This window comes from Cryptomeria japonica, chromosome 4 (genome assembly GCF_030272615.1).
Source record: "Cryptomeria japonica chromosome 4, Sugi_1.0, whole genome shotgun sequence".
In the NCBI taxonomy this organism is placed as follows: Eukaryota; Viridiplantae; Streptophyta; class Pinopsida; order Cupressales; family Cupressaceae; genus Cryptomeria; species Cryptomeria japonica.
The window spans coordinates 639,918,108-639,990,196 of NC_081408.1; positions in this window are offsets into that span (position 1 = coordinate 639,918,108).

The window sequence follows — 72,089 nt, forward strand, 5'->3', positions numbered from 1 at the left end:
AAATGTTGAATTTTGGAGTTCTCAATTGATCCTCTAGATAACTTTCAATTGAAAAAATCCACAATTTTATGAGCATATCTAAATCTTACTACATCCTTTAATTCTAGTTGTTCATTGGAAAGAGCTCTTTTTACATATACACTAGCTCAATTGTGATCTCCATTACCATGTCCTGCTTCAAAAAACTACACATATGTTGGACATTGGTTTGCTTGCAAGCTCTACTTAGACAATAAAACATTCTTGCATTTTTGAACCACCTTGTGCAATTATTTGATCATATAATACGTTGTGTCATCTGAATTTTTATTTCCTTTAAATTGTCATAAAATAACTTGAAGTAATACTAAAAAAAATCTGATGAGTGTAATCGATTATCATTATCATAGAAATGAAGCTCCCTCAAAAAAATTCTGTTATCTTTTGTACTACCATGTGCATGTCTATATATAATATAAATAAAGGTGCCACTTTCACTATAGTATAATATCGAGACTAGGTTTCTTCTTGTGCTTTGAGAGTGTATTTTTGTACGAAATCAACAACTAATGGTACTTTTTCAATTAGAAATGTGTTCTTGCATATGTGAAACTATCCATCAAGCCATCAAGAATGTAAGGTGTGTTTCACATATTTAAGAACAATCTAACTCTTAAACTCATTGATAAATGCATTTACACATTTTTTCTATGATCAAATCTAATTTTTTCCCAACTTTTCCATCCTTTAGAGAGTACTCAACATTTTAAATATTTTGACATCAACCAATTTTTGTCCAAAATCATTTGAAATATCTTCATGCAAACATACACCTAACAATGAATAGTTCTCACATGCATTGCAATGACCAAAAATACATGCATTTGAAATAAATAATTGCTCATTAGGATGTTTACAAAAAAAACCTACCTTAAACTTCTTGATAGTTTGAGGTGGCATGTGAATGCCACAATCCTACATAATTTATCATTAGTATGCAATGTAAAACATATATATCAAAAGACATCATAATAATAATGAAATTGAACATTATTTTAACAAAAACAAGAGATTCTTTGTTTATTAAGTTTTACATACCAAGGTTCTCATTTCTCAAATGATCTTTGACTAATACATACATTCGCTAACACAAAACCATCTAAGGACTTTTTATTAAATTCAGTTTGAGTCATGTATAGAAGATGTTTTGGATGAGGATCACACTTTTTTTAACCCACCGTTAAGTTCAAAACATCTCTAGAATTAGATTAAACTCCTATATTATCATGCCAAAAAAAATTAATTAGTGATTTATTTTCAATATTTAGTTTCATGTCTAGCCTTGTAAGTCTACCACTAAAAATAAAACAATGGTTTATTGGATCACTTTTAATGGTAACTCTGCTCTTGGCCTCTCTTGGAAAGTTTTTATGATATATATTATTGAATACCCACTTACATTACTTAACATTCTTTTATTTGTAGTTGTTTTATTAACTATAGTAGTTGTTACAAATCATCATGCCACATTCTTATCTTTAGATTGACTTCTTCGATAGAATCAATAGCACTAGAAATAGTAGATACAACTTGCTTAAATGATTCATTTTTTTTTTTTTGGTTTTATATCAATTCCTAATTTTTCATCACATTTCACATTCTCAACATTCTCATTAATTGTAACATAAGTTGACATTGACACCCTAGTTTTTCACCATAAAAACATTCTTTATACAATCTATTAACATGTGTTCTAATTTTCCTCCAAGAAACTAAACCATGAATATTATCTAAGACATTGCTTTCCATATTAAAAAACTTACTTTTATTTTTGTTCAAAGAAGGGGCTGAATTATTATCAACTTTTATTACTTTCCCTTTAGGAGTAACATTAATATTATTGAATGAATATCCAACTTCCTTCAAATTGGTGCAGATCTAGGAAACAAACTATGTGATAATATTCTCTCTCCCACAACTAGTATCTCCAAACCAAGTTATTTTTTTTTTCAAGGTATCAAACAACACACCTACCAAGTTCTCAACTCACACAATAAATTTTGTGACAAGATCCATAAAGGATTTGTATCTTCCGGTACTGGTGGAATGGAAACTCTCAACCCTTGCATGAATGGTAGACAATCTTCCAATACCAGTGGAATGGAAACCTATTATATTCTATCTATTTATGGTCCAACAAACTCAAAACATCCATCAGGTCTGATGGTCAAATGCGCTAGGGGGTACTTGTCTCACAACTGTCCTATTTGTCTAGTAGCCCTACCGGTTGAGGTTTTCTCACACAACATAATAAAATTACTAAGGACAAGACAAAATAAGGGAGGATTTAGATACCCTTTATAAATTTACACAATTCCCTAAAGGCTTAGGGTCTAACCCCAATTTGAAAGGTTTGTGCCTTTACTGTCCTTACAAACCTAATTAAGCCAATTAGGACTAATTTACAAAGCAAGTACCCCATGTATTAGTCCCTTGACTAAACCAACACTTCTCCAAGGTGGGGTAAGATTTCAAACCACCAAATCCAAGGTTTCAGGACTTCATCCCATCTTTTGTGCCTGTTGCAAGTGATTTTCACTTCTATAGTTCAGGCGGTCACATAAAGATGCCCACCTAGGGTCAATTCAATCTCCTCGGTATTGCAAAATCCTTGAAAACCAACACCAAAATATTATTGTACAATGTCCCCTGTAACATTTTCCCACATTTTGTATGGTCCTCTGGTTAAAATGTTAAATTAAGGGCATTTTTACAGTTAAACCCTAGGTGTTGGTAGGGTTTGTGACCACTCTGGATAGGTTTTGATGGATCTCTACAACCCGATTGTTAAAATACCTCAAAACTGATTCAAATGAAAGGTAAGATACTTCCCTAAATCATCCAATTGGGTTCAGGAATCCATTAATCCGTATAGGTGAGAATTGAACTTCAAACACACAGATTTTTTGGAAACTCCAAGTATATTGTATTGCTCCAAAACCCCAAAACATCACCAACTTCAACGACTTCAAAATTTTTTTACAAAAACCCTAGAATAAATACAAGTGGTCCTAATATATCCTCCCTAATGGTTTCCAACCACTTTTCAAACTTTGGAACCGTTGGAGGATTAGTCACCCTTTTTTACAACATTTTGCAATGACAACAAAAGTTGTCAACTTGCAAATTTATAATTTGGTGACTCCAAGGCATATTCGGCCTATTCTAAAGGTTGGTATAATGTTTCTAAGAACAATATTTTTTTCCTGACTCATGCCTAGACTCCTACTAACCCACATGGTCATTTGTCCATGGTGGCTTATAAAATGCAACCATGGCAATGCCTTACATCAATTAGGTCTTATTGACTCACAAACCTATCAACCTACTACATAAGATGTCAATGTGGCAATTTCATTACGTTTTCACCTCATGGGTGATATTAAACTCTTTAGGCTTCATTTGTGTCTTAGGGTGCTCCTGCACCACAAATCTTTAATTTGAATTTTAGTGTAGTGTTGTGGATTTAAAGTCATACCAAGATTTTCATCGACATGAATATTTTTCATTTTAGTGAAAGATTCATCTAAAGACACACTCGTATTTGGTTCTATAATAATTTTGTCTTCCATATTGACCTCTTTTACATTCACATCATCTACATTAGTTTCATAAATCATGGTATTTTGAATGGTTTCATCTAAAACAATCATTGAACTAGATGCTTCAGTATTCTTCAATTATTGTATATTTTATCTTTTGTCTCTTTTTCATGTTTTGGCGGTGTTGGATGAGTTAAAGGGAAATTGATGGAGGATATTGGGATGATGGAGGAGTTAAGATCGATTACTTTAGGACATAGGGACCCAAAATAGATTTAGGATATGGAGGAGAGGGAACCTTAGTTTGTGGGTTATCAACTTTGGATGCCATTGGAGATTTTTATTTTGGATGCATTGTACCTTATTTTTACTTTGGGATCCAGATTGTTTTTATTTTGTTTTAGTGGGACTTTGAGGACTTTGTGAGGTAGTGCATTTTATTATTAGAATTTTCTTTTCTTGATATTTTCTTTTTCAGTGGACATGGAGATCTTTAGATGATGGTAGATGATTAGTTGTATGAATCTTTTATTTTCCATCCAAATTGGTTCTAGTATCATTGGAAGGTGTGTGACAAGATTTATGATATGGAGGAAATATGAATAAAGTTATGGAGGTCAGATGTTGGACATGATGAATGGGTATGCACCTTTGTTGATCATGATAAAAAATTAAAGGATTGATATTCTATTGATGGGTGATATGTATATGGGGTTTGTGCATGAGGGGATGAGTAGGATAAGATGGAGTATGGTATTATGCGATCTAAGGGTCCAAAAGTATTTTAGAAGGTGGGGGATATGTGACGGTTGGTTTTGGGATGTAAGGGATTTAGAGGATACAAGAGGAATATAGATATTTATTTTGGGTTGATATGATAGAGGGGGATGGAAACAAATGTTATGGAGGAGAGATGGGTAGAAGTGGTTGTGGTGTTGGTAGAAGCATGTTTGGCTTTTTTGTAATAGTTGTACCAACTTTTCTTTATTATTTAAAAAAAATCAAGCGTAACCAAGATCATGAGATTATGCATTTTCTTTTACATTAATGGGGTCCTAGTTACCTTTCTCATGTAGGCCTAAGGCTTTACCTTGATAGTTCATTTTCTTGAGCATTTGATTAAAATAGGATACTTATTATTTGGGGAACAAGATGTGAGTCCATTATTAATTGGAGGAGGATGAGTGGTAAATATTACTTATTCTTTTTATAAAAAGGAACCACCATGAATGAAGATGAGTGAACCAAGATAATAGAGTGAAGGTGCTGAGACATTTTGAATCTAAGGTAATGAAGGATTATCCAATGGAATTACTAGGATATTGTTCTCATGACGTGGACATGAGGAGATAATAACATGGATCTTGAGATGGACTACGTGGGATTCTAAGACCTTTATTTAGGTCAATTGATGTTTAAACATTATTTAGGACAAGAATTGTAGGATTAGTGTGGAGGATGCAATGGAGGAGTGTGAGGAGGTGGAAGAGGTATAATAAGTGTTGGATGTATAAGATCTTCATAACTAGTGGCCTCACATGATGAAGTTGGATGACATGACTCATCAACTTTATCATCTATATTTTGTGATGGCTTCTTTGTGATTAGTCTATCGAAGATGTCTAGAATGAGATATGTATTTGAGGTTGAGATGGACACTAGTACTTAGACTTTTATCATGTAATACTGTAATGGGCAATTATCATAATCCTCATAAATTTAATCCATTCATAAGATATGCATCATATTTCTAGCATCATAATAAATTCCTGCAAATCCAATAATGACATACACCATCTCAATGTTGTCCTATTCTAAAATCATATAAAATTCTATATTCACAATGCATAGAAATAAAGCATCAATATATTAATGTTATCCAATTCTTGGGATCATATAATAGTTCTATATCCATAATGCATAAAAATAAATCATCCATAATAGTTCCAACATGAAAATCATTGAAATGCTAGGATGGGTCGGGGTAGGGTCTCACACTAACCTTCGTATTACGCAGTCTACAAATAATGTTCATCGTTATTGATAACCTGAAGTCGGTTTCTCAAAGATCCATCGGGTTAACATCTTGCCTCTCTTTCACCTTCAAAACTTATTTCGATGACCTTATGAAGCATTTGGTTCCTTTTGTCGACATGAGTTATTCCAACGAGAAACTCATCTTTGATTTCCCTTATCGCCATAAGCTATCCTGAGCTAAAAGACTTCAAGCCAAGTGATCACTCATCGAAATGGTTATAACTATCAGCATAGAAAAAAATTGTTGGGTTGAGATAACAAGTTACTTTGATGACATTTTGTCAACTCACCTTTATCAACATAGGTATCCCGATACTCAAACTTCGCGATGATAAAATTCATTGGCATATGTTATTCTGAGTTCAGTAGCTACCCCGATAGGCATCCTCGATCACTTGGTCAGCATAGCTATTCTGACATAGTGATTGTCAGAGTAGTTAACTCTATCGATATAGCACAAAATCGCTACTCCGCCTATATCCCGCTATCCCGAAAAGGGGCTTTGCCTTTGTTTTTGGCATTTCTATCTCAATATGACAACTTTAGTGCATAACACTTGATTTGTATTGCTATCCCAATATGATATTTCACTTATACAACACTTGATCGGTATTTCTATCCTGATATGATAACTTTATAATCTACAACACTTGTTTCTTTGCATGATCACTCTGCAACGTGCAAAACTTGTTGACATCAGCAAAAATAATTTTGATGCCAACATTGGTCTCAACATTTTATTTGAATATCTTGAATTTATCTAATGCTTCTGATTTCTCCTTCAACATGATAACCTAGATCATTTTGGAATAATCATCAATTAGGAACATAAAATATATATCACCCTACACACTTGTGATATTTGTAGGTCCACATAGGTCAGTATGCACAATATCTAGCAATCCATCATATGTATACTTCTTACTCTTGAAAGAAATTCTTGTTTTCTTTCCTATTTGACATTCCTTACATATCAGATTAGAAGGCTTAAATGTTTTTGGTAAATCTCTAACATCTTGTGTAGAATTGATCTTAATCATTGAATCAAAATCAACATGACACATTCTCCTATGTCATAACCAACTTTCATCAATCTGAGAAATCAAAAAACTTTGCTCACTAGCATTCAAATGAAAGATATTACCTTTAGTCTTAGTTCCTAATGAAATCTCTATACCCAAGGCATTTAGGATTCTGAATTTTCCATTCTTGAATTGCAAATCATAACCTTTTGTCCAACATCTGTCCAATACTTAAAAGATTATGTTTCAAGCCTTAAACATACAAGACATCATCATTTTTATGCTTACCATAAAAGAAAATAGAGCCTCTACCACAGATCACATAGGCTTTGTCATCTCCAAATCTTACTATTCCACCATCATACCTTTCCATATTCACAAATTTTTTTGTATCACTTGTCATATGATGTGAACAACTACTATCAATCATTTTCTTCAGCTCTAGCAACTAGAGGTTTTTCCTCAATAGTTCATATTGTGGAATCAAAAGGTACTGGTCTATCTTCTTCTATAGAAATAAACTAAAACTTCATCACCTCCAAATTATTCATATGTAACACCTTTATCAGCAGCATAATAATAGTTCTTTTGATGCTTATACTTCTGGTTAGGCTTATAAGGCTTATCATACTTATCATACATCTCTAGCTTCTCATATCTATCATTCCTATCATGGTTATCACATTTATCATTGTTGGTATTATGGATATGTTGCATTACTTTTGTCATTGATGTCAACACTTATCCTTCTGGATATCTTTGGTTATGTTGAACCGACACATTGTGTTCACCGGCATGTTCAGTGACTTATACATAGTCACCGATATATTGTTCACCGGTAGGTTATATTCTTCACTGACACTGAGGATGACTTGTTATCATCTGGAGATCACTTGGTTATGTCGAATACATGGTTTGGATACTTGGTTTTGGTATTTTGGTTAATGGTCTAATTGGGTTGATATATTTGTTGTTACCGAAAAATTGGTCTAGGTTATGGACCAATATGTACTATCTATTCCAAATCAGCACGACACGTTATGGAGATGATTTATTAATTGGATATTGTTGTAAATGCATTGAGCTGACATGATGCATCACATCTTAACTTATTTGTAATAGATTCTAATGTAATATTCTTAGTGATCTGACCTACACATTTGGTCTTAGGTTTTGGTATATATGTAAGATCTCAATTGATGAGATGTAAGGAGATGATATATGGTATGTAAGGTTATGGTATTGTAACATGGTATGTGTGAATATTGAAGATCATATGATCAGACCATAGAGAAGGTTCAAGGAAGTTTTGAAGGTGATTATCAGAGCTTAATCGATACTGAATCTAGCATTGGAGATGCTACTTTGAGAAATACATTATCATTGGATTTAACCATCCAATTGTAGTTATTGTGACTCCTATTTTGTAATTGAGCAGTGAGCTCTAGGCGGTTGGTCTTTCTGCATGTGCAGACCCCATTTGTATATACATACTATCTACAGTAGTATTATCTGATTGTGCGTAAGGTTTCCCACCATGGTTTTTCCCCTTACAAGGTTTCCACATACAAATCTATGTGTTATGTATTGTGGATGTCATTTATCTTTCTTTTTTATGCATTAAGTTTCACCAGTATTGATATTAACTATTAATCTGTTAACCAGAATTAAGTTTGGTTTACCGGTATTAAGTATCAATTTTGATTAAGTTGTATTTGTGTTGAAATTCATAGTCAACTGATTCAACCCCCCCCCTCTCAGTTTCCTTCTTTGTCCTAACAATCATGCCCATCATATTTAGACATTCTCTCCAGGAATCTAGAAGTAAAATGTCCTATCTTATTGCAAGAGACATTTAAGAGACAATTTTCCATCATACTTATCAGCTCCTTTAGGAAATCTCTAGGCAATCGATGCTTCAAGATCTTCCAATTATCTTTTTTTCTCTTCCAACTCTTTTATCTCTCTTTCATATCTAGATATTCTAAATTCTTTAGGATCATACTTATGCTTTCTGGATACAAAATCTCTAAATGTTGTCTCATACTTTCCATGTGATTCACGAAACTCGCTCAATTCAAATGCAACAATATCTCCAAATAGCATATCTCTTGTCACAATAGTCACACTCTGAGTCTCATCAATAGTAGCTAACTTATGTTTGTAAGTAGGAGGCAATGATCTTAGTACCTTAGCAATAATTTCATCTTCTTTAAGGGTTCCACTAGCACATCTGATACCTAGGACAAATTCATTCACCTTAACATCTCATACTTCCCTTTCAAACTCTACAACTTAGCTACTTTGACTTGTTTATCTCCTTAATACAAGGTCTCAAGCTTCTCCCAGATCTCATGTGTAGTCTAAAGTCCCATTACATTATTCATCTTTGAATCAGTCAGGGGACTTGACAATGCACCCTTAGCTCTAATGTTATTTTGAATATCCTTAATCTCATCAGTAGTAACTAGTCCATTCAAAGGAATATAATAGGAATTCTTTGTAATCTTCTAGTAATCCTCTCCAAGACATCTCAAGTGTACTTCCTTCTGGTTCTTCCATATAACATAGTTACTTCCATCAAATTTTTCACTCTCCTTCTTAAAGATAACACTTCCACTTCTAGTTTCCATCCTGGACAACCTCAAGCGGTCAATATTCTTCCAAAGGATCTAGCTCTGGTGCCAATTGTTGGCAATAAAAATGAAGGAAAACTTAGAGGGGGGGTGAATCGGTTTTAACCCAGTTATTAATTTTAACCTTAAATGCAAATATGATAAACTACAACAACAAAAAATATAAGAAAATTGATATCACGACACACAACACCAAGATTTTGACATGGAAAAATAGGTTAAAGAAAAAACCATGGTGGGAACCTACCCACAATAAGATGATACTCTATAGTAGTATGTGAAAATATTGCAATGGGAAATGTACCTGCATTCAAGATCATTGCCTAGAGCTCACTTCTCAAAATATAATAACTCTGAAGACTACAACCCATAGGGAAGTCTCACTGACCTACAAAAAGATTCAAAGAATAATCTAGAAGGAATGAACTACAATGATATCATCTTCTAATGCCCGATGACAGTTTTGGTTAAGCACATATGTCTACTCTGCAATGCTCCAAGACTCTGCTCAATCTCACTACTGAAGGATGAATTCCTTTATTCTCTTATACACCACTCTCTAATAAATGCAAACATAACCTTGATACACAAATTACATGACTCTATCACCTATTTATACAATTCATCAACCTTGAAAACAAGGTCGGCTAAAACCTCAGCACCTAATTAAAAATTTACATTACATGATACAAAGATAGATCACCATACCAATAAAATTATATAGATGACATAACATGGACCTAAATCAAATCTCCAAGAACGCAAGACCACCAAAAATATTGCCAAGATTTGTTGATTTTATGGTAGTCCTCATTAACCATAGGGAAACATCATATATGTTGCCTTCCAAACCATAGACGATAAGCTCTTATCATCACCCCTAAGCACACTACATGATCTTTAGGTTATTGAATTCATTTCTATTGATGCAATCATGACCTTGCATATATATGAATCATTACCTCCTAATAGATCTCAAGTTGGCCATATACTTTTGGCACTAAGGATAGGGTCAGATCTATATATTACAAGTTACATTTAACTTAATCACAAGTTACACACAATTGGTTCACCCAAATAGGGCTTTCCTCGAATAAGACTCATACAACTAAGATATCCAAATTCCAAGGCCAACAGGCCACTTGGCATTTTGTACACTAGGTCAGCCCTAGAAGGGATCCAACATAGCTACACAACAACACTCCCTCTTATCTAGGGAGGATTCCTTCTCAATAACCAAGTGACATAGTGACTAACACCATGGCTACTCCCATGAATAACATGGTCACCATAGCTACTCCTAGAGGGTGAACAAGCAATTCCCTTAAAGTAATTCCTCACGGACTTGCTCAGCCCATTAAAATAAGCCTTAGCCAGTTCCACCTACCAACCAAGGCCCTCACTTAGCAACCCCAAAATATGAATAACATCGACCTTCACACCATCAATCCCCACTTGAGACAAATACAAGTGCAATGCATCATAAATTTCTGTAGCATGCTCTGACAAAACGAGCCCATGCCATTGTTAACAATCTTATCAACTAGATCTTACATGGTAGTTTCCAACCTAGGCAAAAGCCTTGGTGTCAAAATTTTTTATAACAAATTTGTCCTCCTAGGGTGTACACCACCCCAATAACCACAAAAAGTGTACCAGACATACACACAATCCAAACTATGAAATTCCATTTTTAGATCCCTCATAAAAGCACAAGATCTACCTTCAAGAAGTTAGGCTCAATAGAAGGAAACCGCTCTAATACCATGTTGGTTTTATGGTAGTGGTCATTAACCACAAGTAAACATCATATCTGTTGCCTTCCCAACCATAGACAATAATCTCTTATCATCACCCCCGAGCACACTACATGATCTTTAGGTTATTGAATTCATTTCTATTGATGCAATCATGACCTTGCATATATATCAATCAATACCTCCTATTAGATCTCAAGTTGTCCATATACTTTTAGCACCAAGGATAGGGTCCGATCTATATATTACAAGTTACATATAAGTCTCCCTTAGTTGCAAGTTACATTTAACTTAATTACATGTTACACACAAGTGGTTCGCCCAAATAGGGCCTGCCCCAAATTAGACACATACAACTAAGATATCCAAATTCCAAGGCCGACAAGCAACCTGGAATTTTGTGCACTAGGTCAGCCCTAGAAGGGTTCCAACCTAGCTACACAACAACAAGATCAACCGCAACACCTTACACCACCAAGAATACCACATAACATAAAGAACATCACCAGATCGTGAAAACCATAGAAACTAGCACAACCATCAATGTGGATCATCAAAATAAATAGGACATAATTAGGAAACACTATCAAGCATGTTAGAATCATCAATAACAGATGTACCTACGCCACTCATCAAATCTTCATCGATGAACATCTAAACTTCATGAATAATTAAATAGGAGCAACTATCATGAAGAAAGATGACTTGTGGAGCACCAAATCACAAACCTTCTAAAATCAAGATACACAAGAACATCCCAAATAATCTCCCAAAATCATAGCTCAAGGTCTTCTCTCACTAGAATATACTAGAGGAAATACCAAACTCTGCAAAACACTGATCAAAAAAACCAAACTACAAACTGAATCCCATGATATGATCAATTAAGCTTCTATGATCACTGAAACTAATCTAGAATGATGCAATGACACTAAAAATACTTCATACAACAAACAATGATCCCAATAAACCAATCAACCACTAGAGTAATAAATCATAGGAATATGTTTTGATTAATTAAAAACAGGTTTTTGAAAGGAACCTGGAACCTTGTTACAAAGTAGGAGAAAAATAAAGCATAAAAAAGGCATGAAACAATAGTGTCTGGTCACCCATACATAGAATAGATCCCAATCAAAACAATAAGGGAGCACAATACAAAGAGATCAACACTAGACAACCAAAGGAAAGCACAAAGACAACACTGAGACATCATAAGGATAGCTAAATTATTCTCATGAGTTCTTCCACATGAACCACCATCTACTTCATATTGATCACATAATTTATCATTTCTTCCAACTCTTTTTTCTTGATATCAACCTACTTCCAAGTGTTGGCCCTTGTTCTTTTTTCATGACCCTTCTTCTTAGTCTTATCCTTATCATCCTCCTTGCCTTTAATCTGTTCAAATTTGTTAATCAAGATGTTAACATGGTCAACAATGGCCTTAAGGATCTAGAAGTTTTGCTCAACAATCTTCTTTACAGTAAGCTCCATCCTATCCACTCTATTGACTAGATTATTCAGGTTAGTTTCTAGACCCTTATTATCTCTAATCCCTTCTATCTCCTTCACCTTCTTTTTCATTTCTATAATTTTACTAACCATAGCCTCAATTTCTTCAGCCTTGTTAATAGTAACCATTAATTCTTTAACATTCTTAGAGATAGGATTCTCACCCATAGTATCCTTTTTGATCATGTTGAGGTCAATCTTCAAGTCACCAATCTCTTTTGTCATTTTGCTAATGACCTCACAAAAACCCTTGATATTGTCATTACCAATGGCACCATGACAGACATTTTGATTTCCCATGTTGTTCTCCTAATCCTCATTCTACATTCTATTTGTGCTCAAGTTCTCCCCATGATCACCATCCATCATTTCATCTTCCTCCTTACCCTTATTATTATCACTTTTTTTAACCTTAGAATCCTCATTAGAATATATAATAATATTCTTTTTCACCTTGTTTATCCCCTTACTGGTCTTCTTGGTCCTTTGGGTTTTCTTACCCATTCCCTTTCTCTTCTTTCTTTTTATGAACTTATCATCAAAAGACTCATCCTCAGAGTCCAAAAGGTCAGAATCCATAGCAGTCCCCTTTCTATTTCCTTTGGTCTTCCCCTTGTTGCTAAAATCCTCAGACTCGCCCTCAGTTTTAGAATAGAGATTGAACCCACTATTCTCACTTTCAGTGTCATCATCCCTAATTTGTTTTCCTTTACTAAAGAGTTTCTCAATAATTTTCCCCTTCAACATCTTATAAACTAAAACCATTAAACCCTAGTGGAGGGCATGATCTCTTTGAGAATCTTTCTGCACTTCATGAATAGTATGATCCATAGAGCAGGCAAGATATTAAGGTAGACTAACCTTGTCACCATGGCGAAAGTGATTGAGTAGCACAAAGTGATGCCCATAATCCCTCGTGAATCTCTCGTCTAGAGTAATGTAGCTGATGGTGGAAAACAACACAAACCTCCATGACCTGCAAATACACTTAAGGGAATAGTAGGGATTTTCTGCCTTCACCAATTTCCTGTTTTCTCCATCAGTAACAGGAAACCTATCCACGGCCTTTTCAGACACGCTTTGGTCTCTGTAAAATTTAATACCTTCTTTAACCATACCTGTAGCTTTATCAATGACATCCTCATCCACTTGCATCATCTGGGTGCCAACAAGAACCTTACCATTCTTCCAGTTTTTTATGAAATGCTTAGTGACAGTAGGGTATTTGCCATAGATCCTTTCCATAAAAATATTCAAACCTCCCTCTTGAAGAATCTCCCAGACTTCATTATTTTTCTTCCGGTCTGAGCAAGAAGCTGGTTCAAACCTCTTTTTGTTACCCCCCATTTTACCCTTAATTTCCCAATTCTTCCTTATCACATCTCTGTTATTTTCTCTATGATCTTTGTGAAGAAACCTAACAATTTTGTTGTTGTTATGAAGAGCCACCTAGAATCTATGCCAAGTAAATATGATATAACAAATAATAAAACAAGTCTTGCCACCATAGTGATAAATCATAGAAAAATAAGGAAAAGGCATTAGAAATTGTGATTAGCAAAGCCACATTGCTTCATATGGATACGGTTCGGTTCAATTAGAGACTTCACCTCACACTTGAGATTACTCTCACCATAAAGGGTAATGATTTTGTCAAAGCGGCAAGCCAGGTTGGCAGCCCAATAAGCACACATGTTGGCTTCTCTATATGCATGTGTGAAAATACACATTCCAAAGGTTTTACTGATTTCCTTCATAGTTTTGGTGGAATTATGTATAGATCAAGAGGGAGGGAAAATATTATTCAAGCAATTAATAATGTTCAAAAAATATTATTCAAGCAATTAAAAACATTCAAAGAATCGCCTTCAACCCAAACTTCAGTGCAATTTGAATCTTTAGCAAGAACCAACCCATGATAAGCAGTAATGGCCTCAACAACATGATTGGTTTGGTGACCTATAGGAATACATTTGATAGCTTTGCATATTCTCCTTTCATCCCTTAACACCACACCACACCCTGTATTGCCAGGATTTCCCTTGGATGAACCATCAAAGTTAATTTTCATCCATCCATGAGGGGGCCATTCCCATCTCGCCTCTTCTCTAGGATTAGCATGTATGATGTCACTCCCCTTTATCCTCTAATTCTTGAAAATGATGTTATCACCTTAATCTTTGGGGTTCATTATTCCAGCAGTGATGTAGAGGTTCTCCACCATATGTCTTTTGATTTTCTCATAAATAATTTGAGCTTTTGATGCCTTATCTTTGAACACTCTATCATTTCTTTCTTTCCAGATTCCCCAACAAATATGGGGTAAAGCAAATCTCCATAACAGATTAACTGAATTGTTCTTTGATGGGTGGAACCAAGAATTGAAAACATCTTGGACAGCTTCCAGGAAGACCCATCTGACATTGAAGTTGTCCAGACATCTAGCCCAAATATTCGCAGAGAAGGGACAATGGATAAACATGTGATTAATGGTTTCCTCATTCTACATACAAAGATGACAAATACTAGGCAAACAAAACCTCTAGTTTTGAGATTTTCAGTCATCAAAATATTATTTTGAAGAATAGTCTAGAAAAAAATATTAATCTGGGGAATAAGTACTTTCACCCAAGCCTTAGCCCAACAAGGACTCTCCTGACTAGAAAATTGCTGAAAATAAAGAGAGGAAATAGAAAATTTACCATCAACGGTAAGTTTTCGGATACGTTGGTCCTCGTCATCAACCACCACCATAGAATTCATAATTTTGTTTAGATGCTCAAGGGAATGATCAACAGATGATAAGTCCTTCCATTGACCTAAATTCCAATAGCCAACCACAATAGTACCAAATTTTTCCTTACACTGATCCTGAAACTTTCCCGAATGAGGATTGTCACTAATGGGAGAGTCTAACAACCAAGTGTCTTCCCAAAATTTAATGAAATTACCCTTCCCCACCTTCCATTTCACTCCTTTGACTATTATGTCTCTAGTTATAGTGACATTTTTTCCAGATGTTGGAACCAATCGAAATATTTTCAGCCTTGAGGAAACTATGAAGGGTAGGGAGTTGTCTTTTATACTTATTATCCCATATCAATTTCCATTCTCCCTTAGTTTTATAACCTCTCCATATTTGCTTATCCATGAGAAACTCATTCATATCTCTGATTGTTCTAAGACCAAGTCCTCATTTTCTTATAGGTTTGCACACCTTGTCCCATGCAATCAAATTCATTCTCTTATTTTCCTCAACCCCAGTCCAAAGAAAGGTTCTTTGAATTTTTTCAATAGCTTCTGCAAACTTAACATGGATTCTAAAAGGACCGATGCCATATAGAGGGATACTCTGGAGAGTAGATTTTAGATATTGGACCTTTCTTTCTTGACTGAGCAAAGAGACTTTACATCTATCTAACTTTTTATGAACTTTATCCACTAGAGCACCCTAGAAGGTATCAAGAGGCACCTGACATAAAGGGAGCCCTAGATAGGAAGTAGGGAGATTCCCAATTTGGCTACCCAAAATATTACTGATCTTCATTTGTCTTCTTTCCAGAGTGTCTATGAAATAAACAAAACTTTTAGACCAATTAATCAGTTGACCAGTTGCACTCCCATATCTATCTAAAGATTTCTTTAAGCTTCTATAATCTTTCAAAAAAGAAATCCCCATAATAATTGAATCATCCACAAATTGTTGATGAGAACAAACTTGGTCAGCTGATGAAGTTTTAAGCCCTCTAAACTCTCCCTTCTCAACAAGTTTTCCAATAAATTTGCCCAAGCATTCCGCCGTGATTATGAAAAGAACAGGGGAGAGAGGATCCCCCTATCTGAGACCCCTGGAGGACTTGAAAAAGGGTGAGGGAGACCCATTGAAAAACACAGAAAAAGAAGAAGAGGAAACCAGTTGCATGATAAGGCTGATGCTTCTTGAATAAAATCCAAAGGTAGAAAGAACAGTTTGCATATAGCCCCAGTCAACTCTATCATAGGCTGTAGATAGGTCAAGCTTAAGAAAGAAACCTTCTTTTTTAGCCCTAGAAAGAGAATGAATTTTCTCATGGACCATGATTATCGAGTCCAAAATTTGCCTCCCATGGGCAAACCCACTTTGCTGGGGAGATATGATTGAGGGGAGAAAAGTCAAAATTCTAGAGGTCAAGACTTTAGAGATAATCTTGTATAGAGAATTACAAACGCTGATAGGTCTATAAAGATCCATGGAGTCAGCTCCCATCTTCTTCAAAATAAGAGCAATGAAAGTACAATTCAATTCTTTCAAAATTCTCCTAGCACAAAAGAATTCTTTCACAGCACTGGAAACATCCCTTCCAACAATATGCCGATACATTTGGAGAAAGAACATAGGGAAGCCATCCGGTTCTAGGGCCTTATTACCTTCAAAAGAATTGATAGGTTTCAAAATCTCATCATTAGTTGGGATAGCAATAATATAGGAGTTATGGTCAGCATCTAAGATAGAAGGGATGCAATCCAAAAGATCCCTTTGAGCTTGAAGGTCTAGGTTCTGATCCTTAGTCAAAAGATTGGAGAAGAACTCCAGGGCAACTTTCCTCATAGAATCTTCATCATCAATAATTCTACCATTGAATTTAAGCTGACAAATCCTATTGATAGCCTTGTGTTTCAAAGTGGACATATGAAAGTATTTGGTGTTTCTATCCCCCTCCTTCAACCATATATTTCTCGATCTCTGTCTCGAGAAAGTTTCTTCTTTGGCTATTATATCATGATATTTCATAAGAATCTCATCTTTAGCCTCTCTAGAGACATTGTTGTAGCCATTATTCTGAATCTCATCTTGGATATTTTTTAGATCTAAGAGAATGGTACCTTTCAAGACAAAAATGTTCCCAAAGGAGTCCCTATTCCATTTTTTAACATTGTCTTTCACAAACTTTAACTTTTTGACCACCTTATACATAGCATTTCCTTCAACTCTAACCTGCCACCAATCCTTGATTTTGCTTTCAAGGTCTAGGTGTTTGGTCCACATTCTTCCAAATCTATAAGGGAAATGTCTCCTTCCCTGCTCGGGATTAGCATTAAAAGATATGGGATAGTGATCCAACCCGACCTTGATATGAGAAGATAAAGAACAAAAGTAGGAATTAAACCACTCATGAGAGATTAAAGCTCTATCAAGCCTAACCTGAATTAAGTCTTCACCACTCCTTCTATTGGTCCAAGTGTATTTAACCCCTTGCAAGTCCATATCATGGAGAAAATGGTTAATAATGAACTCCATCAAGTCCATTATGTTGTCCAGATTGGTTTGGCTCCCTCCCTTCTTCTCATATTCTCTTAGAGGGGTATTGAAATCCCCCATGATAATCTAGGTATCTTCACCAAACTTACTTCTAATCGAGGATAGGTTTATCTAGAAAACACTTCTACTAGCTTTGGTGTTAGGGGCATACACATTAGTCAAGACCCATGAAGTACCATCTTTCAAATGCTTAAATCTAATACAAGCCATATTGTTATTTTGAATCAACACCTCTCCCTTAACATTATTATTACAAAAAGTAGCTATACCCCCAAATGCCCCTTCAGAAATACCACCAATAACTCCCCCATTACTAAACATTTTTAGACATTTGACCTTCTCCCTAGACATTTTAGTTTTCTGAATCATAATAACATCCCAGTTTTTGTCTCTACTCATACTTTTTATTAAATCTTCTTTATGAGGATTATTCAATCCTCGTATATTCCAGGAAATAATCTTCATGATTTTTTGGAAATACCTACTTCAAAGATGGTTCTTTGAGTACCATTCACTAGATTATTGTTGGTTTCCATGGTCCTCTTCTTTGCATTTGAATATCTTCGAGGGTATGTGTGTTGAGCCCCCACATCCCCTAGTCTACTTTTGGTGTTTCTGGTTTTCAGATGGTTGTTGTTATTATTATTATTATTTTTGTTCTTTCCCTTTTTATTATCCTTTGATATTTCTACCTCCTCCTGTTTTGTCCCACTCTTTCTTAGAGCCTTGTTTATGTCTTCTTTATTTCCCCATATTGGAGCATTTTCCTCTAGGAAAGTTGACTTGACTTGGGCCTGAGAAACCAAATATATCTCTGAGAGTCCTTGCTCTAGGATATTATCATGTTGAGCATCTTGAAACCAGCTTACTCCATTTTCTGACCCAGAAGAAATTTCTTCTGAGTTAGGAACATCTCCCTCCTCCTTATTGTCCTTGGTTTGACTATCTCCCTTATCCATCTGACTACTTTCCCACTTTTCACTCTTAGTCATACTGTGATCTGCTATGTCCTTTTGGTCATTTAGGTAGTTACATTGTGAGTTCTTCTCTTCATCATTAGAATCCTTTCCACTTTTCTCCTGCTCAGGGAAATCTTATCTTCCACTCCATCCACCGTCTCATTTCCTGATTCCCTGGCTAATTCCTCCTCATTTCTTCCAATCTGGGATTGTTTCTCCTTATCAAAACCTTCAGAAGGAAGAGCCTTCAAAGGTTTTTTTGTTTTATTATCTGGGTTGATTTCCACCTTTTTCCAAACCCTGGTTTGGGTTTGAGGTTTGGAAACTATGATTGGTCATTTTTTAGCCCAGTTCCCAACTCTCTTATAGTGAAAACAAGCAAGGGGAATAGATTCATTAACTATTTTTTGCATCCATTTACCAAGTTTTGAATCTATCTGTATCTCCTCTTGCATATTCGTCTCAGGCCCAACCCCTATGCAGATTCAAGCATAAATGAGTCTTCTTCTGGACACCATCACCGGGTCAATGAAGAGAAGCTCCCTGAAAGCATTAGCTATCCCAAAAAACACATCTTCCTCCTAGTATTCCATTGGAAGACCTGGAAGATTTATTCAAACATGCACTTGGACCACAAACTCATCATCCTGACCCGAGTTAGGGTACCATTTTTGGATATACATTATATATTTACCTATTATCCACGTTCCATTGCAGAGGATTTGTTTGCGGTCTTCCTCACATGAGAAGGAAAAGGATATACATCCTTTATTCATAGCTACCACATACACCTAGCCTTTTAGACTCCATTTTCTCTTCACGAATCCATGAACAACCTCAATGTTAGGTCTCACCCCAAACAATTTTCCTATCAGGGTGCTTTCCATCCGAGAAATATTATGATCTATAATTTGATCAGGAATGGATATCGCATACTTTCCTTGAGAAATATTTGAGATATTTTCAACAAGAGGCAAAGTCGGCTTACCTTTAGGTTTGATTCCAAATAGAGAAGACTATTTACCAATCTTCTCAAGCCTGGGTCCACATCATTTGGGACCCCCACCTGAGTCCCCTGTATCCAAAGGGGCATCGGGTTCTAAACCATCTGATCCCTACCCCTCCAAAGGGATGGATATCCTTCTTGCTACATGTTGTCATGATTTTGCTCCAGGTCTCCCACCCAAAACTTTTGAATTTTGGGCCTGACCATTCCCCTTGTCCCCTCCACTTCGCTCCATCATTTGAAATCTCAATCATAGGAATATTTTGACATGAATGACAACAACATATCGAAGCAGCAGAAATATCCAACACATTGTTCATTTTGTTTATGGCTTATGTGGCTAGTTTTCATTTGTGGTTGTCTATGTTTTATGTTCCTTGGTTGTTGGGTATCATCCTAAGTTTAGAGTGTGTGTGGGACCTTATGTCATTCTCTGGAAAATGGGGGGTGGACCCTTTTAGTTCCACATGGCCAGATAGTTTGATGGATTGTTGGAGCGATTATGATATTTTCTCTATGATTGAGAGATATCATTGTAATATGTAACTTGGATAATTATTCTTGTAGTTGGAGACTATGTCCTAGTATGGAGGTAGATGATGTACATTGTATGGTTCATCTTTTTAGGAGATGTAATTATTTAATAGGTGACATGTAATAATGACTTATGTTGGTTCTTCCATTTAGAAATGGTTTGATTATATTTTAGTGTTGTTATGGTATACCTAGTCACTGAAAATATTAGTTAGGAATAATTAGAATAGGCGCATTGAAATGACCCCTATGTATTAGAACTATTAAATGCTATAAATCCCAAATAAGAGATAGTGTGGTTAATGGTTACTTTCCTATGTGTTAAGAGATGAAATTTATATTAGGTTAAGTAATGAAGTAATAGTGTTTTTTGATGTTGTTCATGTCTTGATGTTATGTTAAGTAATGATGTTGAGTTACCCTAGGGAATGCACATCTAAATAATGTAAATTATTTTTGCTTGTGTATTTATGTTTATGAGATCATGTTTAATTAATTTATGTATTTACTTTGAGGTTTATGTGTTGTAGTAGTTCTTTGCAAAAAAATCTCTATATTTCTAGTTAGTAGGTTAGTTTCTCTAGGGTATTCTTGGTGGGCATTATAGATCAATACCTTCCTAAGTGAGCCCTGAATGAGATGAAACTATCACTCCAATCTATAAAATAAAAAAGGCACAATGATGTACTCATAATGATCCTCCAAAAGATTGTCCCACTACATAGCACTCATCTACCTACTCATCTCTAGCCATGTATACGTCCATCTATATGGCCTCTATATGATATCCTCATTCTATAGATAGTCTATCACAACTCTCTGGTACACAAAGTCTCCACTCTTCCAAGAACCTCTACACGGATATGTAAATATCTATGGATTAGAATGTGAGATATCTATAGGAAATACCATCAGTCTAGTGCACACTATATGATCAAACATCATAACCTATATCAATGTGCAAGTTCTCAAGCTCTTCCACTCTCCACAAACATATCTATTAAGGTTAGAGTAGAGGTGTGCAAGAATACTCCATTTGCATTCAATTATTGTATGCTCCTCTTCACATGGACAAGGCCTACTGAGAAGCTACACCCCACACATCTAGAGTGATAACTAACGTAATCGTCACCATAAAGATCCTTCTCAAAAGTGAGACCCTTGCACCAAAGTATAAGAGCATCTCTAGGGGGTCCTATCTCTCCTTTCTCCTAATAGGGATCAATGAAGATAGAATTTATGATCCTATCTTACCAGTGCTTCTATGCCACTTATAAAATATCACTATCTTCCCTTGAACAAGAAGTCTCATGATCTAATATGTACATCTTCTAGTGTGTTTGTCATCTCTCCCATCAACAAATAGAAAGTGGAGGTGTTTTTGTCCCATCACTCCATCAAAACCATCAATAGAACATCATTGTATTGCATGAAAGGCATGTGGTACACCCAATCTAAACCAAAATCTCTTAGGAGACCCAAATCTTTGATAGAGAGACCTTGCATCTTCCCTCGTAGATAGGAGATAATACGACTACTTTATGTTCTCATATTTCAAGGGGTTTCTATAATTACACAACAATATGCGATATCAATATGTACCAAGTTCATCAATCATCGCAAGCCCAAGGTGCTCGGTGATGCCTTCCTAGGACAATGCCACAAATGAAGGACCTAGGCACCTAGATAGGACTTTGACACATATCTGGGACTATGGCGCCCAAGAGGGACATAGGGGTGATCATACAGATCTATGTCACACTTTAGGCTAACAATGCTTGTTCCGATTGTAAGGTTTCCAGCCGAACCGATTTGGCGGCCACGCAACGCTTGTATGGCAAGGGGTTTCCGACTGGAAACGTTCCAACCGAAAGGGTTGTGGTTGAAAACCCCTTGTGCTATATAAATTTGGAAATCCACCCAAGCCCCTCATTTTTCATTGAATATCTTGGAGTTAAGTAGGAGGGTGAGCAGAAGTGCAGAGATCGGGCCGGAAGTGTTTCGATGGTAAGTCCATTTTTTAATTTTTTTTTAAATGTATTAATTGTATCATATTAATTTATGTCGTTTCTTTTTTAAAAATAGTTTTTGATAGAAATTTAGTTTTTTGATAGCAAATTAGTTTTTTTTTTAAGATTTTAAAAAATATTTATATTTTTTTGTATTTATTGTATCATATTAGTATAGAAAACTAGAAAATAAATACATACAAGTAAATAAATACACACATACATACAAACACATACACAAACATACACATACATACATACATACATACATACATACATACATACATACATACATACATACACATACATACACATGCATACCTACCTACCTACATACATACATACATGCATACATACATACATACATACATACATGCATACATACATACACATAAAATAATTATATGTACACTTTAGGACATACACATACAAATAAATACATAAACATACATACATCTAGGTCTAGACATACATACACACACATACATGTGCATACCTACATGTGCATACCTACATGTGCATACACATACATAAATACATACACATACATACATAAATACATATAAAATAGTTATATACACCTTAGGACATACTAACACCTCCACTAATGCTATCAGGGGTCATCTGTGGTCTTGTGGGATCACACACATGTGTGATGTGATCCCTTAGGACCACACACGACCCTTGATAGCATGTCCAGAGGTGTATGTATGTGTATGTATACATACTAAGGTGTATATAATTACTCTATGTGACCCCTTATGACCACATAGCACCCCTTAGAACCTAATATGACCACATAAGACCAAATGGTGTTGCAAGGGATATTATGTGGTTCTAAGGGGTCATGCATGTGTTCTAACACATGGGTGACCCCTTTGGACCACATAAGGCCCCTTATGACACATGTGCACCCCTTAAGACCTATTAGGACCACATAAGACCAAATGGTGTTGCAAAGGGGTTGTTTATGTGGTCCTAAGGGGTCACACATGTGCTCTAACATATAGGTGACCTCGTAGGACCACATAAGGCCCCTTATGACACATGTGCACCCCTTAGGACCTAATAGGACCACATAAGATGAAATGGTGTTGAAAGGAGTCTTATCTAGTCCTAAGGGGTCACCCATGTGCTAACACATGGGTGACCCCTTAGGACCATATAGGGCCCATTAAGACACATGTGGACCGCTTAGGACCTAATTGGACGACATAAGACCAAATGGTGTCGAAAGGGGTCTTATGTGGTCCTAAGGGGTTATGCTTGTGTTATAACACATGGGTGATCCTTTAGGACCACATAAGGCCCCTTACAAGACATGTCCACCCCTTAGGACCTAATCCAACCACATAAGACCAAATGGTATCAAAGGGGGTCTTATATGGTCCTAATGGGTCACACATGGGTGACCCCTTAGGAACACATAAGGCCCCTTATGACACACGTGCACCCCTTAGGACCTAACTGGACCACATAAGACCAAATGGTGTTGAAAGGGGTCTTATGTGGTCCTAAGGGGTTAGGCATGTGTTCTAACACATGAGTGAGCTTATAGGACCACATAAGGCACCTTACGACACACATACACCCCCTTAGGACCTAATAGGACCACATAAGGCCAAATGGTGTCAAAAGGGGTCTAATGTGGTCATAAGGGTTCACACATGTGTTCTAACACATGGGTGACCCCTTAGGACCACATAGGGCTCCTTACAATACATGTGCACCCCTAAGGACCTAATATGACCATATAATACCAAATGGTGTCGTAAGGCGCCTTATGTGGATCAAAGGGGTCACCCATGTGTTCTAACACATGGGCACCCTTTAGCACTACATAAGGCCCCTTACAACATATGTGCACCCCTTAGGACCTAATAGGACCACATAAGACCAAATGGTGTCAAAAGTGGTCTTATGTGGTATTAAGGGGTCATGCATGTGTTTCAACACATGGGTGACCCCTTAGAACTACATAAGGCCCCTTATGACACATGTTCACCCCTTAGGACCTAAAAAAATCACATGAGACTAAATGGTGTCGAAATGGGTCTTATATGGTCCTAATGGGTCACGCATGCGTTCTAGCACGTGGGTGACCCCTTAGGACCACATAACACCCCTTACAACACATGTGCACCCCTTAGGACCTAATAGGACCACATAAGACCACACATGTGTTCTAACACATGGGTGACCCCTTAGGACCACATAAGGGCCCTTATGTCAAATGTGTACCCCTTAGGACCTAATTGGACCACACAAGACCAAATCATGTTGAAAGGGGTCTTATATGGTCCTTAGTGGTCATGCATATGTTATAACACATGGGCGGCACCTTAGGACCACATAAGGCCCCTTACAACACAGGTGCACCCCTTAGGACCTAATACGACCACATAAGACCAAATGGTGTCGAGATGGGCTTTATGTAGTCCTAAGGGGTCACCCATGCATTCTAACACATGGGTGGCCCTTTAGGACCACATAAGGCCCCTTAAAACACATGTGCACCCCTTAGGACCTCATATAACCACATAAGATGAAATGGTATCGAAATGGGTCTTATATGGTCCTAAGGGATCACACATGTGTTCCAACACATAGGTGACCGCTTATGACCACATAAGTCCCCTTACAACACGTGTACCCCTTAGGACCTAATAAGACCACATAAGACCAAATGGTGTCACAAGGGGTCTTATGTAGTCCTAAGGGGTCACACATGTGTTCTAATACATGGGTGACCCCTTAGGTGCACATAAGGCCCCTTATGACAAATATGAACCCCTTGCGAGCTATTAGGAGCACATAACACCAAATGATATTGAAAGGGGTCTTATGTGGTCCTAAGAGGTCACACATATGTACTTACACATGGGAGACACCTTAGGACCACACAAGGCCCATTATGACACATGTGCACCCCTTAGGACCTAATAGGACCACATAACATAAAATGGTGTCACAAGGGGTCTTATGTGATCCTAAGGGGCCACACATGTGTTATAACACATGGGTGACCCTTTAAGAAAACATAAGGCCCCTTAGTACACATGTGTTCCCCTTAGGACCTAATCTGACCAGATAAGACCAAATATTGTCGAAAGGGGTCTTTTGTGGTCCTAAAGGGTCATGCATGTGTTTTAACACATTAGTGACCCCTTAGGACCAAGTCAGGCCCCTTACGACACATGTAGCAGTTAGGACCTCATTGCACCACATAAGACAAAATGGTATCGAAAGAGGTCTTATGTGGTTCTAATGGGTCACACATGTGTTCTAACACATGGGTGACCCCTTATGACCACATAAGGCCCCTTACAACACATGTGCACAACTTAGGACCTAATAAGACCATATAAGACCAAATCATGTCATAAGGGGCCTTTTGTTGTCCTAAGGGGTCACCCATGTGTTGTAAAACATGCATGACCCTTTAGGACTACATAAGGCCCCTTACAAGACATGTGCACTTCTTAGGACCTAAAAGCACCACATAAGACAAAATATTATCGAAAGGGGTCTTATGTTGTCCTAAAGGGTCACAAATGTGTTAGAACACATGGGTGTCCCTTAGGACAACATAAGGCCTGTTACAACATATGTGCACCCCTTAGGACCTAATAGGACCACATAAGACCAAATGGTGTTGAAAGGGGTTTTATGTGGTCCTAAGAGGTCACATTGTTGGCATTGCATGAAGATTTAATTGATTAAGTATATTATTGTCATTCATGTCAATAGAAATCAGTAATGAAGTTGTATTGTAACTCGTAGTGATGCACTAAAGAAACCGGTAGTAGAACAATGATAGAAACTAGTATTACTATTGAGGCAGAATGATCAACTAGTAACCCTAACTGATGGATCTTGGAAAATCAGTTGTGATGATCTATGACTTAATGATGATTAGAGATGGAGATGTCATGTATGCATGATGCACATGATGACTTTTTAAGTCGATTTGGTGCATAGAGATAACCATTTATCTTGGGAATAATTAATTTCCTAGTCTGGAGTGACAAACGCATGATGAGCTACAAGATCCAATGTTCAGTGGTCAAGGAGCAATCCAAGAGCAGTTGAAGTTGCCTTGAATAATGTGTAGTTGATTTCTATGTAATCTAATAGTCAAGATTTAACTGATATGTGTAATTTCTATAAGATCTATAGTTTTTTTGTTGTGTTACTGACCTATTGTATTTGTTTTTAAGGTCAGTGATTTGTTTCAATATTGTGTCGGAAAATTTGGTTAAGTGTTTTGTTGATGCCGAACCAGAAGGTGTATCTATAGAATGTTGTGAAGGAAGATACAAGCATAAAAGGATCTCATTAAGAAAACTAGTGTTGTTACTAGATCAACAAAGAACTTGTTGGTATCTAACCATTACAATACTTAAATCCACTAGCCAGGTAAGCTTTAATAGGATTCTTCTTCAAATCCTCTAACTAGGTGATCCATTAGCTTGGATTTGAAATACTCCATTGAGGTTACCTCTAATAGGGTATTACCTTTGAAAGGGTATTGTAGTCAATCTCTTAATCAGGTGGTCCTTAACCGGATCTTTTCTTACTAGGTTTTATTTGTATATAGTTTTTAACAAGGCTTGGATCCTAACAGGGTGAACTTCAAAAGATTTCATAATACTTGTGGGTATTCATACCCACCATGGTTTTTACCATTTCGGTTTCCACATGAAAAATCATTGTGTCAAGTGGTGAATGATTTTGTGGATGTCTTTTTGATATGGTTGATATGAATGACTGGTAAATCCACTTAGACATGTTTGAATGACCAAAAGTAATCTGAAGTGAGCTATTCTCGATGTTAGTTAAATGTTTTAATATTTTGGTTAATTGATATTTGAGTTTAAGATCTGTTACACTCTATCATTGATATTTTGGTCAACTAGTAAAGTTTGACAGTACAGTTGCAATTTTTGATATAGAGACTAAACCAGTTAGTTTAGTCAGTTTTTTTTTCTGAGTTTTTATTAAGTTTGGTTAAAGTTTAGTATATTTTCTATCTACTAATTCACTCCCCCTCTTAGTAGTTGACTAAATCATTATAGTTTCATCATATTATCAATTGGTATTAGAGCAGTCTAGGTCCTCTTGTGTTTAAGCCTAATAGCTTGAGGAAAAGATATAGGAGAACATGATGAAGAAAGAAGGTCCGAAGTTCAATAGAGAAAAATACACAATCTAGAGTGATAGGATGAAAATATATATCAAGAGCTTAGGAAGTCAATACTGGAAAAATGTGATTACTAAATATAACTTACCTAGTGGGATTTTGACAGATGATCAAAAGGAGCAACAAAAGAATAATCAAGCATTGGAGGCCATCATCCATTCCTTGTTCGATTCAAAATATGTTAATGTTCATGGATTGGAGATTGCATATGAAGTATGCAAGAAACTAGAAGAAATCTATAGTGGTGATGAGCATGTTGAGCTTGAAGCATTGTTGGCCAAGCGGTTACCCAGAGGTACCGATAAGTACAGAGGTAAATTGTTGGTATTGGGTTGTCATTGATGTCAACCGATATGGGATGACTATCGGTATGAGAGAAGTATATGCAACACTGTCAAGGAGGAGTATAGGTTGAGATATCTTGGATATCACCTTGTGTTGCAAAATACTGGTAAGGTAAGGATGATGAACTCAGGAGTCACCGATACACGATTTAGTGCGTGACTTGTGTGGATGAGATGGTAAGGTGATCAATACCAGTACACTATATCATTGGTAAGGAAAGGATGTCAACTAGTAAGTGATGTGTTGATATGGGAAAGTGAGATCAACCAAGTGAGTGTTTTTCATCCTAGAAAGGTCATGACTAGTGCACAAGCAGGATGGGAAAGGTGTTTGAGTGATTGTTAGTGATGAGGAGGCGGAATGTTACCTGAATCACATCAACACTGGAAGAGAAGAATGAACAGGTCACCAGCATGCTGTGAGGTTGCAGCACAACATGACTCCCATCGGATGAAGATGAAATCATCATGAAAAGCAATGACTTACAGTGAATGTGCCATCATTGGATCACATGTACCTATTTGAAGATATGTTGCACAAATAGGGAAGTCACATGAGTACATTACAGGATGCAGAAGACAAGGTGCCACTCCACTGGTAAATGGAACTTATCTCCTATCATGCATTGTGTGCATCATGGTTTCATGAGATAAGGAAATTGAGGGAATGCCTTAAGTGCATGAGATTAGGGTTATGCACTAGACTGACAAAAAGGCATGTTGAGATGCCAATACAAAAGAAGAGTGATGTGTTTTTCATCTTGACAAACCATTTGTGATATGGTCCAAGTAGATCAAGGAGAAGGCAAGGCTGAGTAGATGTAATGGAGGAATGTGGCCTAACTGAAGATAGTGTCTGGTGAAGGTTGATGACAGAGTGTCATCAAGAGTGTTTACCAGTATGCAAGTCAACTAGTAATATGGACAAGGTGGAGATAAAGAAGACTCCCCATCTAATAAAGATATACATAAGGCAGGTTAGCAAGAGTGTTGACTGACTCCACTGAAATAGAAGTCGAGTGCAAGGTTGATGGCGGTTTAGGTTGAGGGTTTAATCAGCAGGGTTAGTAAACCAACAAAGAAGAGAAACCGGTAGGGTGTTTGGTCAGTGATCGTATCTGGACCAACTTGAAGAGAAAAGATGGAAGATGGTCAACATGGATGTCACTTGGAGTCCAAGTGGCGAACCTGCATTTGAATACAGATGGAATATACACCAACGAGGTAGTTGCACAGTTGGTCGACATTGATGGAAGATCCCACAAATCATGGAATGTGTTGCAGAGCTATTGTAGAGGTTTGTGGCTCAAGGTCTGAAGGACAACTATGAGCCAGCTAAGAGTGATTGAGAAGATCAAGGCGGATGAACAAAACAACAAGACAAATCTTGGTGGTTGATCAAGAGATGAGTCGATACGGAAAAAGCAGATCGCCAAAGGTAGAAGGCATGATCAAGAAGGTGCATTGATGGTGGAGACGTATAGATGGATGTCAGAGAGATCAGATCGAGCAAGATTTGATTGGATTTAGTTTCCCTCTATTGGTGTGAATTATTATTCATCATTGATATTATTACACCTTACTTAAGTTTACATAGGAAATGCATTTCATACTAATTTGGGTATGAGACACTTGGGTGTTTGTGCCACATTGGGATAGTGTGTGTAGGAGAATTTCCACCTTTTATGGTGTTGATCGTGTTACTACTCTATCATATCCACTTATTGTGGAGTGATAATTCCACCTTTGGTGGGTGATACACCTCATGTGGAATATTTTATTGTTTCTCCTACCTACCCTTGTTTCTTATTGAGCCACATGTCATGTTTGTGTGCTCACATATCCATATAGCCTTGCCTATATAAGAAGGCTCATATTCATTGTATAAAATGCTTGATGATCCAGTTGATCAGTATTTTCTCTTGATAGAATACAGTTTATTCCTATCAATATTCTGTCTCTCTATTGTACTTTTCATTGACCTCTTGATCTTGGCAAAATCTCACATGGTATCAAAGCCTATAGGGCTTCATTGATTACTCTTTTGGAGACATTTTGGAGGCTTCAATTTTTGGATATGGGGAGGTGCTATTTTTGGGGGCATCGTACAGTGACTTGGACATCACGGTTGAGTCTGGGAGGCTGTTTCCATGAATTTTGACTATACAGTTGACTATATTTGGTGAGAATTGTTTTTTGCCTATTTTTCAATTTTTGTAGACTGTAACCTCCGTGCTACCCTCGGCATCCGTGCCACTATCGTCCATGTGCTGTTGTCTATGCCACTGTTGTTCGTGCTACTTTAGTGGTCGTCTCTTCTTCCCTCTAGCCCTCGTGGCTCCTCCTGGCACTGGCACCACAGACTCTATCGGCACTGGCCCTTGCAACCCCATTGCCCATTCTTCCCAGTGTGTCGGCCCTTGTGGCTCCTCTCGACACCTAAATTCTGGCACCGCTACCAGTCCTCCAGCTAACCCTCTGTCACCTCCTCACAGGCCCCTATTGGGCCCTATGCACTATGCCACATGGATCCCACCTACCACATCATTGATCCATGCGGGCTCCACAACTCGGCCACGCAAATAGGCTCATCCTCTGTATAGTCACCCATACCTTTACCACACAGATCGCAACATCAGCAAGTCCATACTATATGGATGCCAAATGGGCAGGGAGGCATTTTTTCTGACAGCAAGACAAGCCTCAAATTTAAGCCTGTCATTTGCTGATGTTAGTACCACATCAGCAATATTTTGAAATTTTTTTAACCCCCTCTCATTGAGCTTTTTAGTTTTGCAGTTCAACTTTGGAAGGCCATATCTTTCTCATTTTTGCTCCTTTTTTGGTCCAATTTTTTTTGAAATGGGTTAGAATTTTGTGCTCGTTGTAGTGGTGGAAGAATTTTTTGATTGGGATAAATGGATTTTTCAAAAATTGCAGATCTTTGTGATTGTACTTGTCTAATCCTCAATTTTGCAACTTCAAAGGCTTCATTTGGGGTCATACGACCTCCTTTTTAGGTACCATTTTTTTTTAAGTGCATAATTTTTTGTCTACTTTCATAATCTGCCATTTGTTTGTAGTTATTTTGAGTATAAATTGTGCTTTTAGTATTTGGTCATTTTTGGCCTATTTGGTACTTGCATTTTACTTGGATCTCAGATTAGATCACTAGCAATATTTGTTGAAGTCTCTTATATATCATTTTGAGAAATTGTAAATTGAAATTAGAAGTCCACTTTGCCTTGTTTTGCAAGTGGCCCATTGTATACGCACTAAGTATAAAGTGTCAAATCACCTTTTTGGGAGGGTTTATTGATTGAGTATTTTGGGGGGGTGTCTTGTGTGATTGTGCCTCTCTTTATCTTGTGTTTTTTCATTTTGGTTCTATGGGTTCTCCTAAATTTCCACTTTTAACTCCTCATAATTATGCATCATGGAAGATTAAGGCATGCAGTAAACTAATGGAAAAAGGACTCATTCATTATGTAAATGGAACTAGTACAGAACCACCTGATCCTAAGGTTGATCCTAAAGCTCAAATTGAATGGCTTACTAAGAATACTATGGAACTTATAACTCAAAGAAAGTATGTATCAGATGGCCTCATTTTTCACATTGATAAGTGTACCACAATTAAAGAGGCTTGGGATATTTTTCAGAAATTGTATGGTCAAGTTGATGAGATTAAGGGATACAAGCTTGATAGTGAACTCACAACTTTGGATCCCAAGGATTTTGATACAATCCAAGATTATGTCACAAAAAAAACTGAGATAAGATACAATCCAAGATTTTGATGGGAAATCATACATACATGGATGTGATTGGGAAATGATCTATTGCCATTGAGGATAACTCCTTGAATGATGTGTTGTGTGTACCCCACTTGACAAACAATCTTCTTTCCATCTATCAAATCACACATGGGGTAACTAGGAAAACTTTGGAGTTCACACCTAATTTAGTTATCATTAGAGACTTGGAGAGTGGAGCTATCATTGCAACTGGCGTGGTTAATCATGCATCTTGGTTGTACTCTTTTTTTACATTTTGGTCCTATTGATGAGGTTGATTCTTCTTATGTTGATGATTCAAATTTTGAGGATAACATTGGGAATTTGAACTTGGGGATTCTCACTTGTGACCCCATTTTCAAGTCTTGCATTTCATCTCCTTCTATTGATATCACACCACCTATTGCACCTAATGATGGTGCGAAAAATTTTCCTTCTTGTGATTCAGTGCAGCAAGATATTTCATGTCTTCTAGCTTTAGTTTCATTGGATGCCTACTTGCTAGACATTGTAGGTTTGTTTGTGGAGTCCTACATTTCAGATTTGGGAGACATTATTGATGACATTCATCTTCTCTTTGATGAAGATGATCCTTCCTTGATTGTTGTGAGGGATCACTCTGATCCTCTTGTGCATTCTCTACATGATCAATCTTTAGAGGTTGACATGATTGTGGATACTTTTGTCCAACATTTGGAGGAGGTCTCTTTATCTTTTGAGGAAAGACATGCGAGTCTTTGGATATTGTTCTACATTCATCTCCACTAGATCTTGAAGTGCCTTTTTCAGCAGTGTGGTGCAGTTTACCACCTTTGGAGGGGGTAAATTTTAGCATTGACATGGGGACACTTGAGCAATTTTTCAGAGATTCCTTTCATCATGAGTAATTTTCCTACATCTTCTCTTCATGGTTGGGGAGACTTCATGGATACACCTTTGGTTTTGTTTCTTCCTAAGGGAAGGAACGTGGTTTGACGTTCATGGAGTAGTTTCTTCATTCATCATTGAGCATCTATCATTGGTGCAGATTCCACATTGAGGGGGGGCTACCTAGCTTCTCTTCTTCTTCTCTCATATGTGGGGGACTTTTTCCTCACATGGGGTTTTGTCATTCACATACTTCTATGAGAGTTCTTTGTATCTAGTTTTCATTTCTCTTTTGGGGGAGGATTTTTTCCCATTGAGTTTTTCTATCTTTCCCCATTTTGTGAGAGATTTCATTGCATTGGTTTGCATGCATTTGCATTTGTACATGGGTACCTAACATGGCCTCATAGCTGGGACCCATCTTGCATTGCTTAGTTGCATTTTAGACTTAAGTGCATTCCCCTAAGTTGCACTTAAGGGGGGTTTTGGTGTAAATAATTATTCATCATGGATATTTTTACACCTTACTTAAGTTTACTTAGGAAATGCATTTCATATTAGTTTGGGTATGAGACAATTGGGTGTTTGTGCCACATTGGGATAGTGTGTGTAGGAGAATTTCCACCTTTTATGGTGTTGATCTTGTTACTACTCTATCATATTCACTTCTTGTGGAGTGATAATTCCACCTTTGATGGGTGATCCACCTCATGTGGAATATTTTATTGCTTCTCCTACCTACCCACACCTATTTCCTACATACCATCATTTCTTATTGAATCACATGTCATATTTGTGTGCTCACATATCCATCTAGCCTTGCCTATATAAGAAGGCTCATATTTATTGTATAAAATGCTTGATGATCCAGTCGATAAGTATTTTCTCTTGATAGAATACAGTTTATTCCTATGAATATTTTGTCTCTCTATTGTACTTTTCATTGAGCTCTTGATCTTGGAAAAATCTCAAATCCTCAAAGATGATGAGGAAACCCTAACTGCCTAAATTTTGAATTGACTTTTGGTGGGAAAACCAATCTATAAATATGAAGGTGAAAGAATTTGTTAGAGGTTGCTGAACAGAAGAAGATTGTGTTGCTGCATGCAAATCAGTGAAGTGCTTAGCAAGAAGATAGAGAAAAGAATTAAGTGTGAGGGAGGACCAGGTTGGAGAGCTCAACCGGTAGAAGTGTTGAATTGGTAGTGTTCATACTAACAGAGAAGAAGAAAAGAATTGCAGAGAAGGCAGGCATAGAACCAGTTGAGTGTAGTATCAGTGAAGAGTAGTAGAGTAGCTGAAGGAAGTGGGAACCGACTGAGAGAGAGGTGAACTAGTAAGCAACAATAGTAAGAAGAAGAGAGTAGTGAGTGAAAGAAGAGTTTCAACAATATAGTGGTTTAGCTGGTGAAGATTAAGTTAGAGTGAGCAGAGAACTAGTAAGGCAGAGGAGATACCTTACCGATAGGGAAGTTTGTATTAAAAATGTTACAAGATTCACTTGTAACTAGATTACTACTTTTGTAATTGATGTTATCTTTAAGATCATTGAGTTGTAGCTTGTTGCAGGGGTTGTAGCTCCTTTGGGTTGTAGCCCATAAACAAGTTAGGGGTTGTAGCTCCTTTGGGATGTAGCCCATAAACAATTCAGGGGTTGTAGCTCCTGGGGTTGGTGCCCTAAACATTGTAACAGAGGTTTGATTGTGAGGCTAGATTGGAGCACTAGACTCCAGCATCATTTCTCACCGAGGTTTTTCCCATCTTGGGTTTTCCTCATACATACTGATGTTATGAGATGTCTTTTGTGTGTGATTGTATTTGTGTTGGTCTCCCCACTAATCAGTAAGTCTTCATTGAGCTTGATTATAAAACTTGTATACACACATAGGATGGTTAAAAGGAAGAAGATTGAGAACCACCGATTCACCCCCCTCATAGTGGTGCATTGTGTCTAATATAAATGACCATTGAAGTGTTTTGCATGTAAAACTATATTGGACATACTTCTGCTAACTATCAAAATAGAGATAGTGAGGAAAAACATGAGAAGTATAGAAAGTATAAAGGCAAACATAAAATAAATTGTCTCATTGCAATAGATGGAGGAAGTATAGATAACTTATGTGAGGAAGATGGAAATGATGACATTGTCTTTGTTTCTATTAAAGAAGAGATATATGATTAGAAGGCATTAGTCTCTCACATGGATAGATATGATAACTTGATTAAAGACAGTGGTTGTTCACACCCCAAGACTAGTGATTGGAGTAAGTTTCTTACTTTGAAGGAATTTGATGGAGGTGTGAGATTCTGGAATGACTCACCCTACATGGTGAAAGGAAAGGGATCCATCTCTCTAGATGGTAAGAGAAGTGTCGATGATGTCTACTAGGTTGAAAGATTGAAACACAATCTTTTGAGTGTTACTCAACTCAATGACAAAGGTTACACACTGGAATTCAAGAATAGAATGTGCAAGATTTATGGAAGTAAAGGTGAACTGATTGCAACCAAAAAACATACAAAAGGTAACTTGTTTCACCTAAACTCTAAAATCAATAGTTGTTTAATTACAAAAGTAGAAGATAGTTGGATTTGGCATCAAAGATTTTGTCATATAAACTTTTATAACATTGTAAGATTCAGTAAGTCAAAATCGATAAGAGGTTTGCCACAGTTGGACAAACTAGTGAATGCTTTGTGCAAGGAATGCCAGTTAGGAAAGATGACAACCTCAACCTTCAAGGGAAAATCTTTCTCAGCTAAGCATTTGCTAGACTTGGTTCATACTGACCTTTGTGGACAAATGAGGACTAGGAGTATTCAAGGTGATTGGTATTTCATGATCTTTACCAATGATTTCTCAAGGATGATATGGGTCACATTGTAGAAGGACAAGAAAATTTTTTTTAGCAAGTTTAAGGCATTCAAAAACTTAGTTGAAAATGAAAGTGGAAGAAAGATTAAGTGCTTAAGAACTAATCAAGGTGGTGAATTTACTTAAGAGGAGTTCACTAGATACTATGAAAATAATGGAATTAAGAGGAAGCTTTCTGCACCAAGGACACCATAGTAGAATGGTATTGTAGAAAGAAACAACCGATCAATAGTTGAAGCTTCTAGGACTATGCTAATTTGAGGAGGTGTAGCTAAGACATTTTGGAGAGAAGTAGTCAACACAACTATTTATATAATGAACCAGATACTAGTTAAAAGAGGTAAGGACAAAATACCCTATGAGTACTGGTATGGTAAATCACCTAATGTCAATTACTTTAAGATTTTAGGTAGCAGATGTTTTATCAAAATAGGTTATTATATTGGTAAGTTTGATGCCAAGGGTGATGAAGGAATATTTCTTGGTTACTCCACCAAGAGAAAATCTTACAAATGTTACAACAACTAGCCTAAGAAGATCGTTGAAAGTGTTAATGTCTGAGTAGATGAATTTCCTAAAGATTCAAGAGAAACCAACGAGGAGAAGAAGGAAGAATAACCTTACATATTTTTTTTGGAACCGGAACCAGTAAAGCAAGAAGTTGGTGAACTGAATGTTGGAGCCCCAATTCAACTAGACAAGAAGGTCCTATATAAGATGAAGAAAGTGAAGAAGACCAAGAACCTAAAGACCATGATCATGTTATTACCATTGAGCCTAGAACAACAAAAGAAGCCTTTGGAGATGAACACTGGATCAAAGCAATGGAAGAAAAACTTGACCAGATAGAGAAGAATAATACATGGTCACTAGTACTCAGACTAGAAAACAAGAATGTAATAGGTATAAAATGGGTATTCAGAAATAAACTAAATGAAGATGGAGTAGTGGTTAGGAATAAATCTAGAGTGGTGTGAAAAGGATATGCATAAGAAGAAAGTGCAGATTATGGTGAGACATTTGTACCAGTTGCAAGATTGGAAGGAGTATGCACTCTACTTTCATTTGCAGCATATAGGGGATTCAAGGTATATCAAATGCATGTGAAATCAGAATTTCTAAATGGAATATTGGAAGTGGAAGTTTATATTGAACATCCAGATGGTTATGCTTTGACTGAAGAAAAGGATATTGTGTAAAAATTACATGCAACACTATATGGTTTGAAGCAAGCACCTAGAGCATTGTATGAAAGACTGCACTCTCACTTAGTGAAGATAGGATTTCATAGAACTAGTGAAGACAATAACATATATCTCAAGACAAAAGGAGATAAGATACTGGTTAGTGAGGTATTTGTGGATGATATTATTTTTGGAGGTAGGATGACATGTGTGATGACTTTTCTAATGAAATGAAGAGTTAATTTGAGATGTCACTAGTAGGTGAGATAAAAAAGTTTATAGGTTTGCAAATTCAACAACTGAAGGAATTTTTATCACACACTCCAAGTATGCCAAAGAAGTGTTGAATTTTTTTGGAATGGGAGACTGTAAAGCAGTTGGAACACCAATGGTTACATGTTGTAAATTGTCGAAGGAAGATCATTCTGCATCAGTTGATGAAAAAGAGTATAGGTCCATGATAGGGAAACTACATTATGTTGTTCACAATAGACTGGACATTGCTCATATAGTTGGTTTGGTTGCCAAATTTTAGAAAAGTCCGAAGGAGACACAGATGGTTGCTACCAAGAGAATTTTCATATACGTAAAAGACACATTTGATTATCGATTATGGTATCCATATCTTTCATTTGAAAGTGTATATAGATGCAGACTGGGAAGGCAATGTTGATGATAGGAAGAGTACAGTCGAAGGAGCATTTTTTATTGGAGGCAGACTAGTGTCCTGGATCAGCAATAAATAGAGTTGTATCTTTGAATCAACTATAGAAGTTGAATATGTTGCAACATACATGAATTGTACCCAAGCAATTTGGATGAAACACATTTTTTAAGGTTTCAAGTTGAAGATATCAGAACTGGTAAGAATTTTCTATGATAACACAAGTGCTATAAACATTTCAAAGAACTCGGTGTTGCATGCTAGAACAAAGCATATTGAGCTAAAGTATCATTTTCTGAGAGATAAAGTTAAAAGTAAGGATGTGTCTCTAGAACATGTATCTACAAAAGAATAGCTAGCAGATATATTTACTAAACCTCTACCTAAGGCTACATTTGGATATCTTAGAGGTAAGTTAGGGGTTGTACCCCTACATGAAGTCAATTAAGAAGACATGGAAGACATCAATCCCAGACTATATTGAAAATCTTGAAGAAGGATTTGTGTAGAGTGGAGCTACTCCACAAGGGGAGGAGCGAGTTGCAGACTGGTGAAGCTTGAAACTATATGATTTACATTCACTTTGGCATTGCTGACAAAGGTGGAGAAAAGTATATGATTGATTTTTGCAGACATGAAGGAGAGCATAGGGTGAAAATGTAAACCAGGATTCCTATTCTATGTATATTATTTACTCTCAATCATCACAGTCAAGTGGTATTGACATTTGTATTTCCATCAATGCCAAAGGGGGAGAATGTTGGCATTGCATGAAGATTGCATTGATGAAGTATAGTATTATCATTGATGTCAATAAGAACTAGTAATGAAGCTATGTTGTAACTAGTAGTGATGTAATAAAGAAATTGGAGTAAAGCAGTGATGGAAACTGGTATTACTATTGAGGCAAAGTGATCAACCAGTCACCCTAACCCGTTGATAGGAAGAGCCCTAACTGATGGAGCTTGGAGAATCGGTTATGATGATCAATGACCGATTGATGATCAAAGATGGAGAATGCATATATGCATGATGCACATGATAAGTTTTGAAGTGGATTTGGTGTGTAGAGATAACCATTTATCTTGGGAATGATCAATTTCTTAGTATGGAGTAAAAAATGCATGATGAGCTACAAGATCCAATGTGCAGTGATCTAGGAGTGATCCAAGAGTAGTTGAAGTTACCTTGAACAATGTGTAGTTCATTGCTATGTAATCTAACAGTCAAGAGTGAACCGATTTGTTTGTAACCTATATGAGATCTGTAGGTTTTGTGTTGTGTTACCGACCTATTGTATTTGTTTTTAAGGTCGATGATTTGTTTCAATATTATGTTGGAAAATTTGGTTAAGTGTGAGTTGTTGATGTTGAGCCAGAAGGTGTATCTAAAGAATATTGTAAAGGAAGATAGGAGCATAAAAGGAGCTAGTTAAGAAAATTAGTGTTATTAATAGAACAACAAAGAACTTGTTGTTCTCTAACCATTGAAATAGTTAAATCCCCTAACCGGATAAGATTTAACAAGATTCTTGTTCAAATCCTCTAACCAGGTGATCCATTAGCTTCAATTTGAAATCCTCCACTGAGGTTACCTATAACAAGGTATTACCTTTGACAAGGTATTGTAGTCAATCCCTCACCTAGATGGTCCTTAACTGGATCTTTTCTTAACAGGACATTTTTGTATAAACTTCTAATTGTGGTTTTTCCCATTTGGGTTTCCATGTGAAAATTCATTGTGTCAAGTGGTGAATGATTTTGTGGATGTGTTTCTGATAAGGTTGATATGAATTACTGGTAAATCCACTTAGACATGTTTGATTGACCGAAAGTGATCTGAACTAAGCTATTACTAATGTTAGTTAAATGGTTTAATGTTTTGGTTAAATGATATTTGAGTTTTAGATCTATTATATTGTATCATTGATATTTTGGTCAACTCGTAAAGTTTGACAATGAAGTTGCAGTTTTTGATACAGAGACTAAACCGGTTAGTTTAGTAAGTTGTTTTATGGGTTTGAACTAAGTTCTATTAAAGTTTAGTATATTATCTATCTATTGATTCACCCCCTCAGTAGTTGACTGGATAATTATAATTTCATCATATTATCACACACATGGGTTCTAACACATGGGTGACCCTTTAGGACCACATAAGGCCCTTTATGACACCTATGTACCCCTTAGGACCTAATAGGACCACATAAGATGAAATGGTATTGCAAGAGGTCTTATGTGGTCCTAAGGGGGTCACACAGCTTTTCTAACACATGGGTGACCCCTTATGACTAATTAAGGCCCCTTACGACACATCTGCACCCCTTAGGACCTAATAGGACCACATAAGACCAAATATTCTTGGAAGGGGTCTTATGTAGTCCTAAGGGATCATGCATGTTTTATAACACATGGGTGAACCCTTAGGACCACATAAGGTCCCTTATGACACATGTGTACCCGTTATGACCTATTAGGACCACATAGACCAAATGGTGTTGAAAGGGGTCTTATGTGGTCCTAAGGGGCTACGCATGTGTTCTAACATGTGGCTAACACTTTAGGACCAAATAAGGCCCCTTATGACACATGTGCACACGTTAGGACATAATAGGATCACATAAGACCAAATGTTGTCGAAAGGGGTCTTATGTAGTCCTAAGGGGTGACACATGTTCTAACATATGGGTGAACCCTTAGGACCACATAAGGCCCCTTACAACACATGTGCACCCCTTAGGATCTAATAGGACCACATAAGATGAAATTGTGTCATAAGGGACCTTATGTGGTCGTAAGGGATCAACCATGTGTTCTAACATATGGGTGATTGTTTAGGACCACATAAGGCCCCTTACGACACATATGCACCCCTTACGACCTAATAAGACAATATAAGACCAAACGATATCAAAAGGAGTCTTATGTTTGTTGGCTTGGTAATGATTATAATGATCTATAAGGTATCTGAGGGTACCAATAGTGAGGAGGAACCAAAGAAAATGAAATCAATTGGGAAAATGGTCAAAATAGTAAAAGAAGTGCAAAAGGCAACTGCACCTATTAATGTCTTAACCTACGAGCCATAGACTATCTTTGAAAGAATGGTAAAGACATTAGGGAGAAACATATTTGACAATGTCAAAAATGATTTTGATTCATTCAATGAAGATCAAAAGGAATGGACTATTCAAAATTTAATTGGTTTTTTATGTCATTACAATAGATTACCTCATGATCTCGAAAAAGACATTTCTGATTCTTTATATTCGATTCATTTGAATAAATGGGAGGAAGACGTGATGAAATAAAAGGAAAGTATTGATGAATTATTTATGCGATATTTTCCCAATTTGGCAATGGATAAGTTAATCAAATTGCTTGACCAGTATAAAGCTCAATTTTCTTTTAAGACAAGGAGATTGAAGCTACTCAAATGGAAAGGTTCAACTTGTTGAGATTGAGACTCATCAAATTGCCCGTAATATCCAACGAATGCAAGATCTCATAAATTATTTCAAAGATGAGAAAGAGACTATTGATAGACCTAAAATGGATGAAGAAGAAATTGTACAGGCTGATGTTGTCTATCCTATTGATGGGATGGGGTTTGGGATAGACTAGCCTAGTCTATGCTCTTGGATCCTTCCCTTGGATCACCTAGTGTTCTATTCACACCCTAGGGTCTCTAGGACTTCCCTTGATTTATGAATCCCTTGACCTTGCCCAATCCACCCACTTATGAGTTGCAATACTACTCCTAAGGTCTCACCTACTCATGAGACTCAAAACCCCTTACTATGGCTAATAAGGGCTTGGCTTGTCCTACTACTTCCTAGGTCCTAGAAAGGTTAGGATAGGTTTTAAATCATGTTTTACATCCATCCATGTGCCCCCAATAAGTTTCAATCTTTCAACCCCTTACCGATTTCATTGTTTTGTGTTTTTGCCTACAAAATAGGGCTACAAGGATTTTGACCAATTAGGCCTCCAACCTAGTCCTTTAGGGCTCCCTCTCACAAATGATGCACAAACTACCCAAACTCCCAAAATCGACTATCATTCATTTTGCAAGGGCTCAACGATTTCTCTAGTTTTGGGCCTCCAAGTGGCTGTACAGTGCCTTGGGTGAATTTTGGGGTTTTTAGGGGTTTTGTGAGGGTTTTTATGGTCTGCCTGGGTCACAGTATATGTTTTGTATTTTAGCCACCTTTTCTGGATTAGTGGAGGATCCTCCTTCACACCAATGATGCTTCACTCACCCCTCTACAACTCCTATAAAGGTTTCCTTCTTCTCTCTCCTTCCTTTCTCTCCAAGACCTTTGCAACTTGACCCTTCCTAGTCGGGCACTGTCCAGTCTCGCCTAGGAATGGGTCCTTATATGGCCTCCTTTCATTTTCAAGGGCCCTACTTGCATTTACCTATAGTATAGGGTCTGTACTCTCATTCCCCATGGTTTCATGGTGATTCCACAATGGGGAATGGAGCTATGAGTCCATTTATTCAAACCAGTCCAAAACTGGATAGAGAGAATGCAAATTACAAACTATTTACAAACACACCTCACTTACAAACCAAAACCTGATCTAATTTCTCAAAATGAAAGTGAACACATCATACAAGACACTCTACATAGTTTTGCATGAAAATCAATCCATTAATGATCTTTCTTTACTCCATTTGTGTTGACTGGCAACAAAAATTGTAGTCACAGTCAGTTAGTTTGCTTGGGCCATACAACATCTGACATCCAACCATTAATTTAGGGTTTGAAAATACTTATACTACCCTCTCCTTGGTTTGTGTGCCCATACTAGGGTTTTCAATGCTAACCTAAAGATTTTGACCTCATGGTGGAAAAGTTGCTTGACAACTTTTAAAAGTTATCATGCAACTTTTGGAACTTTTAAGCAACTTTCCCAATGTTGCTTTTCTTGACTCCTAGACCCACATTGGGAAAACCTAAGGACACCACCATGCTAGGAAAGACCCCTAAACACCTCAAAGGCACACATACCCTCAAATTTCAAGAAAATCTCAATCTTGACTTATGACCCTAAGACCTCAACTAGGACCATAACTAGGACCAATGAGCACATGGCTCTTTATTTTATATACAATGGCTTCATAAGAAGCATAAAACCAACAAAAAAAAGGAGGAAGATCTTGGAATGGTTCTCCTACACCATATTTTCCCTCTACACACAACTAAGAAATAGAAGAAGAGATGAGAGTCGGGTCTATGCCAAGTGTCTTGAACCTGCTCTCTTCAACCCAGGTAGCTTCAAACTTAGGCTGACCTACCCACTTCACCAGGTGTTCCATGTAGACCTGGTGTCTAGTGGACTTCTTTACTCTTGACTCCAATATCTCCTCTACTATAGGTTGCTTCACTTGTGGTGAGGCATTCACATCCAGGTCTTGTAGTACCTTGGCTTGGTTCTCAGTCTGCCCTTCTATCTCGCCCTTGTACATGATCAGGTCAACAACATTGAAGACTGGTGAAATGGCTAAGTCTGAAGGAAGTTCAACCTTATAGGCATTCTCACCATATTTTTCCAAAATTCTACAAGGTCCTACCCTCTTCATTTGCAGTTTGGTAGGCTTACCACTTTGCATCCTAGCTTTGCTCAAATGGACCATCACAAAGTCACCCACCTTGTACTGAACCTCTCTCCTTTTCTCATCCATTTTGGCTTTTAGTTTTTGAGTGGATTCAAGGATGGCTTTCTTGACTTGCTCTTGAACTTCCTTGATGGTTTGAGTGAAGTCCTCTGCTTGCCCACTCTTCATCTCCAAAGCACCAAGGTCTCTCAACTCACATACTCCCATTCGATGTCTGCCATACACAACCTCAAAAGGACTCTTTCTAGTGGTCCTATTCACATTGTCATTAAATGCATACTCTGCTTGAGGAATGATTAGATCCCATGTCTATCCATACTCCTTAGTTAAACACCTCAACAGATTGCCTAACACCCTACTAATGACTTCAGTTTGACCATCAGTTTTTGGATGGTAAGCTGAGCTAAATGACAAGTTAGTTCCTAGTCGCCTCCATAATGTTTGCCAAAAATGGCCCATGAATTTGTTGTCCCTGTTTGAAACAATTCTTAAAGGGATTCCATGAATTATAGCAATCTCTTTGAAGAAGAGATGTGCAACATAGCTAGCATCATGTGTAGTCCTACATGGAAAGAAATGGCTCATCTTGGAAAATCTATCTACTACCACATAGATGCTATCCATACATGTCTTTGTCTTTGGAAGTCCTACTACAAAGTCCATGCTTATGCATTCTCAAGGCCTATTTGGGATTGGTAATGGTTGATAGAGACCAGCATTACTTGATCCTCCCTTTGCTCTTTGGCATACACCACATTGCTCCACATACCTCTTCACATCTCTTGGCAACTTTGGCCAATAGTAGTACCTCTGTACTAAATCCAAGGTTTTGTTGACTCCAAAGTGTCCACTTAAACTACCATTGTGTTTCTCTTGGATGAGGTTTTCCCTCATGGATCCTCTTGGCACACACAACTGATTACCCTTGAACAAGAGACCATTTTGGAGAGTGTAATCTGCATACTCACCATGGAAATGTTTCTCAAACTCCTTGAAAACCTCGTAAGCTGATGAGAAGTCTTCATCTCTTTCATAGAGGTCCTTGAAACCTTCTATTCCCATGCTCTACGACTGTAGTTCTTGAACTGTCAACAACTTCCTGCTTAATGCATCTGCCACCCTATTGAGTTGCCCCTTCTTATGCTTGATGGTGAAGGTGAAGGATTGGAGGTATTCCATCCATTTCAAATGCTTATTGCTAAGCTTCTCTTGAGTGTTAATGTAACTCAATGCCTGGTTGTCTGTGAACACCACAAATTCCTTTGGAAGTAGGTAATGCCTCCATTTCTTTATAGATTGCACTAATGCATACAACTCTAGGTCATAGGCTAAGTACTTCTTTTTTGCTTCATTGAAATTCTCACTGAAAAATGCCACAGGTCTTCCCTCTTGACTCAATACACCCCCTACTGCAATTCCACTTGCATCACACTCCAATATGAATAGCTTGTCAAAAGTAGGTAGGAGAAGGATAGGTTTTGTGGCTACTTCTTGTTTCAATAGTTGAAATGCTTTGTCAGCCTGCTCAGTCCATTTAAACTTAGTTTTAAGGCCTCCTTTTATGGTTTCAAGGATTGGTGCACATATGCCACTAAAGTTCCTCACAAACTTCCTATAGAATTGAGCTAAACGATGGAAACTCCTAACTTCAGTCCCTATTCTAGGTGCAAGCCAATTCAAGATTGCCTCCACTTTGCTTGGATCCATTTTCAAGGTTCCCTTAGACACCACAAATCCTAAGTAGACTATCTCTTGCTTCAAGAAGTCACACTTCTCTAGGTTGATGGATAACTTCCCCTTATGCAACCTCTCTAAGACTAACCTCAAATGCTCAAGGTGCTCCTCTTTGGTTCTGCTATAGATGGGAATGTCATCTAGGTATACCACCACAAATCTGCCTGTGAAGTCTTTTAACACCTCATTCATCAACCTCATGAAGGTGCTTGGGGCATTGGTGAGTCCAAATGAAATCACAAGCCATTCATACAATCCTTCTATGGTCTTGAAATAAGTCTTCCACTCATCTCCCTCCTTGATTCTAATTTGGTGATAACCACTTTTAAGGTCCAATTTAGTGAAATACATAGCACCTCCTAAATAGTCCATCAAATCCTCTATTCTAGGAATAGGAAACCTATACCTTATGGTGATCCTATTGATTGCCCTTGAATCAGTGCAAAGTCTCCACTTACCTCCTTTTTTGGATGCTAGCACTACCAGAACTGCACATGGATTGATGCTCTTCTTAATCAGTACTTGTTCCAATAACTCCTGCACTTGCCTTGCTACCTCCTTGTTTTGATCAAGTGTGAGCTTGTATGCAACTTTGTTAGGTAGGGATGCTTTGGGAACAAAGTCTATTTGATGGCTTATAGACTTTCTTGGTGGGAGTGTTGCAGGTGCTCCATCACTCACTATGTCCTTATACTCTTGCAACATTTGCTTCACCTCCTTGGGTACTTCTACCTGCAACTTGTCTTCTTCCTCCTTTGGTTTCACAAAGATGGCACACTTTACTATCTCCTCATGTAGCAATTTTAAGAACTCTTTACCAGTAGCCAATAAGACACTAGGTGTTCTTGAAGTTCCCTCTTTATTCTCTGTCAAAGACTGAATCTTAAAGGTCTTGTTGTCCTTCTTGAATGAAACGGAGTTCTCCTCTCCATCATAGATCACCTTCCTATCAAATTGCTAGGGTGTACCTAGCACTAGGTGATAGGCATCCATAGGTAACACATCACAAAGGATCTTATCCTTGTATCCTCCAATAAAAAACTCTACCCAAGTTTGTTCATTGACAAGCACACTCTGCTCATGGTTCAACCATGTCACCTTATATGGGTTAGTGTGGGGTATCCTTGTAAGTTTCAACTTCTTGGTCGCTTCCTCTTGTATTATGTTATTAGTTGACCCTGAATCAACTATCACCTTGCAAACTTTACCTAGGATCTTGCATCTCACCCTAAACAATGCTCTTCTATGCTTAGGTTCATTCTTGACTGGCTGTCTTATCAAGACCCTATTGAACATCAGATTTTCTCCAGTCTCTGATTCAATATGGTCCACTTTAGGTGTCTTGCTGCTTGATGTGTCTTCATGTGCATAAGAAACCCTCTTTCCACTATTTGATGATGTAGACTTGTCAAGGCATCTATATGCCAGGTGTCCCAATTGACCACAATTGTAACATTTCATAGTTACAAAGTAGGAGTTACCTCTACCGGTACTGGTACCCCTACTTGGACCACCTTGTGCACCTCTCCCTCTAGAATGGCCTCCTCTAAGATTGGTTTCACTGCCATGTTCAGTCCACTTGTCTTCTCCTTGGTTCCTCTACTCATTTGCCTTGCCTTGGTAACCACCTCGGTGATTCACTTGTTCTCTACCTCTGCCTCTACCCCTGGTATTGGAGTCTCCTTTCCTTTTGTTCCTCTCTTCCACCTTGATAGCAAGTTGATGACATTTTTGAATAGTAGTAGGAGTCCATAGGCTTATCTCCTCTTGAATGTTCCACTTTAGGCCGCTTAGATACTGTAGACACTTAAAAATAATTATTTTAATTATTTTTAATTCCTCACATAATAAATTAATTAATTATGTTAATTAAAATTTTTCTCAATATTAATTAAATATAATTAATATTGTCACTATAGCATATGATTTATTTAATAAATCAATCCCTTTCTTTATTCTTCTAAAAAAACAAATCCTCACAAATCTTCCTCTTAGCTAATTAATTTCAATTAATTAGTTAACCTACATGATTCCTACAAATAATCTTCTTAATTCACCATTAACCTAATAAATTCTTCTAGAAACTCCCTAAACTCACTTAACATTATTCTTCTAATTTTCTATTCCCTCCACTCATTCTCTCTCCTAGTCAAATTCTCCTACAAATATAAATCCCACTTAACATTTCCTCTAATCCCCCTCCTAATGAGTCGTTAATGGCTAATCATCATGATTAGCCACAAAGTCAACTCGTTGTCCTTTCATCTAGCCACTAGCTTTAAATGCTCTTTTTCTAGATGAATGTAAGATTTTCGAAATCTCACATTCCTCTAGACATTTCTTTCTCCCAAGGAATTTTTAACTCCTTTTTATTCTTCTAAACCCCATAATATCTGTTTTTGGACAATTTTTAATTCCTCCAGTGCATCTTGTAGAGTGTGAAGATACGAAATGCCTTTAGGGCATATTTCTTGGTCTCCACACCCTCTCTTGGAGCTTGTGTGAGCTCACAAGTAAATCATAGCCCTTCATCTTTAATTCATCCTAGCCATTTGTTTTCCTCTCCTCTTCCTATAAAATAGGGCTCCATCCCTTCATTCAGAACATCTTGAAATCCAGTAAGCTTATGCTACCCTTTTGAGCCCAGGAAATCATCTTGGCAACTTAATCATCTCATCCTTACCATTCATCCTTATCATTTGTGCACAATATTGGAGAGCCATCCACATCCAGCAATCAAAGGAGCACATCAAGTGGAGCATTATCAAAGGGCACCTTCACTTCATCAAGCTCAATCCGAAGGAGAAGGTAAAATAGGAAGGTGAAATGTTATTTTAATGATATTTTAGCATTCTGCATGTTTATTTCATTATGTTTTGATCAGTTTACCTTTCAAATCTATTTTCCCCTCTTCATTTTGGAACGCCCAATGGGACTCATGTCCCTGAGAACTAATGTTTTTTTTTAAGGTTTTTTGTGAGTTGTGAGACGCAGGTTCCAGAATAGCGCGACTGCAGAAAAAAATATATATATATATATCTTTTTCGTAGGTTCCAGAATCGCGGGTCTGCATTTCTGATGCTTGTTGAAGACTATTTTTCCAAACTACTAATCAAGTTGTTTTTTAGGACACTTTTTGAAGACTCCATTTTTCAAACTACTAATCAAGTGGTTTTGTAGGTTGCCTAGCTGATTCAACCAAATATTGTGCATTTATTTAAATTAGGTACCTAGATATTAATTAAAATGGAATGAACCATTGTCTTATGTGTCTTTAAGAAAAGCATAAAGGTAGGAAAGTATGCTCTCGTCTTACTAGACGATCAGAAATCTAGACCCTCCAACCTTTTCTTGTTTGATTGTGTGTTTACCTCTAGCGGGTCTGCCCTCCCAACTTGCTCTTTGAGAAGGTAAGAGGGGAACGACCCAAGTGAGTACACCCGGACCTGGGGTTCCCAACTCACTATAATAAATAGGCCATTGACTACAAAAGGGTTAATGGTTGGGGCTATATGAGAGTTCACTCTCACATTGGGTGCTTAGTAGGATCCTAGAGATCTCAATCATGCTTGCGTGACTACTAAGTTCTTGGTGCTTCGTTGGGCTATAGGCCTCAATTGTGCTTGTGCAACTTCAAAGGGTAGCTCCTAATAGGAAGACTTACTAAACACCTTGTTCATAGTGGCCAAAAGCCCTCTAGTCATTGGTGTAGGAGGTTGGACCTTTGAAGCGGCCCATATTCTTACGGCCCTTAATAGAGACACAAAGTTCACCATGAGGAGTTTTCATGGGAATTGATGCTTGGCTGCCCCGAGAAGTGAGTGCCATGGAGGGGAGCTAGTGGGTTCAAGCATCTTAGTGTCCACTCTGGGTAAGCGTAGATGGGAAACCAATTGGGATTCAATGACTATTGTCCTTGCCAACCTTAAGAATGTTGTATATGAGCATGAGTGTCTTTGAGATAATATGCATTTAATCATTGTGTTTGCTTTGTTTGATACATACTTGCCAAGAGTAGACTAAAAACACATCACTATCCCCAAACACTTTGCAAAAATATTTGTCAAGACACAAACAAATTGTCCAAGTCATTACCCACACCAAGTCCAAAATTGCGTCAAAACTTCGTCCGTCCCATTTTTCATAAGCCTAAGAGAGAAGCTAAGAGTTTATCCTCTACGTCAACATTCAAGTTTGTCCTTTGAAACACCTACTATCATCCAAATCAGGGTGGTCATATCCCTTCATACAACTTGCCATTTAAATAGATCCTTCATGTTCATGCCAAAGACAACCTAGTCATCAACTTTTCTTCTAAACCATCACTACCATACCTTCTTCATCAATCATCCTCAAATTTGTTAAGTCCTTTCATCATCAAATTTCTTAAGTCCTTTCATCACAAATTTCTTAATTTCTTTCATCCACAAATTTCTTAAGTCCTTTCATCACAAATTTCTTAAGTTCTTTCATCCACAAATTTCTTAAGTCCTTTCATCCTCAAATTTCTTAAGTCCTTTCATCCTCAAATTTCTTAAGTCCTTTCATCACAAATTTCTTAAGTCCTTTCATCCTCAAATTTCTTAAATCCTTTCATCCTCAAATTTCTTAAGTCCTTTCATCACAAATTTCTTAAGTCGTTTCATCCTCAATTTTCTTAAGTCTTTTCATCACAAGTTTCTAAAATCCTTCCATCACAAATTTTCTAAGTCATTTCATCACATTTTTCCTAAGTCTTTTCACCACAAATATCGTGTATGGTCGCAACTCGATCCCAAAAGAAAAAGACGGCTGATCAACAATATGGCATACTAGACATTGGTGTCCTATATGAAGATCCCATGCAAGATCATACACAAAGTGGGCAAACAAGTGATCAAGATCAAAGCCAAAATATTGACATGGTTAACCAAGATGAACTTTGTCTGGAAGTGCAAACTTTCCTCGCGGATTCTTATAACCAAGAGATGATAGAAAAGTTTATTAAACACAATCCTACTACACTTCTAAAAACTCTTCTTGAACATGGAACTCAACTTCCACCTGAATTTAATAGATCCACTCTCGTCCAACAACCACAAGGAGACCTCACTCCCACACAAAGTGCTGCACCTACTATTCAAACTCAATCAATTGCAGCCCCATCAATCATCCAAGCCCAATCAATGCCACCTGCGACACCTCCCACCATGGTCTCCATCCTGCCTTCTTCCTCCTTACCATCCATACCACTATCAGATCCAATCTCATACATTCTCCAGCAAACTTCTTTACCACCTCCTTCTATTCAACCACATATTTCTATTCCACAAACTTCCCTTTCTCCCAACAATGTCATAAATTTTATCTAGACCGCATTCAGTCCCGTCACAACAGTTGGCAGACCGCAACTAACTACCACATGAACCCCAGCGACATTGGTCATCACATCCCATGTTCCCACCTCCTCATCATATCAATATATTGGTGGTGGTGCACCTTCTTTAGTTCATCCAATTCTTGGGGCAGATATAATTCATCAATATCAAATTCCACAACAAGACCTCATCAAGGAAATTCAAGACATGAAGAATATCATCAAAAACATGAAAGAAAAGACTAATAAAAGGAAAGCTTACTCATTTGAAGAGTTTTGCCCTTGTCCTTACGACCCATCTATATCAGTTGCACCATATCCCCCAGGATTTGAGATCCCTAAATTCACCAAATATGAAGGCAAAAGAGACCCCCGTGACCATGTCCAAGAATTCCACATCTTATGCCAAGAAGTCTCCTATAGTGACCTTTATCTTCATAGACTCTTTCCTAAGAGTCTCATAGGAGATGCCCTAGCATGGTTCTCATCTTTACCATGAGGTTCCATTGTCTCTTTTATAGACTTGGCAGAAAAATTTGTGGCCCACTATGCATACAACATGGGTAATGATGTTTCTATGATGGACCTATGTAATACAAAACAAAGGCCTAGAGAAACCTTCCCCAATTTCCTACAAAGATGGCGACATCTTATCAAAAAATTCCAGTGGGACATGCCAGAAAAACATCAAATTGAACTATTTCAAAAGAACTTGGTGCCTGAACTTTCAAGACCTTTAATATCTCAATGTATGAAATCCTTCCAAAAATTGACCGATAAGGGCCTCACCCTCGAATGTGTCTTGTTGGATGAAGGAACCTTGAAACATTACCAAAAGTCATCACAAAGTTCTTCCTCTTATCATAATGACAAGCCAAAATTTTGGGCTAAAAATAAAAATGTAGTCAATGATGGTGTAATTGATGCAAAGCGAGTCCAAACTGTGGCCGCTCCCCCAAAATCCACCACCAATATTCATCAATTCAACAATTAAAACAATTCAAATCAATCTCAAAAACCTCACAACAATATCTCAATCCAAGGATGACCACCCCAATCGAATAATAGGACTCCAAGAGATTACACTCCTCTTGCTGAGTCTATTGAAGTGGTGTTTCAAAAACTTGTCCAAGAAGGTATAGTGGTTTTTCCAATCACTCGCCCATTTGATCCCAATCAACCTAAACCAAGATGGTATAATGAAAATGAGTATTGTGAATACCATCGTATCAAGGGACATGATACACGAAAGTGTATGAAACTAAAGATCTACATACAAGATCTCATTGATAGAGGTGAGATTGAGGTAGCAAATGCAAAACCTGGTAATAACAATGACAAACTCAAAATGTACCAGGAACCCTTCCCAAAGCATGATAAAGGAAAAGGCTCATCATCTAACGCAATGGATTATGACTACGCTAATCATGTAACTGGTTTTGATTTTTTAGTAAGTCGCATTGAACCTATAGACAATCATGTCAATGTCATAACCATCCAGGGAGTTAATCCTCCTTCTTCCCAAAGCAGACCAAATCCGGCTAGAATAGTCATTCAAGGTGCCACGCCTTCCACCTCCCATTTCCAGAATGACTGTAATGCAACTACACACTGAGGAAGAGTCACCATCCAAGGAGTTCCTCCCCCACCAAACCCCCCACCCATGTCTTCCACCCGCCGATATGACCTCCTTGATCAACTTGGGAAGACACCCGCACAGATCTCCATTTTGGAACTTCTCAAGACTTCTCCAGTCCATAAAGAAATTTTGGAACAAGCCCTTCTCCAATCACGCGTTCCTGATAACATCAACACCACCCAATTTCAAACCCTCATTGGAAACCTTGCTGCCCAATAGCACATTGTATTTAACTCCCAAGATGCTCCCGCAGATGAGGACCATAACAAACCTTTGCACATCAAAGCTAAATAATTGGGACTTTCTGAGGATCTGATAGACACATCAGGAAGGATCACAATAAAGGCATATGATGATGCGAAAAGAATTTCAAAGGGCATGATCACCTTACCTCTTCAAGTGGGCCCCATTACAATTGAAACCCCTTGCCAAGTACTCAATCTTGATCTCCCCTACAACATTCTCCTCGGGAGGCCATGGATTCATTCCTTGCAGGCCATACCCTCCACCTATTACCAATGCATCAAATTCCCCTATAATGGAAAAGTTATCACTGTCAAAGGTGATCCCCAACCTTTTCAATATTGCAAACTATTAGAGGGGAAGCATCTGTATCATTGCCCACTAAATAGACCTTCGCCAATGCCTCCATCTGACACATCAAATGTTGCCTCCACATCATCCCAACAAAATAATCAAATCAAGATCTTGGACAATGGCTGTGGAGAATACAAATTGGAGGACATCTTATTAATAGGCAACCTCCCTCTCTCTCCTAAGTCATTTTGTAAACCAAAAGAGCTAAAAAAGGACCCAAAACCAGTCATGCAATGCCAAAACACCACCTTCCAACAATGGGGCCCACTTAATAACAAGAACCTCGAAGCAGATATCTCTTCATGGCTATACTGGGAAGAGGACGATGATCCAACAAGAATATCCAAAGAAATGTACCCAAAAGAATTTGCCATAGTTGAAAAAATGGGTTACAAAGGACACGGTCTAGGACCAGAGGAGAAAGGAAGAAAAGAACTCATAAATCCTATCTCCTACAGATACAATAAAGGCTTGGGGTACACCTTGGTGCCCCTTCTAGTCCTTCTTTGGATATCAAAAGCGCTGACGAAGAGGAATTCCATGAAATGCCTTATGAATATGAGAAAGATACCTTCTTTGATGCTTACATCAATACCATCACCCTCGTAACCCCTCCCACTTCACATGAGCTACATCTTGTCCATCCTGAACTGATTAACTGGGGCCAATGAGACAAACCCAATTTAGATATCTGCATCAACGATAATTCTCTCATTGCTCTCCTAACAACACAAAATATGGAAGACTAATAGAATTGAGGGTATTCAACTACACAAAAAGGGATACTTTGGTAGTCAAGTCAATGCCCTTATCCACAAAAAAGATAATAAAAGAAAAAGATATGATTTCCTAGGTGAAAACCTCCCTGAGGCACCTTTGGATGAACAAGAAATAAAAACAAAGGGTGTATCTGAAAGTGAAAACTTGGAAAAGACACTTGACGATGAGGGATTTGACCTCCCTACCATTGGTTACCTTCCACAAGACAAATCAAATTTGTTGATAGAAGAAACAAACAGCATCAACATGGGCACCGAAGTCATTCTGAAAAATGTGCTCATTGTCAAATCCCTCACCAAAATCGAGAAACAAGACTTCATCAACTTCCTTACAGAAGTTAAAATCAATTTTGCATGGTCCTATTCCGATATGCCAGGGTTGGATCCTACCTTGGTGGTTCACAATCTCGCCGTCTGCCCAGATGCAAAACCTATAAAACAAAAACTCTGCAAAATGCACCTGCATATTGCTCTCTTGGTCAAGGCAGAACTTCAAAAGTTGTTAGACACATAATTTATCAAACCCATAGACTATGTTGAATGGGTCTCCAACATTGTGCCTATCAGCAAACCTACTGGGGGCATCCGCATTTGCACAAATTTCTGAGATCTAAATATAGCTTGTCCTAAAGATGATTTCCCATTCACAAACATAGATATGATTGTGGATCTTATAGCAGGACATGAAATGCTATCGATAATGGATGGGTTTTCTGGATACAACCAAATCAGGATAACAGATGAGGATCAGCATAAAATCGTATTCACAACACCATGGGGTACTTTCTGTTACCAAGTCATGCCTTTTGGCCTTAAAAATGTTGGAGCTACATATCAATGGGCAATGACAATAGTTTTTCATGACCTCTTGCACAAAATTATGGAGGATTATGTGGATGATCTGCTAGGCAAATCAAAGACAAGACAAGAGCACATCCCTATTCTAAAACAGATCTTCGAAAGATTGGAAAAATACAAGTTGCCTAAATCCCAAAAAGTGTGTGTTTGGAGTCCCATCAAGAAAACTATTAGGATTCATTGTTTCCCGTAAAGGTAAAAGATATTATGGAAATGCCTCCACCAAAAACTTTCAGACAACTACACAGTCTTCAGGGAAAACTCCAGTCTGTCAGGCATTTCATTTCACAGCTAGCTAACAAGTGCCATCCATTTGCACACCTATTATGTAAAGACACAAAATTCAAATGGGATTGCCTCTGTCAAAAGGCCTTTGAAAAATTAAAAGAATATCTAGCATCACCTCCAGTTTTGATGCCACCTACCCCTAAAAAACCCCTCATTTTGTACATATGTGCTACTACAGTGGCATTGGGTGCATTACTGGCACAAACAGATGATCAAGGGAAGGAACACACCATTTACTACATTAGTCAAACGTTGGTAGGATATGAACTCAACTACACCCCCATTGAAAGAGCATGTTTGACATTAGTATTTAGCACACATAAACTACGACACTATATGCTAAACAACAAGACAAAATTAATTGCTAAAATTGATCCACTTAAATATCTCCTGTCAAAAGCTACTCTCACTGGTAGAATGGCTAAATGGGTCATGCTTCTAAGTGAGTTTGACATCAAATATGTGGACAGAAAGGCAATCAATGGACAAGTTATTACAGATCAATTGGCTAAAGCTCCACTTCTAGGTGACCATCCTCTTCTCATAGAATTACAAGATGAGTTCATTATGACTGTTGCCACAACCTCCACATGGAAATTGTATTTTGATGGCTCCTACACTCAAAATGGATCGGGGGCAGGAATATTATTGGTCACACCTCAAGGAGATGGCATCCCCAAATCATACAAGATAGCCTTTGCATGTACTAATAACATAGCAGAATACGAGGCCCTCATCACAGGTTTACACTTGGCTATCCATTGGAAAATAATGGAATTACAAGTCTATGGCGATTGCTAGCTCATCATAAAACAAGTCAATGATGAATACAAGACAAAAGATGATAAAATCCTTCCCTACCATACCATTGTTGAAGATCTTAAGCAACATTTCACAGCAATCAAGTTTGATCACATCCCATGAACAAACAATAGGGTTGCAGATGCAATGGCCACCATTGGCTCCCTCCTTCAAATGCCAGCACATAGTCAGAAGTGCGAGTTCTTGGTCAAGAAATTGTTTATACTAGCATATGACCTACCAAAATCTGAAATGGTGTGTGTTCTCATTGGTCCAAAGTCCCCTTGGTACCAAGAAACCATCGCTTTCCTCTAAGACAACACTATTCCCCCACATCTCACCAAAACCCAACAACAAACTTTCATCTGCTGATGTGCCCGTTACACCATCCTTGCAGACACCTTGTTCAGAAGGCATTTTGATGGTTCCCTCCTAAGGTGTTTAGATAAATAAGAAGCCGAATGGGTATTACGCGAAGTACATGAGGGCATCTGTGGGGCACACTCAAGTGGACTCACATTGGCTAAAAAACATTTGAGAACAGGATACTATTGGCCTAAAATGGAAGAAGATGCATACAACTATGTGAAGAAATGCATCCCTTGCCAGCAGCATGGCGACAAGATTCATGCACCATAACAAGAATTGCAGCCATTCATTACACCATGGCCCTTCTCACAGTGGGGGCTCAATCTCATTGGGAAAATCCACCCTTCATCTTCCAACAGACATAAATTCATTATCACCGCCACCGAATACTTCACCAAGTGGGTAGAGGCTATCCCTCTTACTTTCACCACCAGCAAGAAAATATCCAAATTCATCCTGAACTACCTAATCTGCCGATATGGCATCCCAAAATTTATCATCACAGATAATGGTAAACAATTTAAAAACCAGGATGTCAAAGAACTCTACCAAAAATTCAACATCCAACACCACTTCTCCACTCCATATTATCCCTAAGGCAATGGCCAAGTTGAGGCTTCTAATAAAACCCTAATAAAAATCCTCAAAAAGACAGTCAATGAAGCGGGCCGTGATTGGCACCTCCAAATCCATCCTGCATTGTGGGCCTACCGCACCTCCATCTGCACCCCCACGAGTGCCACTCCTTATTCCCTAGTATTTGGTTTCGAAGCTATCCTTCCCCTTGAGATCGAGATCCCCTCTCTAAGGGTATCATTGCAAAACATCCTACCAGAGGAAGAATACAGAATCGCCTGCTTACAAGAGCTAGAATTGTTAGATGAAAGGCGCCTCAAGGGCTTGACTCATCTCCAGGTATATCAAAACTGTTTGTGCATGAGTTATCATAAAAAGGTCAAAACCTAAGAATTCAAAGTTGGTGATCTTGTCCTCATGGAGAATCAGAAAAATCTACAAGAAAGAGAAAAGAAAGGCAAGTTTGAGCCTAATTGGCTTGGACCATATGTACTCATAGTGAAATATGGATCAGGAGCTTATCAGTTGGCTACTCCTGAAGGTGATCCTTTGAATGATCTGATGAATATCATGCACCTTAAAAGGTTTTATTCTTAGTCCTCAAAAAGTCTTAAATTGTCAAAAAAATAAAAAAATGAAAAAAAAAAGGATCCTGAAAAAATTGTCACTTTGGTGCAAACCTAGCAAATAGGCACCTTATGATATAAAAAAATTAAGAAAAAAGAAAAAAGAAAGAAAAAGAAAGAAAAACAATTCGTCGCGCTATGGGCAAGTATCTTGGTGAAAACCTCTATGCAGGCACCAAGGTAAATAACCAGATCCACTGTCTATCATGTCGATACTAAAAATCATCTGCCATCCAGCCCACCCATGCACAACATTCCTTCTTTTCTGGCTCCCAATAAAACATGTGTATGATGATGAGTCTTCACCTAAGTCATGAACAAGAAATGTCCCAAGGAAACTGAGCTTTTATGCCTCTGTATAAGCTTTAAGAAGTCTTGAGAAACAATCCCAAGTCCATCCTAGTTCTACTCTTGGCAAGAGGTATCATTTGGTCGCAAGGAAGATACTTGTTAGATTTTGTTAGATCTTTTCATATAGGCTTGTATCTTTTGCCCTACGACTACCACTATTTACGACTGCCTGGGTTCTTCCATATCTAGGTATGTTATGATAGGTGCATACTGGGGCATATTTCATAGTATGACATGTTTTGGATCCTTCTTGTATAAACCGGTGACCTGGTACTAGTGTTTATCAACACTTACCTTCTTGTGTACAAGAGGTATCGGTGTGTTTGAGGGTTTCCTTGCACGAACCCACAACTTTGTATTAGTGTTTCTTAACACTTGCATTGTTGTGTGCAAGAAATTCCTGTTTGTCTGCAGAGTCAGTCCACACCCTAGGTTTCTCATGGCATCTTGATTTCTATAATCAGTGGTGCAAGTCACTCAGGGCAACATCAAACTGGGTTGGCTCTCCTCATTTATTGTGCACAAAATCTCACCATCATTACATCAAATCCTAAACTCAATAATCCCATGGAGTTCTCAATTTCCCCCATTTTCCTCCGTGGTCTCGCATCTCTTATTCTTCTTTCCAAATACCTCATGACTACTTCATATATCTTCCTCATTTATCCCTTCCACCCTAATTTTTCTTCCTCTATTTTTCTTTTTTTTCCTCACATAATCAATTTTGATTCTGATTCATGTCTTATACAGGATGAATCCTTCCTGAAACTAGACATTGTGATCAATCATGTCTTATACAGGATGTATCCTTCCTGAAACCAGACGCTCTTATCATGTCTTATACAGGATGAATCCTTCCTAAAACCAGACGTTGTGATCGATCATGTCTTATACAGGATGCATCCTTCCTGAAACCAGACATTGTGATTTGATCAAGTCTTATATAGGATGAATCCTTCCTGAAACCAGACGTTGTGATCCAATTATGTCTTATACAGCATGAATCCTTCCTGAAACTAGACGTTGTGATCTGATCATGTCTTATACAGGATGAATCCTTCCTAAAACCAGACATTGTGATCAATCATGTCTTATACAGGATGTATCCTTCCTGAAACCAGACATTGTGATCTGATCATGTCTTATACAGGATGAATCCTTCCTGAAACTAGATGCTCTTATCATGTCTTATATAGGATGAATCCTTCCTGAAACTAGACATTGTGATCAATCATGTCTTATATAGGATGAATCCTTCTTGAAACCAGACACTTTGATCATCTTTTGTCTTATACAGGATGAATTTTTCTTGAAACCAGACTGAATCTAGCTCTTATCAATCGAATCAAATCAAATCTATCAGGATATCAATTTTGCAAAACTCCAAAGATCAAATACCTCAATTGATCTCTCAAGGGGGCATCACCATACCGTAATCTATAAATCAAGAGCTAGGGCATCCTATCAAACCAATATCAACATCAAAACAAGAATATTATTTGAATCAATGTGTCATCACACCTCACTTCAAAGAGGGGCAAAATGTAGACACTTAAAAATAATTATTTTAATTATTTTTAATTCCTCACATAATTAATCAATTAATTATGTTAATTAAAATTCTTCTCAATATTAATTAAATATAATTAATATTGTCACTATAGCATATGATTTATTTAATAAATCAATCCCTTTCTTTATTCTTCTAAAAAATCAAATCCTCACAAATCTTCCTCTTAGCTAATTAATTTCAATTAATTAGCTAACCTACATGATTCCTAAAAATAATCTTCTTAATTCATCATTAACCTAATAAATTCTTCTAGAAACTCCCTAAACTCACTTAACATTATTCTTCTAATTTTTTATTCCCTCCACTCATTCTCTCCCCTAGTCAAATTATCCTACAAATATAAATCCCACCTAACATTTCCTCTAATCCCCCTCCTAATGAGTCGTTAATGGCTAATCATCACAATTAGCCACAAAGTCAACTCGTTGTCCTCTCATCCAGCCACTAGCTTTAAATGCTCTTTTTCTAGATGAATGTAAGTTTTTCGAAATCTCACATTCCTCTAGACATTTCCTTCTCCCAAGGAATTTTTAATTCCTTTTTATTCTTCTAATCCCCATAATATCCATTTTTGGAGAATTTTTAATTCCTCTAGTGCATCTTGTAGAGTGTGGAGATACGAAATGCCTTTAGGGCATATTTCTTGGTCTCCACACCCTCTCTTGGAGCTTGTGTGAGCTCACAAGTAAATCATAGCCCTTCATCTTGAATTCATCCTAGCCATTCATTTTCCTCTCCTCTTCCTATAAAATAGGGCTCCATCCCTTCATTCAGAACATCTTGAAATCCAGTAAGCTTATGCTACCCTTTTGAGCCTAGGAAATCATCTTGGCAACTTAATCATTTCATCCTTACCATTCATCCTTATCATTTGTGCACAATATTTGAGAGCCATCCATATCTAGCAATCAAAGGAGCACATCAAGTGGAGCATTATCAAGGGGCGCCTTCACTTCATCACGCTCAATCCGAAGGAGAAGGTAAAATAGCAAGGTGAAATGGTATTTTAATGATATTTTAGCATTCTGCATGTTTATTTCATTATGTTTTGATCAGTTTACCTTTCAAATCTGTTTTCCCCTTTTCAGATACCTAGCCACCTTAATAGATTCATCTTCTTGGACTTTAGATCTAAGACAAAGTTTTTGAAATTCTTCGGTGTAGGAGGTCACATCAAGGTCTTTTTGCGTCAATCCCTGTCTCTTCTTATGAAGTTGGACTTCATAATCCTCTGGTAAGTAGTTCTCCTTGATCTTACTCACCATGGCCTTCCAATTGGCAATAGGTAGCTTCCCCATACTAACTCTCTCTTCTTGTAGGTACTTCCACCATCTTAAAGCTACTCCCCTTAATCTTGATTTGGCAACCTTAACCTTTTGAGCCTCTCTCACTCCCTCACACTCAAAGTGGTTTTCCATGCCCTCAATCCATTCCATGACAGTATCAATGTCTATCCTTCCACTGAAATGTGGCAATCATTCAAAAGCATTGGTGTTCAAAGCCTTGATAGCTCTTACAAAAGGTTCTTCATTGAACAAGGGATTTGGTTAAGGTATAATGTCATCTATGTCAATGGTTTTCTTGCTTTTATCTTTGGTTTCTTCTCCCCAAGGTCCTTGTGTCCTCTGATCCACCACTTCCTGTAGCTTATCCCTTATCTCACTCATAGCTTCTTCAAGGAGTTTATTCTTCTCCTTCTACTCTTCTACCTCCCTAGCCATCTCTTCATTAGTGACCATTGTACTTTCCCCTAATAATTCACTAGAATACAGAGACATACATGGTCCACCAAACCTTTAACTTGCTCTGATACCAATCTGATGGGATGGGGTTTGCGATATACTAGCCTAGTCTATGCTCTTGGATCCTTCCCTTGGGTATCTAGGACTTCCCTTACTTTAGGAATCCCCTGACCTTGCCCAATCCACCCACCTATGAGTTGCAATGATGCTCCTAAGGTCTCACCTACTCATGAGACTCAAAACCCCTTACTATGGCTAATAAGGGCTTGGCTTGTCCTACTACTTCCTAGGTCCTAGCAAGGTTAGGAAAGGTCTTAAACCATGTTTTAAATCCATCCATGTGCCCCCAAGAAGTTTCAAGCTTTCAACCCCTTACCAATTTCACTGTTTTGTGTTTTTGCCTACAAAATAGGGCTACAAGTATTTTGACCAATTACGCCTCCTACTCGGTCCTTTAGGGCTCCCTCTTACAAACGATGCACAAACTACCCAAACTCCCAAAATGGACTACCATTCATTTTGCAAGGGGTCAAGGATTTCTCTAGTTTTGGGCCTCCAAGTGGCCATATAGTGCATTGGGAAAATTTTGGGGTTTTTAAGGGTTTTGTGAGGGTTTTTATGGTCTGCCTGGGTCACAGTATACATTTTGTGTTTTAGCCACCTTTTCTAGATTGGTGGAGGCTCCTCCTTCACACCAATGATGCTTCACTCACCCCTCTATAGCTCCTCCAAAGGGTTCCTTCTTCTCTATCCTTCCTTGCTCTCCAAGACCTCTGCAACTTGACCCTTCCTAGTCGGGCACTGTCCAGTCTCGCCTAGGAATGGGTCCTTATATGGCCTCCTTGCATTTTCAAGGGACCTTCTTGCATTGAAATATAGTATAGGGTCTGTAATCTCATTCCCCATGGTTTCATGGTGATTCGACAATGGGGAATGGAGCTATGAGCCCATTTATTCAAACCAGTCTAAAATTGGACAAAGAGAATGCACATTACAAACTATTTACAAACACACCTCACTTACAAGCCAAAACCTGATCTAATTGCTCAAAATGAAAGTGAACACACCATACAAGACACTCCACATAGTTTTGCACAAAAATCAATCCATTAATGATCTTTCTTTACTCCATTTGTGTCGACTAGCAACAAATATTGCAGTCACATCAGTTAGTTTGCATGGGTCATACAACATCTGACATCCAACCATTAATTTAGGGTTTGCAAATACTTATACTACCCTCTCCTCGGTCTGTGTGCCCATACTAGGGTTTTCCATGCTAAGCTAAAGATTTTGACATCATGGTGGAAAAGTTGCTTGACAACTTTTTAAAAATGTCATGCAATGTTTCAAACTTCAAAGTAACTTTCCCAATGTTGCTTTTCTTGACTCCTAGACCCACATTGGGAAAACCTAAGGACACCACCATGCTAAGAAAGACCCCTAAACACCTCAAAGGCACACATACCCTCAAATTTCAAGAAAATCTCAATCTTGACTTATGACCCTAAGACCTCAACTAGGACCCTAACTAGGACCAATGAGCACATGGCTCTTTATTTTATATACAATGGCTTCAAAAGAAGCATAACACCAACAAAACAAAGGAGGAAGAGCTTGGAAGGGTTCTCCTGAACCACATATCAAGAAGATGGATGAAATCACTTCCCAACGAGTCATACTTGATGATATTCAGGATGCAATAGATTTATTTGATGATATAACTGCACCTGATATGCAACCACCAGGAATTTCAGATTCATGGGTTGCTACAACTGAGATACTAGCTACTCAAGAAGAAGTGGATACTCAATTGGCAAAAGAGAAATCATTGAAAACCCAATCCCCACCGGTTTCCTAAGCCACTCAAATGGAATCTATTGAAAATGTTGATACATAGATTTTTGCATAGGAAACAAAGATAGGACAAGAGAAATAAAATATTGATAAAGTTACATCCTCTAAACTAGTACGCACATTAGTCATTTGATAGACTGATGAAGATGATGATGATTCACTAGGCATTTCAGGGCCTATAATTGTTGATAATATGAGTGTATCATAAATGATGAAGATTGCATATGTCATGCAATCCAGAGCATGAAAGAAGAGACTTAGAAAGAAAAGAATGGAAGTTGAAACCATTCAAAATATTGTGGATATTATGTCAAGTCTACTTCCAGAAACTTCTATAGGCATTTGTCTTTACCTATTGGTAAACTTGGTTAGTTGGTTGCTGAAGCATCTGATCAATTGAAGACCCTTGAAGAAGCCACGCAAACTTATGCTGAGAAAAGTTACAAGAAGAAGCGTGGAGAATGGGTAATGTAGGAAATTGACATAGGGAATATTTCTCTATCTTTTAATAAGGACTTATTAAGAAAAGTTATTGAATCAGGAGGAAAAAACCTTGCCTCTACTTCCAATGTTACATTCTTTTATTTTGATATCAATAGTTATTGAATTGAAACCAAGCAAGAAATAGAGAAGATATGCAATGAATATATACCACTACAGGATTCTATTTTTTCTTTTGGCAAATCAGTGGATGATTTGCAAAACAGTTTAGATACCTATGATTTTGAAAAGGAAAAGAGACTTTGGTCCCTAAAGAAGTTGAATAATTTACTTAGACCCCAAGTGGACATCTTGCTAAGAGCCTACAAGAATGCATAAGCAATTTGGGTGACCCAAGAGACATGTACAATTGACTGCATGAAAGAGTTCTACACTTAGATTATGGAAATGATTGAGATCACTGAGAACTTACTAGAAACATGGGAACATGATTTTCTCAATTGAAGAGCAATTTTAGTGACATTTTTCTAAGGATTGCACTGCATACATCTTGATTTAGATTTTCAAATTTTTGTACATGAAAAACATTTTGATACAAATTATATATGTGTGTGTGTGTGTGTGTGTGTGTGTATTTTTCTTTTCAATTTGGCATTGTTGTCAAAGAGGGAGTAAAAATTTGTATGTGTGTTTTGAATATTTTGTATGTTGTATGTAGTAAGGGGGAGTTGGAGTAAGAGTAGAAATATATGTGTACTCTATGTGTAGAATGGTATGGTATTGTTGTAAAATTTTCTAAGTGTTTCCATCAATTCCAAAGGGGTAGATTGTTGGCTTGATTATAATTGTAATGATCTATAAGCTATCATTAATGTAACACATACACACACATATGTTCACATTGTCTACCGGTGTGACTTCAAAGTTATTTATACTGCAAATTGGTATGCAATAAGGTTTATATCAAACTAGTATATGCATGGGGGAAGCTGATATGTTTATATATAGATATTCACAACTCAACATCAACCAAAAAGTTCTAGTCAAGATCATCAAAGGAGCATCGAAGGTCAGACAGTCTATATGTTTAACTCCAACCGGTACTATTGGTCCAACTAGTATTAGTTAATTGTGTGATGAGTTATCACTGGTCATGATGAGTTATCCTCACCAACAAATTTTAGTGGTATTTTTTCAATGGGTTATGATTATTTGACCAGATACACTACACCTAGGAAATTGTGATATGATTTCTCAAGGCCAACATGAAATATTAATGTCTATATATTGATATCACAATGAATTATTTTGTATGAGTGAAGGAGATAGGTTTTGATGAAAAGGCAGAAGTATTAAGTTGCAGAGTATGTTTGTAAATAAGTTTTGAGCATAGAAGAGGATCTAATCAAGCAAGTTGTGCTACTACCATATCACACCATCTATTGTTTTCTAATCACTGCAATAGTCAAATCCCCTAACCGGGTAAGCTTTAACAAGCTTCACTATAAAAATCCTCTAACAATGTGATCCATTAGTTTGGATTTAGAAATCCTCTACTGAGGTTACTCCTAATAGGGTACTACCTTTAAAAGGGTATAGCTTTTAACTAAGCTTTGGGATCTTTACCAGGATTCACTCCTAGCAGAGCAACTTTATATAGACCCTAACCAGTCAGTTATCTATTTTTGCAGATAGTTAATTTATGAGTCCCATCTCACCTTGGTTTCTCCCATTTGGGTTTTCCATGTACAAACACTTGTGTTATGCTAGATTTTTTACTTATTATGGATGCTTTTATATCAATTTGGATTGCATGCATAGTGTTTAACAAACTTGTTAAGTATATCTACTGGTCAATGTTTAAAGTAGTATTGTTTTTGATGTCACTGATTCACCCCCCCCTCTTAGTGATTTTCAAGTCTATCAATATGGTCCTAAGGGGTCACATATGGGTTGTAACACATTAGAGACCCCTTAGGACCATATAAGGCCCCTTGCGACATGTACATCATGAAGGACCTAATAGGACCACATAAGACCACATGGTGTTGCGAGGGGTATTAAATTGTCCTAAGGGGTCACACATGTGTTCTAACACATGGGTGACCCCTTAGGACCTCATAAGGCCCCTTATGACACATGTGCACCCCTTAGGACTTGATTCGACCACATAAAACTAAATGGTGTCGAAAGGGGTCTTATGTGGTCCTAAGGGGTCACCCATGTGTTTGGGGTCACACATGTGTTCAAACACATGGGTGACCCCTTAGGACTACATAAGGCCCCTTATGACACATGTGCACCCCTTAGGACCTAAGTGCACCACATAAGACAAAATGGTGTCGAAAGAGGTCTTGTGTGGTCCTAAGGGGTCACACATGTGCTTGAACACATGGGTGACCACTTATGACCACATAAGGCCCCTTATGCCATATGTGCACCCCTTATGACCTAATAGGACCACATGAGACCAAATGGTGTTGTTAGGGGCCTGACCTGGTCATAAGGGGTTGACCATGTGTTAGAAAACATGGGTGACCCCTTATGACCACATAAGGCACCTTATGACTATTTATATTTACTGACAGTCCCAAAGACACTGAGAGTGGGGATGAATCAGTGTCTAGTTGGTTTACAAAATATGTAAACTTATTAATAACTTTACATCCCAAAATAGTGTATCGGTAAATAAGAATTAATACAGCAAATAAGAATAACAGAGACAAAATAGAAAAAACACCATAACACAAGATATTTAATGAGGAAACCTAGTATAGGAAAAACCTCAGTGGGATTTATGAACCACAATATTTACTCACTGGCCAATGAATAAATACTACTTACAATGAGGGGCCTGCACATGCAGGGAGGTCAATAGCCTAGAATGCACTGCTCAATAAAGAGTCACACTAACTACAAAATGGATTATCAAATCCAATACAATGTACTTCTTCAAAACAACATCTTATATGCTAGGTTTAGTACTAGTTTAAGCTCAAACAATAACCAAAACCTTTGCTGTCAACTATATCACCTTATACAAAATTGCCTGATACTTCTCATACATCTACTTACAAAATGACCTATGAGATCTCATACATATATGAGTATATTACAATGTACCTTGTCGGCTTTACAAAAGATAATTACTTTTAAAATACAATAAACAAAAGTTTATTCCATGTCAGCCTGAGTGTCGATATGCATTGTTGCTGATGCTGGTGAAGTGTCTGTCGGTGTATGTAGAAATCTATTGCTAGTGTTGGTGTATGTTGGTTGCCAGATGGTTGCCAGATGGTTGCCATAAATGACAACATCAACTATTTTCATAAGAGTGTATAATGCTAACAATATCTCCCTTTGGCATTGATGGCAACACTCATGAGAAAAATCCAAAAACTATTTCCAAAAACTGAAATCTTAAAAGATGTTCTCCCCTTGAGCAAGTGATTTCCTCTGTACATTTATTTTTCTCTCCACTACTCCCCCTTTGACATCAATGACAAAGGTTTTCAAAAATAATCAAACAAGTTCAAAAATTTCACCTCAAAGTCTATAATCGGTTGGTTACAATCTAAAAAATATCTGCCAAAACTAAATTTAGACTCTGCATAAACTTTTTGCTATCATTCAAAGTTGCCTCAGTATGTTGGATCATGCTGGTGAGATAATGCATGTGTTCCTCCATTGATCTCTCTCCTTGAACTAATGCCTTAGATATTTCAATTCTCTAAGTGATAAGATCGTCCAACTTAAGACCATGTTTATTTTTAAGTTCGTGGGCATTTGACCTTATCTTTGCCTTCTCTTTCTCAAGTTTCTTGAACTTCTCCTCAAAACCTCCCATTTCCTTCTCAAAAACTGATATATGTCTGGATGAACCAATTACATTATCTTCCATGTCATCAATTTTATTTTGTGTTTTTCTGATCTCCTCATCTATGTCCACTGTCAAAAGGTGAGGTTTGCATGTTTCCCTATATAGCTCCTTGTACTCCAAAATTGTAGAGTTAAGTACCGGTAATAGTGTATTTAAGTGTTCTATACATTTCTTTATAGTGTCTTTAAAGAATGTGTTTTTCTCTTTTTCAACTCTCTCCTTAATTGTGTCCTCATTCACTTTATCATTAGTTATTACATTATCGGTAATAAATTTGGACAATGTGTCCAATTTACCCAATGAATCAGTAATGTGATTTATTTTACAATTTGGTGCAATCAACTTAAGAATGGGTAGTATGTTATCAATTGCCTTATAGGCCAATACATTGCAATCTGTTATCTTCTTGATTGAATCCAAAAGTAACTCTGTAGCATTGGTAGGTTTGAATTCACTTGTAGATGTACCAGATGTCTGACCAATCATTTTTATTACCTCTTTTCTTCCATCAGATGTGTCCATTTTTCTTGAATTTTCTTTTGGTAAACCAGTCTATGTTTGCATCTCAACCTTTAAAGGTTTCACAGACTGTTCCAATGTTTCTATGATTTCCAGTTTCTCACTCTTTGTGTGCACCTCTACCTCAGTTTGTTTCTCTTCTTATTTCTCTATCTCCAGTGGACCTGTGCTAGTACCTTTATCTTCAATAGGTTTTTTAGTCTATGTCAGTTGTTCTATTTGTGTTGATGTCTCAGTTTCAACAGTTTGTATTGGTTCCTCTTCTATGTTGCTATTGTCTAACTTGACTTTAGAGGTTTCCTTATCCACAATAATGTTTACCTCTTGAGTATCCACATTCATTGTAAAAAGTATCTCTAACTCAGGATTAGTATCATCATGTCATATTCCTTCAGTATCAATAACTGGTGGATCTTCAAAGTGTACCGATGCAGTATCCAAAGGTGGCGGTGGAAGATTGTTAGTAATATTAATGTTTGGAACACCACCAATTTTTCCTTTACCTTTTTCCTTTTGATAAAGCTTAATTGTCTTTTTGGGTCTTCTCTTTTCCTCTTGTTTTTCTTTCTCTACAAAGAATATATCCCAATTATCCATTGTTTCTTCTACAATTTTCTTCACTCTTCCAACAATCAAGCTTACTTGCTGGTGTTCACTAGAAAATATTGATCAGTTAGCCTCAAAAATAAGTTCATCTATTTCTTCCTTGGAGTTAACCGGGTGAAAAACCAAGAGTGCATCAACTTTCAATTTCTTATCTAATTCCATCATTGATAGCCTTTTAGTTTCTAGTCTCATGTAGAGATCATTTGGTATCTCATCAATAACTTAAATCAAAACTTTCTTATAAATATCTAAATGAAGAACAAGTCTTTCTTCAATAGTTTCCCTATCAGTGTTATTGAAAGAATGATATAAATTGTTCACATTTGACAAATTTCCCTCATGTGTAACTTCATTTAGACCATTCAGTGAAGGGGTAACTAGTGTCTATTTTCTCTTTGGAGTAAGCTTCTTCTTTGCTTCGCTAGCCACCTATTGTTTCTTCTTTAATGTTCTTGTTTTCTTCGGGGTAGGAGAAGGTATCGATGAGGCTTTCCTTTTCCTTTCCACTCTTTTGAACTCAACAACCTTCCCACTGTCACTTTCAGAAGATGTGTCAACCGGTGAAATATGTGTCTCTGGTTGAAGTCCTTCAAGCTCACTAGCCAATATCCCACTAAGATTCATGACATTTTCTTTGATTTCATGTGCTTTCTTAGATGCATCCCTAATGAATTTGTCTCTTTTCTTCTTATTTTTCTTCGTTGAAACTTTACTAGCTATGGTTTTAGCACGTCCAAATGTTTCCTCAGATGGTTCTCTAGGTGCTTCAAGGAGTACTTTTACATATGTTTCTAGAATATGTAGATCAACCTCATAACCCATTTCAGTAACCCAAATAGTTCTAGGGCTTACTGCTTCCATCTAGGTTTCATCTCTTTTAATGACAAAATAGATTTTCTTGTCATATTTCTCAACTATGCTCTGGGGAATCCTTTCCCTAGCTCTCATCTTAGATGGGAAAGTTTTAAAGTAATCTATTATGTTATTATCTCTATCAGTTCCCATGTTGGTAAAAGCTTCCTATAGTTGTTTTCCTACCGATGTATCATAACCATAGTCTTTGTGTCCTATACTGAGGATCTCTTTGGTGAAATATAACATCAAACGTACCAGAAGGTTTCCAAAGCGGAAAGTACCCTTTTTGTCTCCCTTAATCTTTTTCAAGTTATCAATAAGCTCATATTTTAACCATTCACACACATCTATCTTAGCATTGTTGTTTATCATTTCATATGCACAATAAATAAAAAGACTAGAAATAGAATTGAGTCTGTTAGCATGTGTGGCTTTGTATCCAAGGACCATACTTACATATCTCATATTAATGTCCTTAATATCATTTACTCTAAGTGATCTATTGTCAGATGTTGCTCTGCTTAGGCTTGTCACCATTTTGTTCGGAATCTTCTTTGTCTTATCAGGTCTACTACCAGTTGAGGGTAAACTAGTAACTGCCCTAATTGCTTTTTGGGTTATCTTACAAACAAAATCCAACCATAAGAATTCTCCATGTGATCTACTCAATACAATCCTTACCACTTCCTCTAGAAATTGAGGGATATTCAATATCTCCACAAAACCTAAAGTTTCCACAATCTTATGTTCGGGTTTAACAATTCCATGTTCATCACAAATGACCATGTTTAATATTTTCATTAGATCCTTAGATCCTAGATCTTCTATATTGCAATGTATGTAAATCCTAGGATCTTCTACAAATGCTACACCCTTAGGTATTTTTGAAAAAGATCCTACAGAGTCATCTTGCTTCACAATCTTGAGAATTATTTTGAATATGGGCCTAGGGAGTTTCACATTCTCCACAATGGTAGGGTTCAAAATAAATTTTGGAATAGAAGATGAAGTAGCCATTATGAAAAATACCTCTTTTCTAGATGTTTGTTGAATGCTAGAAAAACACTTCTCAGATTCGCCTTGAATGCCTTTGCTTGATTTTGCACTCACAAAAAGTTTGAATGCTTGGTGAGTTTGAAATGAGGGTTTCTTGGTGCTTTATAGTGAAAAGGTTATTTAAAACATCATTAAAGGCTCATTGGTTAAGTGAAAACTTAACACACCTGCCGGTAAAGAAGAAATGTATCTTCTCACCATCAACCGAGGGTAGAATGCATGTTTTTCAATTCACTGTCATACCCCCAAGGGATTATTCCTCAATTAGATGAAGAGTCTCCTGCCAGTGTAGAGTTACTCTGTTCTACCGGTGAAGATATAGTTTCATCAGTTCTCTGATCTCTTTTCTTAATCCACTATTTAGAAAATTCTTGCTTTACTTCTTCTACCTTCTCTTTTCCCTTCAAGCTAGATCTCATATTGTTTGTCGGTCCATTCTTGCTTCTACAAAATTTTGCAATATGTCCAATCTTGTTACAAGCATAACAAGTTACATTACTCCTCTAAATAGCCTTTCCATATCCTTGACTGGTTTGTGATCTGCATTGATTAGATAAATGTCCAAATCTTCCACAAACATAGCATTTCACATTCATTCTACAGTTTTCTAAATTATGACCAACTTTGTTGCATTTGGAACATTGACCAGTGGGTGAGTTCATATTCTAATTATTTCTAAATCTACACTGATTTTCTCTATGACCATATTTGTTGCAATTGAAACATTTTCCATTAAATTTATAAGCATTAGGTTGTCTTACCGATTTGTTCTGATCTTGATTGTTTGCAGTACCGAAACTTTCTCCAACTTCAAATCCAAGTCCATTAGTATTTCCATTAGACTTCTGACTTTTCGGCATTTCATCAAGTTTCTCTGAACTTTTCTTGAGATTGTCTTTGTGTTTATTTGTAGTAGCCAACTTATTTTCTATAATTCCAACATGTCTCATAAGCTCAATTTTATCATGTTGCATGTGAATCAGATCTGTCTTTAACATATCATTTTCATGACCAAGTCTCAGATTTTCATTTCCAGCATCATTAAGTCTCCTAGTCAAGTCTTCTTCAATCTTTTTCCTATCTTCAATATCTTTACATAACCTCATAGTCATATCTTGCATTTCATTCTTTATATTATTGTTTTCTTGTCTCAACTTGTTTGAAATGTGTTTAAGAGTTTCTTTTTCATCATCACCATTCTGCATCTTCTCATGAAGTTCTTTTCTTTTATTTTGTGCTATATAAAAGTTCTCTTGAAGTCCTTTAATGAATTCCTGTGCAATCCTTAGATCATCTTCAAGTTGATATTCTTCAATTTCTCTGCATCAAAATCTTCAAGAGTTCCTTCCAACTGTATTCTTAAGTTCTCCATCTGTACCGATGTTAGAATCTTCCTCTAGCTATCAAGCTTTTGAAAATAGAGGACCAAGCATTGATACCAATTGTTAGATTTAAGGATAGTCCCAAGACACTAAGAGGGGGGTGAATTAGTGTCTAACCGGTTTACAGAATATTTAAACTTATTAATAACTTTGCATCCCAAAACAATGTACCAGTAAATAAGACTTAATGCAACAAATAAGAATAACAAAGACATAATGGAAAACACACTATAACACATGATATTTAATGAGGAAACCAAGTGTGGGAAAAACCTCGGTGGGATATGTGACCCACAATATTTACTCACTGGCCAATGAATAAATACTACTTACAATGAGGGGCCTACACATGCAGGCAGGCCAACAACCTAGAGCTCACTGCTCAATAAAGAGTCACACTTACTACAAAAGGGATTATCAAATCCAATACAATGTACTACTTCAAAACAACATCTTATATGCCAGGTTCAGTACTATTTTAAGCTCAAACAATAACCAAAACCTTCACTGTCAACTATATCACCTGATACAAAATTGTCTTATACTTCTCATCCATCTACTTATAAAATGACCTATGTGATCTCATACATATATGAGTCTATTACAATGTACCATGTCGGATTTACAAAAGATAATTACATTTAAAATACAATAAATAAAAGTTTATTCCATGTCGGCCTAAGTGTCGATATGCATTGTTGCCGATGGTGGTGAAGTACCTACCGGTGTATATAGAAATCTATTGTCGGTGCTGGTGTCTATCAGTTCATTGCCAAATGGTTGCCATCAATGACAACATCAACTATTCTCATAAGAGTGTAGAATGCCAACAACGACACATGTGCACCCTTAGGACCTAATAGGAACACATAAGACCAAATGGTGTTTAAAGGGGTCTTACATTTTGCTAAGGGGTCACTCATGTTTTCTAACACATGGGTGACCCTTTAGGACCACATAATGCCCCTTATGAATCATCTGCACCTCTTAGGACCTAATAGGACCACATAAGATAAAATGTTGTTAAAATGGGTCTTATGTGGTGCTAAGGGGTCATACATGTGTTCTAACACATGTGTGAACTCTTAGGACCACATAAGGCCCCTTATGACACACGTGCACCCCTTAGGACCTAATAGGACCACTTAAGACCAAATGATTTTGAAAGGGGTCTTATTTTGTCCTAAGAGGTCATGCATTTGTTCTAACACATGGGAGACCCCTTCCGACCACATAAGGGCCCTTATGACACATGTGCACCCCTTAGGACCTAATAGGAAAACA